This window comes from Clupea harengus, chromosome 12 (genome assembly GCF_900700415.2).
Source record: "Clupea harengus chromosome 12, Ch_v2.0.2, whole genome shotgun sequence".
Lineage (NCBI taxonomy): Eukaryota > Metazoa > Chordata > Actinopteri > Clupeiformes > Clupeidae > Clupea > Clupea harengus.
The window spans coordinates 29,564,968-29,637,056 of record NC_045163.1 but is presented as its reverse complement, the minus strand read 5'-3'; the positions used below and the strand labels follow the sequence as shown (position 1 = coordinate 29,637,056).

At 40.1% G+C, this 72,089-nt stretch overlaps 4 protein-coding genes and 1 pseudogene across 4 annotated transcripts; 3 read left to right on the top strand and 2 right to left on the bottom strand.

Moving 5' to 3' along the window:
* Positions 1–2,230: 2,230 nt before the first annotated feature.
* LOC116222999 lies at positions 2,231–3,251 on the bottom strand (annotated as a pseudogene).
* Positions 3,252–36,862: 33,611 nt separating this feature from the next.
* On the top strand, positions 36,863–37,873 carry LOC116222820 (olfactory receptor 4E1-like). Its single transcript, XM_031577679.2, has one exon. The coding sequence runs from the start codon at positions 36,863–36,865 to the stop codon at positions 37,793–37,795; it is 933 nt and encodes a 310-aa protein (XP_031433539.1). The 3' UTR covers positions 37,796–37,873.
* A 4,997-nt stretch (positions 37,874–42,870) lies between these two features.
* LOC105908966 (olfactory receptor 52N2-like) lies at positions 42,871–43,803 on the top strand. The gene has a single exon (XM_012837540.2). It carries the CDS (start codon positions 42,871–42,873, stop codon positions 43,801–43,803), a length of 933 nt encoding a protein of 310 aa, XP_012692994.2.
* Positions 43,804–50,612: 6,809 nt separating this feature from the next.
* On the top strand, positions 50,613–51,416 carry LOC116222837 (olfactory receptor 10J1-like). The gene has a single exon (XM_031577737.1). The coding sequence runs from the start codon at positions 50,613–50,615 to the stop codon at positions 51,414–51,416; it is 804 nt and encodes a 267-aa protein (XP_031433597.1).
* Positions 51,417–61,482: 10,066 nt separating this feature from the next.
* LOC105903495 (nuclear factor 7, ovary-like) lies at positions 61,483–64,453 on the bottom strand. Its single transcript, XM_031577742.1, has 3 exons — positions 63,844–64,453; positions 63,040–63,063; positions 61,483–62,530 (listed from the first exon to the last, which is right to left on the bottom strand). The coding sequence occupies exons 1-3, from the start codon at positions 64,376–64,378 to the stop codon at positions 61,983–61,985; spliced, it is 1,107 nt and encodes a 368-aa protein (XP_031433602.1). The 5' UTR covers positions 64,379–64,453; the 3' UTR covers positions 61,483–61,982.
* Positions 64,454–72,089: the final 7,636 nt, after the last annotated feature.

Genomic DNA, 72,089 nt, shown 5'->3' with positions numbered 1-72,089 from the left:
TCAGAAACCATGGATGAACAGGGAAATCCGACCCCAGTCTGTCAGGTTAGACAACAACACCTCCTCAACCCTCATCCTGAACACTGGTGTCCCACAGGGCTGCGTGCTGAGCCCTCTCCTCTACTCCCTCTTCACCCACGACTGCACGTCTGTACATGGTTTTAATACCATTGTAAAGTTTGCAGACGACACAACGGTGATTGGCCTCATCAGCAACAACGATGAGTCGGCCTACAGGGAAGAGGTTCAGCACCTGGCAGAGTGGTGTGCCAATAACAACCTGGCTCTCAACACCATGAAAACCAAAGAGTTAATTGTGGACTTCAGGAGGACCAAAGGTGGCGCACACACCCCGATCTGTATCAACGGGACGGAGGTGGAGCGTGTCGCCAGCTTTAAATTCAAGGGTGTCCACATCTCCGAGGACCCCTCTTGGACCCTCAACACCTCAACCATAGTCAAGAAGGCTCACCAGCGTCTCTTCTTCCTGAGGAGATTGAAGAAGACCCATCTGTCTCTTCAGATTCTGGTGAACTTCTACCGCTGCACCATTGAGAGCATCCTCACCAACTGCATTTCTGTCTGGAATGGCAGCTGCTCTGTTGCGGACCGCAAAACACTCCAGAGGGTAGTGAAAACTGCCCAACGCATCACTGGTTCCCCACTCCCCACCATCGAGGCTGTCCAGCGCAAAAGATGTCTGCGGAAGGCGCGCAGCATCGAGAAGGACAGCTCCCATCCCAACCACAGACTGTTTGCCCTCCTCCCCTCAGGGAGGCGCTACAGGGCCCTCCGTTCCCGGACCAGCAGGCTCAGGAACAGCTTCTTCCCTGCGGCTGTCACCCTGTTGAACTCTGCACCACGGTGATAGCCCCCCCCTGGCTACCCCCTCACACTCCTTCCTACAGTGACTGTATTGCCCCCTCTACCCTGGCTTGACTGCCACACACCTACCTCCAGCCATTGAACATTTGCACGAAATTGTATATATCTATTTATTTTAAATTGTTGTCATATCCATATTCATCTTACTTATATCTTATCATGTCTCCTTCTCCTGCCACCTTCACCTCTACTTCACCTGCACTTAACATATATCTAAATCACATCTGCACTAATCACCATTATTGCGGCTCATGTTCTTACTGCTCATACCACTTATATCTTATGTCATACTGTATATACCCTATTCATCTATATTTATATTACCATTTGCACATACTCTGCACTCTTTATGACAATAAAGTTGAATCTAATCTAATTACAGTCAGCACAGTTGCGCTGTTTATTTACTTTACTTTATCTGCTTTCTGACATTGTTTGACCATGATATGCTCTGGAGGCTTGGCCCATAGGACACCTCTGACTATGGGCTTCCATATGGTGGCTTGAAGTATTTATTTACATTTACGCAGAAAACATTATTTAGGGGACAACAGGCTTGAACGCATCATTTTGTGACTCACCTGGATGCACGGCTTCACTGTGGGTCAATGAGAGGCCTCTGAATGCCTTTTGTACAGGGGAAATATCTTTATTTGACAGTAGAGTTTCATCGATTATTGTTTGTCCTGCCGTGGCTGCATGTTACATATTCTATTTTTCTCATGCAGTTAAAAGAAAACGTAATAGAATGTGATGTAAATGTATATTGCTGATATTTGGTAATCTGCACATGATTTGAAAATGATCTCATTTACAGGTTGGGCTGTATTTAGATAGATTGAATGTGCATGTAATCAATATTGAGTTAAACTAGCAAATATCTTATATGTATAAATTATGGGGTACTCTTTCCAAAAGGTAAGTCAGTATAGTCACACTGTCCTAACAAAACGGCAGGCTCTTCTGAGGAAAACATTTGGTTGGCTATTACTACTGCAAATACTCAAGATTAAGGCCTTGTGGGTTTAGAAATGTTTCTCTTTACTACACTGCCTATATTTTTTTGAGGGTTTGAACGTGTCTAGTGACCGATATCCACAACCCTCTGGATTCAGAGGCACAGTATTAAGCCATCTGGATTTCCCTCGTTGTTTTGACAGTGCCATTTTGGACACAGGAAGTCCCTGATACATATTGTTAATCTAAACTAAAAGGTTTTTTTGAGAGTTTTCATTTTCCTTCCAAAATTCGTTTTATGTATGTGAAGTACTTAGAATATACATTAATTTGTTAACTGTATTTCAGTATTTTCCTGATTTTCTTTTTTTTTTACCACAAAACACCATTATCTCTGTGGTGCACTGGATGACACCTTTCTAAATAAAATCTGCCGAATTTTCTGCCGTAAAGACTTTGTTTGCATACCATAAATGATTGGATTTAAATTAGCAGGCACAACATGGAAAAATATGTATGCCAATTTTCTCAAATATGGGTAATCCGGAAAACGATGAAGAATTATTGTAAGGAACCCTGCCATAATCATAATCATAAATACTAATAAGTGACTTCCACATGTTTGTAGAGCTCTGTTGTTGAGCTCTTTGCTTTTTTAGTCCAGCATATCATTGCAATCCTTAAGTATGTCACAACAATACATCCTATTGAGGAGCCAAAAAGTACTGCAGTAAAAACCAGCCCATATAGGTTAATAATGTACACATCTTCACAAGATAATTTAAACAATGATGCATTATCACAATAAGCATTAAGGATAATGTATCTACAGCGAGACAACCTAATTGTGAGACCCAGCAAAATAGCCACTAATACAAGTGAGACACCCCAGGCAGACACAGACAACTTCACAATTGTCATCGTTGTCATTATTGCAGTGTATCGTAATTGGTTGCATATAGCAACGTACCTATCAATGGCCATTATGATTAGTATCATATGTGAGGCTGAACCAAATATGTGACTACAAAAGGCCTGTGTGGCACACTGAGCATACGTGGTTAATTTCTTTGAAGCAAACATGTCAGACAGCAAACGGGGAAGTAAAACAGTATTGCCAAAGAGATCGTTGCCTGACAGGTTGCAGAACAGGAGATACATGGGTTGGTGCAAGCTTTTCTCTGTTATGATGAGTATCAGCACACCAAAATTAGATATCAGCAGAGTGATGTAAAAGAAAAGCACTGCAAAGAACACTGGGTAAATGGATGACTCAGGGATGTCTAAACCCTGGATTTCAAGTATGTCACTGTTAATAGAGTAGTTTTCCATCTTCATCAGTAGGTTCACCTTTTGACCAAAGAAAAGTCAGTTTTAGAAAGTCAGTTTATATAATACAAAAAAATCAAATTGGGTGCATCCGAAAAGGCAGCTGTTATGTTTCACACATTATAGCAGACATACACTTTATGGACAAAAGTATTTGGCCACACCTGTGCAGGGATAATTGTATGGGGCTGTTTTACAGGGTTTGGGCTAGGCCCCTTATCTCCAGTAAAGGGCAATCTTAATGCTTCAGCATACCAAGACATTTTGGACAATGCTATGCTTCCAACTTTGTGGGAACAGTTTGGGGAAGGCCCTTTTCTATTCCAACACGACTGTGCTCCAGTGCACAAAGCAAGGACTAAAAGTACATGATTTGATGAGTCCTGGCATCAACCCCACCAAGCACCTTTGGGATGAACTGGAACGGAGGTTGCCTTCTCGTCCAACATCAGTGCCTGACCTCATAAATGCTCTACAGAATGAATGGGCACCAATTCCCACAGAAACACTCCAAAATCATGTGGAAAGCCTTCCAAGAAGAGTGGAAGCTGTTATAGCTGCAAAAGGGGGACCAACTCCATATTATATCCAAAGTATATGTATTTGAATACAATGTCATTACACTCCCTGTTGGTGTAATAGTCAGGTGTCCGAATATTTTTGTCCATATAGTGTATAAAAAAAACTTCACATGTCTTTCAGGTACACATTTGAAACATGAAGGTTTGTTTGTGGTATGCAAAGGCCTCTCAAGTTTTATCACAAGTCATGTTGCCTTCATGAAGTAGTAGGCCCAGTTGGTATTAACCATTACATGAAAGTCACACAAATCTATTTTAGGCACAGCTGCACAGGTCAGTAAATTCAAAAGTGGTCTTTGACCCTTCATATGTTGAATTACATGCGTTAAGGGCAATCCCAAAATGAAAATGATAATGGATCAATAAATAATGGATACATTGATCATTCACAAGTATTAGGTGCATACAATTGATTATAAATAGTATTTACATAGCAATTCTGACACACTCTTTTTCCTTTTGTCTAGGTCGTTGTTTTTCTAATTCTCATGTAAAGTAGTATTTATTGTTACACCATGCTTTTTATTGCTCTTAGCTTGACTGTTCTCTCCCTTGTACGTCGCTTTGGACAAAAGTGTCTGCTAAATGACTAAATGTAAATGTAAATGTAACACATGTTTTGTTGACTGTTAAAGATTCATTTTGATTCCAGATTTGTATATTCTTATGAAAAGAATGGTGACTGTCAATACAAATGTGATGTGATCTATTTCTTCATTAATCTTTATTTCACAAACACTTTAAAAACAAAGAAAAAAAACATGCCACTGGAGTACATGTCAGATGAGAATCCTTGTTAATGTTGTTGCATCAGCTAAACCTGAAATATGTTTGTTAATTACTCCTTTGGGTTGCCATTCTAATGATCATCTATTAACACTGACACGTGGTAATTAACCCTCTGAGATTGGGATAGCCTCCTGGTAACTGTTGCATATTTGTGCTTTGGTAATGAGGCTTGAGAAAGCTAATGGGAATGAGGTTCAGGGGTATTGTGTGAGACCACCAAACAAGTTGATACATAAATGTTATCCTACATTAAAAATAAATCATATTTCTGAACTGTAATAAAATAGTGGTTTTGAGAATAAAAGTTAATAAAAAAAGAAGTCATCTGTTATCTTTTCTGAACTTTCAATACTGCTGATTCCGGACCATTAAATGGTTGTCAACATTAACTGATGATTATTTCATCCAAATTGTCAGTCAAATGTGGGAACTAAATCTTTAGTTAGATTTTGTTGTATGCAACCTATAACAAGAATAAGAACAATTACAGAAACTCTTATGTTATTATATATTTCATAAACATTTCATATTAACATATTCTGTCCTGTGCATAGCAAAAATGAACTTTGAAGTTTGTTGCATACAAACCACTTGTTACTATAATAACCCAACTTTACATAATGACTTGTTTATGATCTGTCAACAATTAATAAATGAATACATTTGGAGGTTCCAAGTTAATGTTTTTTTTAATTTTTTTTTATAATTTATTTATTGAAGGAATTGCACAATACAGGTTATCTCAAGCAGTATCTCAAGCATTTTTCCTCCATGTTTTCATTTTTTTTAAACACGAACAAGATTACCCTCACCCACCCTCCCCATACACCTCTTGACAGTTAGTATGTTCATAAAAACAAAAAACATTTCTCAGTCATGAATGTACATTTTCACAGCTATGCATCAATATTCTTACAAAACATAGGCCCTCATATGTCCATAACACATTAAGTGGCTCAAATATAGTAAATATTTACAATGTGTCAACCATTCTGTGAGGCGATCTAATATCAATAGGGAAAAAAAGGAGATAAATAAATAGGCAATGAATAGAAAGAAGAATAAATAAATAAACGGCTAGGAAAGGATAGAGAGGGGGGAGGGTCTCAGTTACAGTTAGGGACACTCACCCAGTGGGCAACTCTTTCAGACTCTCAAAATACGACAAAAACGGTCCCCACTTGAAATAGAACCTTTCCACAGACCCTCTGAGTGTAAATTTGATCTTCTCCAGCTTTAGAAAAAACATTACATCTTCCAGCCAGACCGAAGCTGATGGGGAAGTAGAAGATTTCCAAACTAACAAAATTCTCCTACGGGCCAAAAGTGATGTGAATGCAATGATGTCCGACTGGTTTGCATTTAAACCCAGAGTTTCATCAGCCACACCAAATATTGCTATAAGTGGACAGGGTTCCAGCATCACTCCAAGAGCCTCGCTTAGCGTTTTAAAAACTATTGCCCAGTAACCTGAAAGTTGGGGACAAGACCAGAAAGAATGCACTAGATTGGCTGGAGAAAAAGAACATTTATCGCAGCTAGCGTCCGTCCCAGGGTATATGCTGGCAAGCCTTGCCTTGCTTAAATGAACTCTATGCAAAACCTTAAATTGTATAAGCCCCAGTCTGGCACATGACGATGAAGAATTGACTCTTTTCAATGCCTTTGCCCAATATTCCTCCGGCAGGTCTATACCAAGCTCATCCTCCCACCTACTTTTAAATTTGTTTAGGCTTTGATCTCCAAGAGACATCAACTGAGAATAAAGTAGAGAGATTAGACCTTTATTCACAAAGGTGAGAGTAAGTTTGTCCAACACTGTGACGACTGGGAGATCGGGAAAATGAACAAATGTACTCTTAACAAAGTGGCTAATCTGCAGATACTTAAAAAAAGAACTGCGAGGAAGGTTATATCGTTTACACACATTTTCAAAACTGTCAAATATGTTATCTGTATATAGGTCTTTGATGTATATGAGACCATTCAAACTCCATTGTTTAAATGTTGAATCAAGTGTAGAGGGAGGGAAAAGATGGTTCTTATAAATCGGGCCCAGAACCGATGCTGATGTTAGCTTATAGTGACAGCGAAATTGATTGAAAATTTTTAGAGTGGACAATACAACAGGATTGGATATAAATCTAGAGAGCTGCACTGGCAAGGAGGAGTACACTAAAGCTTGGAGAGATGTGGAGCGACAAAACTGAGCCTCAAGTAGACACCAGTTTGTATCTGATCGATGGAGCCAAAATAATATCTTTTGTATGTTGGATGCCCAATAATAATGGATAAAGCTTGGAAGGCCCAATCCCCCCACCTCGCGATCTCTTTGGAGAATGGTCTTCTTAACCCTTGGAATCTTATTCCCCCAAATAAATGATGTTATGGATTGGTTGACTGATTTAAAAAATTACTTGGGTATAAAGACTGGCAGGCATTGGAATAAATAAAGAAATCTGGGAAGTATTGTCATCTTCACAGATTGTATTTTCCCTGCCATGGTAAGTGGTAAACTGCGCCATCTTTCAAAGTCGGCCTTCATTTGATTGACTTGGGGGCCATAGTTAGCTTCAGACAGAGAGGAGAAGGAGCGAGTAAAGTGTATACCTAGATATTTGAAACCATCTTGAGATATGGGAAAGGGAAATGATCCTGGTTGAATATGTAGAGCTGAGTTGTTAACAGGAAAGCATATGCTTTTTTGAAAATTTTATTTATAACCAGAAAAAGCTCCAAACTGATTTAAAAGTGACACAATTCTGGGACCACTAGCCATAGGATCATTAATATAGAGCAGGAGGTCATCTGCATATAAAGATACACGGTGTTCCATGTCCCCCCTCTTAATGCCCTGAAATAGAGATGTTGATTTAAGTGCAATAGAGAGTGGCTCAATTGCAATGGCGAAAAGAAGGGGGGACAATGGGCAACCCTGGCGGGTGCCACGAGTTAGTGGAAAATAGTCAGATCTAGAGTAGTTTGTTTGTATGCTTGCTAAAGGTGAATGGTATAAGAGCTTAACCCACTGCACAAATATGTTACCAAATCCAAATCTCTTCAAAACATTAAATAAATAAGACCACTCCACTCGATCAAATGCCTTCTCTGCGTCCAGAGAAAGAACTACCTCTGGACACGGAGAAGCACTGGGTGAATAAACTATAGCAGCCAGCCGTCGAATATTGGAGAAGGAATGGCGGTTTTTAATAAAACCTGTTTGGTCATCTGAAATTATTTTAGGGAGGAGGCGCTCTAAACGGCGTGCTAATACTTTAGCCAATATTTTAACATCTACATTCAAAAGAGAGATGGGGCGGTAAGATCCACACTGGGTTGGATCCTTGTCTTTTTTAAGAAGAAGGGAGATGGACGCCTGTGAAAGGGTGGGGGGTAGAGAACCATTTTTCAAGGATTCCTGAAACATTTTCATAAGGATTGGTGTGAGCTCCTCTTTGAATTTCTTGTAAAAATTAGTTGGGTAGCCATCGGGCCCTGGGGATTTATTGCTCTGCATTGCCATGATGGCACTATTAAGCTCATCTTGTGTGAGAGCTTGATCTACATTTTTTGTTGCCTCAGAGTTTAGAGTTGGTATTTCCAAACTATCTAATAAGTGCTCCATATCTGTTGTATCAGAGGGAAATTCAGAGGTGTAAAGAGAGTAGTAAAAGTCTTTAAAAATATTATTAATTTCTTTTGGCTTGTTTGTGGTGTTTTGGTGGGTATCTTTGATCAGGGGTATAAGTCGAGATGCGGCTTTACGTTTCAATTGATGAGCCATTAACCGGCTTGATTTGTCACCATATTCATAGTAGAGACCACGTGTCTTAAGAATGAGTTGTTCTGATTGTTTGGTAGTGAGATAATTAAATTTCGTCTGCAAATCAGCCCGCTCCTTATATAATTTAGCAGAGGGAGTCTCTGAATATTTCCTGTCCAGTTCTAAAATGGACTGTGCTAGAGCTTGCATTTCCTTCTTACGTTCCCTACTGGCATACGAACTATAGGAGATTATAAGACCTCGTAAGTAAGCTTTTAAGCAAATTGAAAATATTTGTATGAAAAAGAGGAACTTTGCCATCACTTTACTTTTGCACATATTGTTTGCATTTACAGAAAACTCATCATATTTAGTATGTTGCCATAGAGTCTAGTGTAGAGAATCAATCATATGTCACTTAGAGGCCCTATATGACAAGGGCCTGACAAATGTAAATTATTTAAACAGATGTGGTTTTAACATCATAAGATGGATGAATAGTGATATGTGTGTAATTAAGTACAAAGACAAGACAGATCTTGCTTGTCTGTAAAAGTGCAGTGTGTAAAAGTACTGATTTCTTGGGGCCTGTTTCTAGGCCTGGCTCCTGCTTGCCTGAAGTGAATGAGCTTTCACCTGTCTTGCATTACAGACACTTTTTACTGGACGCCAAACAAAAAGATGGCGGCGGGTCAGAAGTATAGCAGTAGGCATTTTGTCACAAACATGAAGACAAGATCACATTAAACTATTCTGGCTGAAGATTTCCATCACCATCCTTTGTCATTACTTAATTTGATTTTAATGCACTAGATGGCCTATTACGTTCTAATATAGTACAATACTATCTGTCTTAAGTCTTTTTATCGTTCAGCTTAAACTGAAAAAACACAGTGAATCAGCATTATGTTTTAAAGCATCAAAATTAGACAACTTCATTGTATTGTCTCATTTCTGTGTCTTAATTTAATATTTTTCTTTCATTTAATAAATAAATCTGTAATCATATTTATTATCACACAGTTTCATTTTCTTAATCTGTACGTACCTATCTATGTAATTGTTTTGTTTTTGCCATTTCTTTTTAACACAAATGTTACGCTGTTTTTCTTACAGTGCCTTTAGACTTCATTGGTTTTGTATTTTTGCTTTTGTTTCATCCTGTATTTTTCTTTTCTCAATTAAAACATTGTATTCATTTATTTTTTTATTGTTTTGAATCTTTGGGTCATATATGTAACATATATTTTTTCCATATATATTATTCTATGAATAATTTCACCAGCCGTCTCAGTTGGAGTAAAAATGACAGTCCTTCTGTTGGGCACAACGGAAGCAGCCCAAAGGGAAATAACTGCCCTACTGGAATGCAATTAATTTAATTAATACATGGACATGGTTGGTGGTGTTGGTGGAGACAGATTAAGGGCCAAATGAGGGCCAAATCTCTAGTGACTGCATTAGTCAGTGGCTGTTACATTGTCTGACACATGTTGCCTAACAGATTTACCTATTTTAAGGGTTGTAAAACTGCAATCCAAATGACATGGCTGTAAAGTTCAGAAATGTAAATGATATTCTTTATCAAGTATTCCAACTTGCCAAGGAGCTATACGATTTTACTGGAAATATAAGTGGATGATTAGTGGTCAGTCTAGGCGTCAATGTTTTACATGTACATTAAACATTAGATGTTCAGTGCTGCACCTATCATTACATTATATTCCTTTCAAAAGGTTGGAGCAAGAATTAAAACATATTGTTATTTATATTATTATATATTAGTGGCATGGACATAATCGGTTAAATCATTTATGATTTGTTGTCATTGAATACAGGATATGTTCAACATTGAAAAATAAAATCAGTTCCAAGGCAAATATACTATTGATTATATGATTACACAACAAAGACTACAATTACAATCAAGGACCATGCTACAGTGCTGTGAAAAAGTATTTGCCCAATTCCTGATTTTTTCTATTTTTCACAATGAATTGTTTCAGATCATTTAACTCATTTTAAAATAAGACAAAGACAACATGAGTAAACGCAAAATGCAGCTTTTAAATGATCACTTCATTTATTGAAGGTAAAGGGTTATTCAAAACCTATATCACCCATGTGAAAAAGTGATTGCCCCCCTAAACCTAATTACTGTTGGCAGCCACAACTGCAATCAAATGTTTGCAATAACTTGCAATGATTCTTAAACATCGCTATGGAGGAATTTTGGTTCACTCATCATTGTAGAATTGTTTTAATTGAGCCATATTGGAGGGTTTTCAAGCATGAACTGCCTGTTTAAGGTCATGCCACAGCATATCAATCGGATTCAACTCAGGACAGGACTAGGGCACTCCAAAACCTTCATTTTGTTTCTTTTGAGCCAATTAGAAGTGGACTTGCTTGTGTGCTTGCTTGTGATCATTGGACAAGCCTTTGTGTTCTTTTTGGTCAGCAGTGGTTTTCGCCTTGCAACTCTCCCATGGATGCCATTTTGTTCCCAGTCTCTCTCTTATTGTGGAATCGTGAACACTGACCTTAACTGAGACAAGTGAGGCCTGCGGTTCTGTAGATGTTAGTCTGGGCTCTTTTGTGACCTCCTGGATGAGCCGTCGCTGCGCTCTTGGAGGGATTTTAGTTGGCCGGCCACTCCTGGGAAGGTTCACTACTCTTCCAAGTTTTCTCCATTTGTAGATAATGGCTCTCATGTGGTATGCTGGAGTCCCAGAGTCTAAGAAATGTTTTTTTTGGAGGGGTCATTTTCATAAGGAAATATGCATAGTCAAACATACATATGTTTTATTTTATTTTACTCAAGGGTCTTCAAGAAGATTGATCTCAGCTGAGTCATCGTCATCCCTAAGGCCCACTTCCATTGCACACCTCACTTTTGCCAGGTGTCTGTTCCTGGCCTGCACAGCGTCCTGATCAGGCTGTATATGGATGGGGGAAGAAAGGCAAGAGTAACCTCCAGGTACCAGCCAGATATTTAAAAAGTGGTCTTTCTAGTCATAGATGGTCTTTCTAGTCTTTCTAGTCATAGATGGACTGTCATTACATTGAGTGGACAGGAGTCCTTGTATGTTTGCCAGAGGGAATACTCCAAGCCACATGGCATAAGGCAGGAGTACCTGCCAGGTGGGCGAACGCTGCTCTGATGGCCTCCAGCTCACCAACAGTGGGAAGGTGCCTATAAGTGCAGTTAGTACTCGAAAATAACACACTTTTAGTACATTAATCATGAGTGCATGGAAGTATACTAAATATATTTAGATTAAGTATACTTCAGTGTACTTTTTTGCCTGAGACCTCAGTCACAAGTAGGAGGCCTCCTGAAAATGTCACCTGTAGCAAAGAGTGGACAGGATGAGCTATTAAATTGTCCATTATCCAATGCACTTGCGTTGCTCTACATAACAGCATCTGCTTATCTGCTTTAACCTTAGAACGTGTGCGGAAATAACACCTTTTCCATTAAACAAACCGCTGTGAAATAAAATGATGAGAATAAAAGAGTAGTACAACGACCTATAATAGTGCATATCATCAGTTCAGAGTAGATCCTAAGTTAAAGTCACTAGTGGCAGGGAACACTGTGGCTGCTGGGGGTAATTATGTTCAAAATAAAAATACTTGTTGTTTACTGTCTTCGAACAAAAAATATAATAATGAAGCATTGTTTATTATGTACAACAGGTTTAAAATTAAGCACTGTTTATTATGTTTAACAGAAGATGAAACTGAGGACATTCTAGAATGATACCTTGGGCGAATTTTAGATGTTGTTTCCACAATTTGTTTGTGTCAAAGATGGAAGGTTGTTGTGATAGAAAGCTTTGATGGTTGTCATAATAGTGGGGGCTTATAACAATGTTATCATAGTTTGAAGAAAGAAACAAAACATGTTACAGATGAATCAAGAGAGCTAATTAGCCTTATTGCTCCCTGTGCTCTTACACCTCAAGAGAATAATAAACTATCTTCAGTAAAAAAATGCTCCCTGAGTTAATTTACCCTCCCGAGAATAATAATACAAATAACAATCTTTTTTAATTCTTGCGTCAACCTTTTGAAAAGAATCTAATGTAATGACAGGTGCAGCACTGAACATCTTATGTAATGTACATGTAAAACATGGATGCCTAGACTGACCACTAATCTACCGCTAATATTTGGAATACTTGATAAAGAATATAATTTACATTTCTAAACTTTACAGCCATGTTATTTGGATTGCAGTTTTACAACCCTTAAAATAGGTAAATCTGTTAAGCAACATGTGTCAGACAATGTAACAGCCACTGACTAATGCAGTCACTAGAGATTTGGCCCTCATTTGGCCCTTAATCTGTCCCCACCAACACCACCAACCATGTCCATGTATTAATTAAATTAATTAGATTCCAGTAGGGCAGTTATTTCCCTTTGGGCTGCTTCCGTTGTGGCCAACAGAAGGACTGTCATTTTTACTCCGACTGTGAAGGCCTGTTAAAATATTTATAGAATAGGATCGGTGAAAAAATGCTACACTCATAACACAAAGTTTCATAACAAGAAAAAAGGAAATTAATACAAAGTTTAAAATGAGAAAAGAAAAATACGGAATGAAACAAAAGGAAAAATACAAAACCAATGAAGTCTAATGGCACTGTCAGAAAAACAGCGTAACATTTTTGTTAAAAAGAAATGGCAAAAACAAAACAATTGCACAGGTAGGTACATACAGATAAAGAAGATGACACTATATGATATAAGATAATAAATATGATTACATATTTATTTATTTAATGAAAGATAAAAATGAAATTAAGACACAGAAACGAGACAATACAATGAAGTTGTCTAACTTTGGTGCTTTAAAACATAATGCTGATTCACTATGTTATTTTAGTTGAAGCTGAACGATAAAAATACTTAAGACAGATAGTATTGTGCTATATTAGAACGTAATAGGCCATCTAGTGCATTAAAATCAAATTAAGTAATGACAAAGGATGGTGATGGAAATCTTCAGCCAGAATAGTTTAATGTGATCTTGTCTTCATGTTTGTGACAAAATGCCTACTGCTATACTTCTGACCCGCCGCCATCTTTTTGTTTGGCGTCCAGTAAAAAGTGTCTGTAATGCAAGACAGGTGAAAGCTGATTCACACGCATGCAGGAGCCGGGCCTAGAAACAGGCCCCAAAAAATCAGTACTTTTACACACTGCACTTTTACAGACAAGCAAGATCTGTCTTGTCTTTGTACTTAATTACACACATATCACTATTCATCCATCTTATGATGTTAGAACCATATCTGTTTAAATGGTTGAGATTTGTCATGCCCTTGTCATAAATGGCCTCTACAAATGACATATGATTGATTCTCTACACTAGACTATATGGCAACATACTAAATATAATGAGTTTTCTGTAAATGCAAACAATATGTGCAAAAGTAAAGTGATGGCAAAGTTCCTCTTTTTTTTACAAATATTTTCAATTTGTTCAAATATTGAAACATATCATTATTCTTACAGCAAGTTCAGAAAAGATAACAGATAACTTCTTTTTTTATTAACTTTTATTCTCAAAACCACTATTTTAATAAAGTTCATTAATGTGAGATTTGTTTTAATTCATGTAGGATAAAATGAGTGTGAAATTCTCAAAGTATAATTCCTTAGATCATTTAATCATCAACTTGTCTAGTGGTCTCACACAATACCCCTGAACCTTATTCCCAATAGCTTTCTCAAGCCTCATTACCAAAGCACAAATAAGCAACAGTTACCAGGAGGCTATCCCAATCTCAGAGGGTTAATTACCACGTGTCAGTGTTAATAGATGATCATTAGAATGGCAACCCAAAGGAGTAATTAACAAACATATTTCAGGTTTAGCTGATGCAACAACATTAACAAGGATTCTCATCTGACATGTACTCCAGTGGCATGTTTTTTTTCTTTGTTTTTAAAGTGTTTGTGAAATAAAGATTAATGAAGAAATAGATCACATCACATTTGTATTGACAGTCACCATTCTTTTCATAAGAATATACAAATCTGGAATCAAAATGAATCTTTAACAGTCAACAAAACATGTGTGCACAATTGCTATGTAAATACTATTTATAATCAATTGTATGCACCTAATACTTGTGAATGATCAATGTATCCATTATTTATTGATCCATTATCATTTTCATTTTGGGATTGCCCTTAACCCATGTAATTCAACATATGAAGGGTCAAAGACCACGTTTGATTTCACTGACCTGTGCAGCTGTGCCTAAAATAGATTTGTGTGACTTTCATGTAATGGTTAATACCAACTGGGCCTACTACTTCATTAAGGCCACATGACTTGTGATAAAACTTGAGAGGCCTTTGCATACCACAAACAAACCTTCATGTTTCAAATGTGTACCTGAAAGACATGTGAAGGTTTTTTTATACACTATATGGACAAAAATATTCGGACACCTGACCATTACACCAACAGAGAGTGTATTGACATTGTATTCAAATACATATACTTTAATATGGAGTTGGTCCCCCTTTTGCAGCTATAACAGCTTCCACTCTTCTTGGAAGGCTTTCCACATGATTTTGGAGTGTTTCTGTGGGAATTGGTGCCCATTCATTCTGTAGAGCATTTATGAGGTCAGGCACTGATGTTGGACGAGAAGGCAATCTCCGTTCCAGTTCATCCCAAAGGTGCTTGGTGGGGTTGAGGCCAGGACTCATCAAATCATGTACTTTTAGTCCTTGCTTTGTGCACTGGAGCACAGTCATGTTGGAATAGAAAAGGGCCTTCCCCAAACTGTTCCCACAAAGTTGGAAGCATAGCATTGTCCAAAATGTCTTGGTATGCTGAAGCATTAAGATTGCCCTTTACTGGAGATAAGGGGCCTAGCCCAAATCCTGTAAAACAGCCCCATACCATTATCCCTCCACAGGTGTGGCCAAATACTTTTGTCCATAAAGTGTATGTCTGCTATAATGTGTTTTTCATATAGGCCATAATGAATGCAAAGTGAAGGTAGTTTAGGCCTTGTCACTTCTCCTAATTCTAAGCACACATAAGTTCAAAATATTTAAAGTTGTGAATAACCACATTGCATCATGCAGTAGCCATCAAAGTGAGCTTCTTTTTTTTCATTTGATTATGTTTTTTTTAACTGCATGAGAAAAATAGAATATGTAACATGCAGCCAAGGCAGGACAAACAATAATCGATGAAACTCTACTGTCAAATAAAGATATTTCCCCTCTACAAAATGCATTCAGAGGCCTCTCATTGACCCACAGTGAAATCGTGCATCCAGGTGAGTCACAAAATGATGCGTTCAAGCCTGTTGTCCCCTAAATAATGTTTTCTGCATAAATGTGAAATACTTCAAGCCACCATATGGAAGCCCATAGTCAGAGGTGTCCTATGGGCCAAGCCTCCAGAGCATATCATGGTCAAACAATGTCAGAAAGCAGATAAAGTAAAGTAAATAAACAGCGCAACTCTGCTGACTGTAATCAACCTTTAATCAACAGTGAGCCTTACTGACAAATAAATACGAATTTAAGTCATGTATTTAATAGGAAATGTAAGCTGAACTCATTTCCATTCTGCTCTCCATTGAGTCTGCCAAAGATCTTCCCAAACATGCTTTGTCTCATCCTGCTGATTCCGGACCATTAAATGGTTGTCAACATTAACTGATGATTATTTCATCCAAATTGTCAGTCAAATGTGGGAACTAAATCTTTAGTTAGATTTTGTTGTATGCAACCTATAACAAGAATAAGAACAATTACAGAAACTCTTATGTTATTATATATTTCATAAACATTTCATATTAACATATTCTGTCCTGTGCATAGCAAAAATGAACTTTGAAGTTTGTTGCATACAAACCACTTGTTACTATAATAACCCAACTTTACATAATGACTTGTTTATGATCTGTCAACAATTAATAAATGAATACATTTGGAGGTTCCAAGTTAATGTTTTTTTTAATTTTTTTTTATAATTTATTTATTGAAGGAATTGCACAATACAGGTTATCTCAAGCAGTATCTCAAGCATTTTTCCTCCATGTTTTCATTTTTTTTAAACACGAACAAGATTACCCTCACCCACCCTCCCCATACACCTCTTGACAGTTAGTATGTTCATAAAAACAAAAAACATTTCTCAGTCATGAATGTACATTTTCACAGCTATGCATCAATATTCTTACAAAACATAGGCCCTCATATGTCCATAACACATTAAGTGGCTCAAATATAGTAAATATTTACAATGTGTCAACCATTCTGTGAGGCGATCTAATATCAATAGGGAAAAAAGGAGATAAATAAATAGGCAATGAATAGAAAGAAGAATAAATAAATAAACGGCTAGGAAAGGATAGAGAGGGGGGAGGGTCTCAGTTACAGTTAGGGACACTCACCCAGTGGGCAACTCTTTCAGACTCTCAAAATACGACAAAAACGGTCCCCACTTGAAATAGAACCTTTCCACAGACCCTCTGAGTGTAAATTTGATCTTCTCCAGCTTTAGAAAAAACATTACATCTTCCAGCCAGACCGAAGCTGATGGGGAAGTAGAAGATTTCCAAACTAACAAAATTCTCCTACGGGCCAAAAGTGATGTGAATGCAATGATGTCCGACTGGTTTGCATTTAAACCCAGAGTTTCATCAGCCACACCAAATATTGCTATAAGTGGACAGGGTTCCAGCATCACTCCAAGAGCCTCGCTTAGCGTTTTAAAAACTATTGCCCAGTAACCTGAAAGTTGGGGACAAGACCAGAAAGAATGCACTAGATTGGCTGGAGAAAAAGAACATTTATCGCAGCTAGCGTCCGTCCCAGGGTATATGCTGGCAAGCCTTGCCTTGCTTAAATGAACTCTATGCAAAACCTTAAATTGTATAAGCCCCAGTCTGGCACATGACGATGAAGAATTGACTCTTTTCAATGCCTTTGCCCAATATTCCTCCGGCAGGTCTATACCAAGCTCATCCTCCCACCTACTTTTAAATTTGTTTAGGCTTTGATCTCCAAGAGACATCAACTGAGAATAAAGTAGAGAGATTAGACCTTTATTCACAAAGGTGAGAGTAAGTTTGTCCAACACTGTGACGACTGGGAGATCGGGAAAATGAACAAATGTACTCTTAACAAAGTGGCTAATCTGCAGATACTTAAAAAAAGAACTGCGAGGAAGGTTATATCGTTTACACACATTTTCAAAACTGTCAAATATGTTATCTGTATATAGGTCTTTGATGTATATGAGACCATTCAAACTCCATTGTTTAAATGTTGAATCAAGTGTAGAGGGAGGGAAAAGATGGTTCTTATAAATCGGGCCCAGAACCGATGCTGATGTTAGCTTATAGTGACAGCGAAATTGATTGAAAATTTTTAGAGTGGACAATACAACAGGATTGGATATAAATCTAGAGAGCTGCACTGGCAAGGAGGAGTACACTAAAGCTTGGAGAGATGTGGAGCGACAAAACTGAGCCTCAAGTAGACACCAGTTTGTATCTGATCGATGGAGCCAAAATAATATCTTTTGTATGTTGGATGCCCAATAATAATGGATAAAGCTGGGAAGGCCCAATCCCCCCACCTCGCGATCTCTTTGGAGAATGGTCTTCTTAACCCTTGGAATCTTATTCCCCCAAATAAATGATGTTATGGATTGGTTGACTGATTTAAAAAATTACTTGGGTATAAAGACTGGCAGGCATTGGAATAAATAAAGAAATCTGGGAAGTATTGTCATCTTCACAGATTGTATTTTCCCTGCCATGGTAAGTGGTAAACTGCGCCATCTTTCAAAGTCGGCCTTCATTTGATTGACTTGGGGGCCATAGTTAGCTTCAGACAGAGAGGAGAAGGAGCGAGTAAAGTGTATACCTAGATATTTGAAACCATCTTGAGATATGGGAAAGGGAAATGATCCTGGTTGAATATGTAGAGCTGAGTTGTTAACAGGAAAGCATATGCTTTTTTTGAAAATTTTATTTATAACCAGAAAAAGCTCCAAACTGATTTAAAAGTGACACAATTCTGGGACCACTAGCCATAGGATCATTAATATAGAGCAGGAGGTCATCTGCATATAAAGATACACGGTGTTCCATGTCCCCCCTCTTAATGCCCTGAAATAGAGATGTTGATTTAAGTGCAATAGAGAGTGGCTCAATTGCAATGGCGAAAAGAAGGGGGGACAATGGGCAACCCTGGCGGGTGCCACGAGTTAGTGGAAAATAGTCAGATCTAGAGTAGTTTGTTTGTATGCTTGCTAAAGGTGAATGGTATAAGAGCTTAACCCACTGCACAAATATGTTACCAAATCCAAATCTCTTCAAAACATTAAATAAATAAGACCACTCCACTCGATCAAATGCCTTCTCTGCGTCCAGAGAAAGAACTACCTCTGGACACGGAGAAGCACTGGGTGAATAAACTATAGCAGCCAGCCGTCGAATATTGGAGAAGGAATGGCGGTTTTTAATTAAACCTGTTTGGTCATCTGAAATTATTTTAGGGAGGAGGCGCTCTAAACGGCGTGCTAATACTTTAGCCAATATTTTAACATCTACATTCAAAAGAGAGATGGGGCGGTAAGATCCACACTGGGTTGGATCCTTGTCTTTTTTAAGAAGAAGGGAGATGGACGCCTGTGAAAGGGTGGGGGGTAGAGAACCATTTTTCAAGGATTCCTGAAACATTTTCATAAGGATTGGTGTGAGCTCCTCTTTGAATTTCTTGTAAAAATTAGTTGGGTAGCCATCGGGCCCTGGGGATTTATTGCTCTGCATTGCCATGATGGCACTATTAAGCTCATCTTGTGTGAGAGCTTGATCTACATTTTTTGTTGCCTCAGAGTTTAGAGTTGGTATTTCCAAACTATCTAATAAGTGCTCCATATCTGTTGTATCAGAGGGAAATTCAGAGGTGTAAAGAGAGTAGTAAAAGTCTTTAAAAATATTATTAATTTCTTTTGGCTTGTTTGTGGTGTTTTGGTGGGTATCTTTGATCAGGGGTATAAGTCGAGATGCGGCTTGACGTTTCAATTGATGAGCCATTAACCGGCTTGATTTGTCACCATATTCATAGTAGAGACCACGTGTCTTAAGAATGAGTTGTTCTGATTGTTTGGTAGTGAGATAATTAAATTTCGTCTGCAATCAGCCCGCTCCTTATATAATTTAGCAGAGGGAGTCTCTGAATATTTCCTGTCCAGTTCTAAAATGGACTGTGCTAGAGCTTGCATTTCCTTCTTACGTTCCCTACTGGCATACGAACTATAGGAGATTATAAGACCTCGTAAGTAAGCTTTTAAGCAAATTGAAAATATTGTATGAAAAAAGAGGAACTTTTGCCATCACTTTACTTTTGCACATATTGTTTGCATTTACAGAAAACTCATCATATTTAGTATGTTGCCATAGAGTCTAGTGTAGAGAATCAATCATATGTCACTTAGAGGCCCTATATGACAAGGGCCTGACAAATGTAAATTATTTAAACAGATGTGGGTTTTTAACATCATAAGATGGATGAATAGTGATATGTGTGTAATTAAGTACAAAGACAAGACAGATCTTGCTTGTCTGTTAAAAGTGCAGTGTGTAAAAGTACTGATTTCTTGGGGCCTGTTTCTAGGCCTGGCTCCTGCTTGCCTGAAGTGAATGAGCTTTCACCTGTCTTGCATTACAGACACTTTTTACTGGACGCCAAACAAAAAGATGGCGGCGGGTCAGAAGTATAGCAGTAGGCATTTTGTCACAAACATGAAGACAAGATCACATTAAACTATTCTGGCTGAAGATTTCCATCACCATCCTTTGTCATTACTTAATTTGATTTTAATGCAATAGATGACCTATTATGTTCTAATATAGTACAATACTATCTGTCTTAAGTCTTTTTATCGTTCAGCTTAAACTGAAAAAACACAGTGAATCAGCATATGTTTTAAAGCACAAAATTAGACAACTTCATTGTATTGTCTCGTTTCTGTGTCTTAATTTCATATTTTTCTTTCATTTAATAATAAATCTGTAATCATATTTATTATCGCATAGTTTCATTTTCTTAATCTGTACGTACCTATCTATGTAATTGTTTTGTTTTTGCCATTTCTTTTTAACACAAATGTTACGCTGTTTTTCTTACAGTGCCGTTAGACTTCATTGGTTTTGTATTTTTGCTTTTGTTTCATCCTGTATTTTTTTTTTCAATTAAAACATTGTATTCATTTATTTTTGTATTGTTTTGAATCTTTGGGTCATATATGTAACATATATTTTTTCCATCTACCCTATTCTATGAATAATTTCACCGGCCGTCTCAGTTGGAGTAAAAATGACAGTCCTTCTGTTGGCCAAAACGGAAGCAGCCCAAAGGGAAATAACTAGCCTACTGGAATGCAATTAATTTAATTAATACATGGACATGGTTGGTGGTGTTGGTGGAGACAGATTAAGGGCCAAATGAGGGCCAAATCTCTAGTGACTGCATTAGTCAGTGGCTGTTACATTGTCTGACACATGTTGCTTAACAGATTTACCTATTTTAAGGGTTGTAAAACTGCAATCCAAATAACATGGCTGTAAAGTTTAGAAATGTAAATTATATTCTTTATCAAGGACTCCAACTTGCCAAGGAGCTGTACAATTTTAGTTGAAATATTAGTGGAAGATTAGTGGTAAGGCTAGGCGTCGATGTTTTACATGTACATTACACAAGATTTTCATTGCTGTAACTGTCATTACATTAGATTCCTTTCAAAAGGATGGAGCAAGAATTAAAACATATTGTTATTTATATTATTATATATTAGTGGCATGGACATAATCGTTTAAATCATTTATGATTTGTTGTCATTGAATACAGGATATGTTTAACATTCAAAAAGATAATCAGTTCCAAGGCAAATATACTTTTGATTATATGATTACACAACAAAGACTACAATTATCGTGCTACAATTATAATCAAGGACCATGCTACAGTGCTGTGAAAAAGTATTTGCCCAATTCCTGATTTTTTCTATTTTTCACAATGAATTGTTTCAGATCATCTAACTAATTTTAAAATAAGACAAAGACAACATGAGTAAACGCAAAATGCAGCTTTTAAATTATTGAAGGTAAAGGGTTATCCAAAACCTATATCACCCATGTGAAAAAGTGATTGCCCCCCTAAACCTAATTACTGTTGGCAGCCACAACTGCAATCAAATGTTTGCAATAACTTGTAATGATTCTTAAACATCGCTATGGAGGAATTTTGGTCCACTCATCATTGTAGAATTGTTTTAATTGAGCCATATTGGAGGGTTTTCAAGCATGAACTGCCTGTTTAAGGTCATGGCACAGCATATCAATCGGATTCAACTCAGGACAGGACTAGGGCACTCCAAATCTTAATTTTCTTTCTTTTGAGCCATTCAGAGGTGGACTTGCTTGTGTGCTTGCTTGTGATCATTGGACAAGCCTTTGTGTTCTTTTTGGTCAGCAGTGGTTTTCGCCTTGCAACTCTCCCATGGATGCCATTTTGTTCCCAGTCTCTCTCTTATTGTGGAATCGTGAACACTGACCTTAACTGAGACAAGTGGAGGCCTGCGGTTCTTTAGATGTTAGTCTGGGCTCTTTTGTGACCTCCTGGATGAGTCGTCCGTGCGCTCTTGGAGGGATTTTAGTTGGCCGGCCACTCCTGGGATGGTTCACTACTCTTCCAAGTTTTCTCCATTTGTAGATAATGGCTCTCATGTGGTATGCTGGAGTCCCAGAGTCTAAGAAATGTTTTTTTTGGAGGGGTCATTTTCATAAGGAAATATGCATAGTCAAACATACATATGTTTTATTTTATTTTACTCAAGGGTCTTCAAGAAGATTGATCTCAGCTGAGTCATCGTCATCCCTAAGGCCCACTTCCATTGCACACCTCACTTTTGCCAGGTGTCTGTTCCTGGCCTGCACAGCGTCCTGATCAGGCTGTATATGGATGGGGGAAGAAAGGCAAGAGTAACCTCCAGGTACCAGCCAGATATTTAAAAAGTGGTCTTTCTAGTCATAGATGGTCTTTCTAGTCTTTCTAGTCATAGATGGACTGTCATTACATTGAGTGGACAGGAGTCCTTGTATGTTTGCCAGAGGGAATACTCCAAGCCACATGGCATAAGGCAGGAATACCTGCCAGGTGGGTGAACGCTGCTCTGATGGCCTCCAGCTCACCAACAGTGGGAAGGTGCCTATAAGTGCAGTTAGTACTCGAAAATAACACACTTTTAGTACATTAATCATGAGTGCATGGAAGTATACTAAATATATTTAGATTAAGTATACTTCAGTGTACTTTTTTGCCTGAGACCTCAGTCACAAGTAGGAGGCCTCCTGAAAATGTCACCTGTAGCAAAGAGTGGACAGGATGAGCTATTAAATTGTCCATTATCCAATGCACTTGCGTTGCTCTACATAACAGCATCTGCTTATCTGCTTTAACCTTAGAACGTGTGCGGAAATAACACCTTTTCCATTAAACAAACCGCTGTGAAATAAAATGATGAGAATAAAAGAGTAGTACAACGACCTATAATAGTGCATATCATCAGTTCAGAGTAGATCCTAAGTTAAAGTCACTAGTGGCAGGGAACACTGTGGCTGCTGGGGGTAATTATGTTCAAAATAAAAATACTTGTTGTTTACTGTCTTCGAACAAAAAATATAATAATGAAGCATTGTTTATTATGTACAACAGGTTTAAAATTAAGCACTATTTATTATGTTTAACAGAAGATGAAACTGAGGACATTCTAGAATGATACCTTGGGCGAATTTTAGATGTTGTTTCCACAATTTGTTTGTGTCAAAGATGGAAGGTTGTTGTGATAGAAAGCTTTGATGGTTGTCATAATAGTGGGGGCTTATAACAATGTTATCATAGTTTGAAGAAAGAAACAAAACATGTTACAGATGAATCAAGAGAGCTAATTAGCCTTATTGCTCCCTGTGCTCTTACACCTCAAGAGAATAATAAACTATCTTCAGTAAAAAAATGCTCCCTGAGTTAATTTACCCTCCCGAGAATAATAATACAAATAACAATCTTTTTTAATTCTTGCGTCAACCTTTTGAAAAGAATCTAATGTAATGACAGGTGCAGCACTGAACATCTTATGTAATGTACATGTAAAACATGGATGCCTAGACTGACCACTAATCTACCGCTAATATTTGGAATACTTGATAAAGAATATAATTTACATTTCTAAACTTTACAGCCATGTTATTTGGATTGCAGTTTTACAACCCTTAAAATAGGTAAATCTGTTAAGCAACATGTGTCAGACAATGTAACAGCCACTGACTAATGCAGTCACTAGAGATTTGGCCCTCATTTGGCCCTTAATCTGTCTCCACCAACACCACCAACCATGTCCATGTATTAATTAAATTAATTAGATTCCAGTAGGGCAGTTATTTCCCTTTGGGCTGCTTCCGTTGTGGCCAACAGAAGGACTGTCATTTTTACTCCGACTGTGAAGGCCTGTTAAAATATTTATAGAATAGGATCGGTGAAAAAAATGCTACACTCATAACACAAAGTTTCATAACAAGAAAAAAGGAAATTAATACAAAGTTTAAAATGAGAAAAGAAAAATACGGAACGAAACAAAAGGAAAAATACAAAACCAATGAAGTCTAATGGCACTGTCAGAAAAACAGCGTAACATTTTTGTTAAAAAGAAATGGCAAAAACAAAACAATTGCACAGGTAGGTACATACAGATAAAGAAGATGACACTATATGATATAAGATAATAAATATGATTACATATTTATTTATTTAATGAAAGATAAAAATGAAATTAAGACACAGAAACGAGACAATACAATGAAGTTGTCTAACTTTGGTGCTTTAAAACATAATGCTGATTCACTATGTTATTTTAGTTGAAGCTGAACGATAAAAATACTTAAGACAGATAGTATTGTGCTATATTAGAACGTAATAGGCCATCTAGTGCATTAAAATCAAATTAAGTAATGACAAAGGATGGTGATGGAAATCTTCAGCCAGAATAGTTTAATGTGATCTTGTCTTCATGTTTGTGACAAAATGCCTACTGCTATACTTCTGACCCGCCGCCATCTTTTTGTTTGGCGTCCAGTAAAAAGTGTCTGTAATGCAAGACAGGTGAAAGCTGATTCACACGCATGCAGGAGCCGGGCCTAGAAACAGGCCCCAAAAAATCAGTACTTTTACACACTGCACTTTTACAGACAAGCAAGATCTGTCTTGTCTTTGTACTTAATTACACACATATCACTATTCATCCATCTTATGATGTTAGAACCATATCTGTTTAAATGGTTGAGATTTGTCATGCCCTTGTCATAAATGGCCTCTACAAATGACATATGATTGATTCTCTACACTAGACTATATGGCAACATACTAAATATAATGAGTTTTCTGTAAATGCAAACAATATGTGCAAAAGTAAAGTGATGGCAAAGTTCCTCTTTTTTTTACAAATATTTTCAATTTGTTCAAATATTGAAACATATCATTATTCTTACAGCAAGTTCAGAAAAGATAACAGATAACTTCTTTTTTTATTAACTTTTATTCTCAAAACCACTATTTTAATAAAGTTCATAAATGTGAGATTTGTTTTAATTCATGTAGGATAAAATGAGTGTGAAATTCTCAAAGTATAATTCCTTAGATCATTTAATCATCAACTTGTCTAGTGGTCTCACACAATACCCCTGAACCTTATTCCCAATAGCTTTCTCAATCCTCATTACCAAAGCACAAATAAGCAACAGTTACCAGGAGGCTATCCCAATCTCAGAGGGTTAATTACCACGTGTCAGTGTTAATAGATGATCATTAGAATGGCAACCCAAAGGAGTAATTAACAAACATATTTCAGGTTTAGCTGATGCAACAACATTAACAAGGATTCTCATCTGACATGTACTCCAGTGGCATGTTTTTTTGTTTGTTTTTAAAGTGTTTGTGAAATAAAGATTAATGAAGAAATAGATCACATCACATTTGTATTGACAGTCACCATTCTTTTCATAAGAATATACAAATCTGGAATCAAAATGAATCTTTAACAGTCAACAAAACATGTGTGCACAATTGCTATGTAAATACTATTTATAATCAATTGTATGCACCTAATACTTGTGAATGATCAATGTATCCATTATTTATTGATCCATTATCATTTTCATTTTGGGATTGCCCTTAACCCATGTAATTCAACATATGAAGGGTCAAAGACCACGTTTGATTTCACTGACCTGTGCAGCTGTGCCTAAAATAGATTTGTGTGACTTTCATGTAATGGTTAATACCAACTGTGCCTACTACTTCATTAAGGCCACATGACTTGTGATAAAACTTGAGAGGCCTTTGCATACCACAAACAAACCTTCATGTTTCAAATGTGTACCTGAAAGACATGTGAAGGTTTTTTTATACACTATATGGACAAAAATATTCGGACACCTGACCATTACACCAACAGGGAGTGTATTGACATTGTATTCAAATACATATACTTTAATATGGAGTTGGTCCCCCTTTTGCAGCTATAACAGCTTCCACTCTTCTTGGAAGGCTTTCCACATGATTTTGGAGTGTTTCTGTGGGAATTGGTGCCCATTCATTCTGTAGAGCATTTATGAGGTCAGGCACTGATGTTGGACGAGAAGGCAATCTCCGTTCCAGTTCATCCCAAAGGTGCTTGGTGGGGTTGAGGCCAGGACTCATCAAATCATGTACTTTTAGTCCTTGTTTTGTGCACTGGAGCACAGTCATGTTAGAATAGAAAAGGGCCTTCCCCAAACTGTTCCCACAAAGTTGGAAGCATAGCATTGTCCAAAATGTCTTGGTATGCTGAAGCATTAAGATTGCCCTTTACTGGAGATAAGGGGCCTAGCCCAAATCCTGTAAAACAGCCCCATACCATTATCCCTCCACAGGTGTGGCCAAATACTTTTGTCCATAAAGTGTATGTCTGCTATAATGTGTTTTTCATATAGGCCATAATGAATGCAAAGTGAAGGTAGTTTAGGCCTTGTCACTTCTCCTAATTCTAAGCACACATAAGTTCAAAATATTTAAAGTTGTGAATAACCACATTGCATCATGCAGTAGCCATCAAAGTGAGCTTCTTTTTTTTTCATTTGATTATGTTTTTTTTAACTGCATGAGAAAAATAGAATATGTAACATGCAGCCAAGGCAGGACAAACAATAATCGATGAAACTCTACTGTCAAATAAAGATATTTCCCCTCTACAAAATGCATTCAGAGGCCTCTCATTGACCCACAGTGAAGCCGTGCATCCAGGTGAGTCACAAAATGATGCGTTCAAGCCTGTTGTCCCCTAAATAATGTTTTCTGCGTAAATGTGAAATACTTCAAGCCACCATATGGAAGCCCATAGTCAGAGGTGTCCTATGGGCCAAGCCTCCAGAGCATATCATGGTCAAACAATGACAGAAAGCAGATAAAGTAAAGTAAATAAACCAGTGCAACTGTGCTGACTGTAATCAACCTTTAATCAACAGTGAGCCTTACTGACAAATAAATACGAATTTAAGTCATGTATTTAATAGGAAATGGAAGCTGAACTCATTTCCATTCTGCTCTCCATTGAGTCTGCCAAAGATCTTCCCAAACATGCTTTGTCTCTTCACTCATCCTGCTGATTATTTCATCCAAATTGTCAGTCAAATGTGGGAACTAAATCTTCAGTTAGATTTTGTTGTATGCAACCTATAACAAGAATAAGAACAATTACAGAAACTCTTATGTTATTATATATTTCATAAAGATTTCATATTAACATATTCTGTCCTGTGCATAGCAAAAATGAACTTTGAAATATTTACAATGTGTCAACCATTCTGTGAGGCGATCTAATATCAATAGGGAAAAAAGGAGATAAATAAATAGGCAATGAATAGAAAGAAGAATAAATAAATAAACGGCTAGGAAAGGATAGAGAGGGGGAGGGTCTCAGTTACAGTTAGGGACACTCACCCAGTGGGCAACTCTTTCAGACTCTCAAAATACGACAAAAACGGTCCCCACTTGAAATAGAACCTTTCCACAGACCCTCTGAGTGTAAATTTGATCTTCTCCAGCTTTAGAAAAAACATTACATCTTCCAGCCAGACCGAAGCTGATGGGGAAGTAGAAGATTTCCAAACTAACAAAATTCTCCTACGGGCCAAAAGTGATGTGAATGCAATGATGTCCGACTGGTTTGCATTTAAACCCAGAGTTTCATCAGCCACACCAAATATTGCTATAAGTGGACAGGGTTCCAGCATCACTCCAAGAGCCTCGCTTAGCGTTTTAAAAACTATTGCCCAGTAACCTGAAAGTTGGGGACAAGACCAGAAAGAATGCACTAGATTGGCTGGAGAAAAAGAACATTTATCGCAGCTAGCGTCCGTCCCAGGGTATATGCTGGCAAGCCTTGCCTTGCTTAAATGAACTCTATGCAAAACCTTAAATTGTATAAGCCCCAGTCTGGCACATGACGATGAAGAATTGACTCTTTTCAATGCCTTTGCCCAATATTCCTCCGGCAGGTCTATACCAAGCTCATCCTCCCACCTACTTTTAAATTTGTTTAGGCTTTGATCTCCAAGAGACATCAACTGAGAATAAAGTAGAGAGATTAGACCTTTATTCACAAAGGTGAGAGTAAGTTTGTCCAACACTGTGACGACTGGGAGATCGGGAAAATGAACAAATGTACTCTTAACAAAGTGGCTAATCTGCAGATACTTAAAAAAAGAACTGCGAGGAAGGTTATATCGTTTACACACATTTTCAAAACTGTCAAATATGTTATCTGTATATAGGTCTTTGATGTATATGAGACCATTCAAACTCCATTGTTTAAATGTTGAATCAAGTGTAGAGGGAGGGAAAAGATGGTTCTTATAAATCGGGCCCAGAACCGATGCTGATGTTAGCTTATAGTGACAGCGAAATTGATTGAAAATTTTTAGAGTGGACAATACAACAGGATTGGATATAAATCTAGAGAGCTGCACTGGCAAGGAGGAGTACACTAAAGCTTGGAGAGATGTGGAGCGACAAAACTGAGCCTCAAGTAGACACCAGTTTGTATCTGATCGATGGAGCCAAAATAATATCTTTTGTATGTTGGATGCCCAATAATAATGGATAAAGCTTGGAAGGCCCAATCCCCCACCTCGCGATCTCTTTGGAGAATGGTCTTCTTAACCCTTGGAATCTTATTCCCCCAAATAAATGATGTTATGGATTGGTTGACTGATTTAAAAAATTACTTGGGTATAAAGACTGGCAGGCATTGGAATAAATAAAGAAATCTGGGAAGTATTGTCATCTTCACAGATTGTATTTTCCCTGCCATGGTAAGTGGTAAACTGCGCCATCTTTCAAAGTCGGCCTTCATTTGATTGACTTGGGGGCCATAGTTAGCTTCAGACAGAGAGGAGAAGGAGCGAGTAAAGTGTATACCTAGATATTTGAAACCATCTTGAGATATGGGAAAGGGAAATGATCCTGGTTGAATATGTAGAGCTGAGTTGTTAACAGGAAAGCATATGCTTTTTTGAAAATTTTATAACCAGAAAAAGCTCCAAACTGATTTAAAAGTGACACAATTCTGGGACCACTAGCCATAGGATCATTAATATAGAGCAGGAGGTCATCTGCATATAAAGATACACGGTGTTCCATGTCCCCCCTCTTAATGCCCTGAAATAGAGATGTTGATTTAAGTGCAATAGAGAGTGGCTCAATTGCAATGGCGAAAAGAAGGGGGACAATGGGCAACCCTGGCGGGTGCCACGAGTTAGTGGAAAATAGTCAGATCTATGACTCCACATTATCAAAATGTTGCTATAATAACCCAACTTTACATAATGACATAATGACTTGTTTATGATCTGTCAACAATTAATAAATTAATACATTTGAAGGTTCCAAGTTAATGTTTTAATAACGAGGTTCTTGGTCATTGTTTTTTTAGTGGTTTTCTGATCTGAATAATGTATAGCTACATAAATGTAAGGGTACTGTTTTTGACTTGTTTTGAAGCACATAATTGCTATACTGGCAATATTTTCTGTTAGTGTCAAGTTCTTCAATATGTTCTTGAATGCATTTAGACATTATACGTGCTTATTGTGCAATGTTACAATACATATTTAAAAACAATTAATAATGTACTGTTGAAACTTTATAATAACAGGCCTGGGGGCATGTGAGTAATTATGCCTGTTAAGTACAAGGTATGTAGATCTTTTAATATCTGTTAAAGAACTTTCAAGGTCATATCTATACTATTACGTGGCAATGAGTTATTAATCTATTCAGAAGTAGATAAAAGGTACTCTACTAGTTCTCTCAGCTGCCGATCACTGAACTACATTGAAGGAGCAGTTTGCTTCATACTCTACGGAGGACTACAGTTCATTAACGTGGGTTCGGGACCCATTTGTCTGCACAGCAAAATATCTGTCTTTAGAAATGCAGGAACAGGTTATTGAGCTTAAGAGTGACAGTAGGTTGGTTTTTGTTCTCTTGCGACCTTGTGGGTAGCATTGATGCGGGAACAACCCCAACTCTCGAATGTGGCCTGAAAACTTAAAAGCTCAGATTGAAGATGACCTGAGATTATGTTTATCCAAATTTGAGATGAGAATTCAACAGCAAACCTATTGAAACTTGTGCATTTGGGCTTGTATCTGATAATGCTGTTTAGTGGATACATCCAGAATACCTTTTTTTGCAAACACTCATGGCTATTCTTTTCCATGCTGTGCCTGGCTATTTAAATCCAATTATTTCAACATTTCAACATTAAATCCAAACATCTAAACATTTAAGGCTGATTTTGCAGATATTTGGTAGATAAGTCACAGCCAGTTAAAAGGGTTATATGAAACTTGAGAGCCCCCATAAAGATGTCAAATAATTCTTCAGTGACAACCAGACATATAACCCTTTAGGTCCCTCTAGTGTAAAAGTAAGGTAATTGCTGACTTTCAGGAAAATCATCTAATCCATACTGTATGCTAAGATACAAGCCTGTAGAAAAATCATCTAATCCATATGTTGAGTTACAAGCCAGTAGGAAAATCAGAAAATGCCCTTACTCTTTAGTTTATAATGGCCACTTTTTCCCCATATCAGGCATATATCCCAATTATTATTTTTCAAGGATGATTTCTGTTTTGTCCCTTACAAAAACAAAATCAAGATCCAAAGAATATATTCTGTAATTATCAACATTTGTTTTGAAGTAATAAAATATCCTGTTCTCTATTTGTAATGATTGTCTACTAAGCATATTGTTCCAGATGAAATACACACAACTAAGTTGTACCAATTTTAATCTCCAAATAATTACATGAATCAATCTTGAATCAGGTCTGAATGGGTGTAAACTTAGGGATGCGATTGGCCAAGGACAAAAAAGCAGATTTTTTTTTGTATTTGGGGGATTAGCAGGTTTTGCAAGTTCTGTTTTTTTTTTTTTTAAGAGAATGAACAGAGTGGGAAAATTGTAAAAATAATGCTTGAAGTAGTTAAATAACTGCTTGAGAAACCCGCAGTCGCTTCTGTTCTATAAAATGCATGTTGCTTCTGTATAGACCCATTATCTAAAATATGTATGTTGTTATCCCTCTGCTAACAGCAAAAAATAACTACAAAGCAAGTCACTTAGCTAATGAGTGAGCAATTTCACAAGGTGAACAGAGGCTAACCATAGTTAAGTTTAGATTTGACCCTATTTATAACCCTGTGTTTTCCTTAGTTCCTTAGTTCAGATTGTACCGGAATTTTCTAAATCAAGAATGGGGAAAAAACAGGGCAGATAATTCCAAGAAAATCTAACAAAAGACAGTCCAAGCAGCAAAATTGAATTCACAGACAGCTAACCAACACAAAGATACAACCGAGATTATGTCCAAAGATCACAGGGAAGACCAAAAAGTAACTCTAGCATGTGATTAGTCCATAGTCCATAGAACACAAAGACTCAGTCAGGGGCGGCTCGTCCATAAGGGCGATTGGGGCGACGCACTGCCTAGGGGAAAAAATCGCCCCAGACCTCTCCCATTGACTCCCATGTTAAATCCATTTTTTTCACAAAACAGAGCTCTCAATGCATTCTCTATGGCTTCCGGGAGGGCTCGCCCCTCCTGGTCTTGTCATAAGTAGTGGACGTAAAAGCCTATACTAACGTCATACAGCTTCGACGGAGGCATATTCTGTCAAGATGGCTGCCCTGTCCAGTGCAATAACTCGATTCGCTCTTTGACAGAAACTCCTTTTTAGTCGGCGTACTAATGAAGATAAATTGACAACAAAACAATTAGGACTTCCTAGACCAAATGTATCCATTCAACAGGTTTCTACAAAGGGAGGGAAATCCTACATCCAAGAATTGGAACGAAAGAAAATCGCGTTGCTAATGCGGTCTGTATTTCATATACCATTGTCACTTTTCATAGGTTTTACAGTGTGTTTCATAGTTCGCTTCTTGCACTAACACTGAATCATTTTTTATGTGATGACTTATTTTGCTTTTGTAAGCCAATACTTTCAAGATCAGTCAATAAATATTGTTGTTTTTGACTTATGTTACCCCTTCTTTATGATGTTACTGGACATATCATGTGTCCTGTTAAGCTATGTTACATCATACAACATTTGAGACACGTGGATAATGAAAAAGTGGGATCATTTAATGTGGAGCCACATCATGTTTGCTTATGAAGGCTCCTGGATGCAACTTTCTTCTATAGCTTTCCACCTGTAACTTGCTACTCTAGCTATGTAGCAAGAGGGGACATATTTCTGTTGTGTGCTGCCAATAGTGGCCAAAAGGTATTGCTGTATGAGTTAATCAGCTAACTTAATGTACTTACTGAATGGGTCACCTTAATCATTATAAAAAAAATTGCCCCCCCCTGAGATTTTTTTCAGGAGCCGCCACTGGACTCAGTGATGACATTCGCAATAGACCAGGTTTAAATTCTCAGGCTAATTGGTCACATAGATCACGTGTGATAAACGTGTGAGTGCAGAAAATGTCAGGAACACAAACAAAGGCAGGAAGTAGACGCAAAAGGTTAGAGGTCAGGTCTTAAGGACATGGTCAACAAAACCAAACACAGAGCACATGTTAATACCAAAACAGCAGGCTTTCCAAGTCCTAGGCCAAAACATTTCCCAACTCATGACAGACCTCCCTCTCCCCCTCAAATTTCGGTGAAAAATAAGTGGATTTAATAGAAAACCAAGCCATTTCTATGGACCTGACGCTCAAGAAAACCCTGCCAGACCTGGCTCAGACCCCCCAGACCTGGTTCAGACCCTGGGCCTCACTTATAAAACGTACTTACTTACTTGCAGAGATTTGATGAGTGTTTACACGGTCAAATCCACATCAAAGTACAGATTCATAAAAAAACTTTTTTGACGTGGCAAAGTACTTAACTCCACGTCAGGTTGCAACTTGGCGTAAGCAGCAACTGGAGTACTGCAGGACTTCGGGAACTCTCAGAGCGCCGACACGCAGTTTATGGCTAATGGTGAAAGGCCAAATTAATGTTTCGCTCAATAAAATCAATTAAACAATTTGAATAATTGAAATTGCATCAGCCCACAGCACTGTCCTTAGGACAAAAATGCATGTAAAACATTTCAATCTATAGCCTATAAAAAGGCTGATAGTCTCTTAGTTTTCAGTAGGAGATATGGCTGCATTGGCGTTGTCATCCTAGCATGTTGTGTGCTACACGACATCTGTCTAAGCCATGGCATAGAGCTAGGAGAAGACGAAATGCGCATGGACCAAGATGACCACCCTCCCATCCCAGCTGGCTGGAACACGCACATCACTCTGCTGAGAAGATGGGAGCTGATTCACCAACAGGTAAATCGTGATGATATGAATAAATGCACTCATGTTCACATTTTCTTCAGAATGTTTTATTTAGGCACGTTTGTTCAAAGAACCCGCAATAGCGGACAGAGTTTGCTTTATTTGTAATAGAACATGCCGCACTTCCTGAAGTTCGGCAACAACTCCACTAACAGACTCATTCAAGTCCCTTGGTGTCTGTAGGACGGCCACGTATAATACCCTACCATGGTGGGTGGAAGAGTATGCTGGTAAAGGCCGGCGGCACCCTGATGCAAAACAGGCCGAAGAGGAGGCTGGGGATAGCCGGCGAGGCCCCGATGCTGGTGCCGCAGGTGAGGTGCTGCTTGTGCCGCAGGTTTGGCTGCTGGTGCTTCGGAGACGTGTCTACTACCATGCCACCAGAGGTGTAAAAAGTACTGAAATGTTGTACTCAAGTAAAAGTAAAGTACAATTACTTTGATGAAATTTTACTTAAGTAAAAGTAAAATTACCCATCTAAAAATCTACTCAAGTAAAAGTAAAAAGTAGTTCATTTAAAATGTACTTTAAGTAAAAGTTACTTAGTTACTTTCAACAACTTGATGGGGGCCGCTCCTATATAGTGCAAAAAAGGACAAGGAGTCATAAATCCAATACAAAAACTAGTTATTTTTAATTAAAGGAGAATCTTTAGGAATATAGGTGCAATGACATTAAACATGTTAAACATTAAACATGTCAACACAACATTTAAGAACTTTTGGGAGGACATGAACCACATGACAGCTAAAATAAAAAGTTAAAATGCCGCTGCCACTGCCCCACTGTAAACTTTGGTTACTTTACTTATGTCCACCTTTAGAACATTAGTCTACAAACTTCTTGTTGAGTTTGAGCAGCAGCTTATTTTCAAGGTGAGTAGAGTTCATCCGGGCTCGCTTTGCAATGAACAGCAATCCAGCACAGCTGAAGAGTCGCTCGCAGGCGGCCGAGGCAGGTAGGCCAGTATTGAGTTTCCGGGACAGTCTTTTGATATTCTGAAAGGCGTTCAGCAGATCCATGTTGACTGAGACACAGGCTAGGTACCCTTCTAACTCCCCTGTACCTTCTGACCTTTTGGACTTCATTGAGGAAAATAAATCATCTTCATCTGATGAATGTTGTCCGACTTGCTCCAGCCTCCAACATCTGGTCAAGGTGTTGTCTGACATAGACTAGACCTGTAGAATGACAAACAACATTTCTGACAATTAAATATTGAGCTGCCATCAAGAGTGCATCATAACACAGAAATAGCTATAAATAGCAACTTGAGATGACAGACCTACAGTATACAGAATTCTAGCATTATTTTCTATTTCTACATGCATCACAATTCATAATCCTCAATTCTTGCTAACCGAGACCCCTGAGCATGAACATGAAAGACCTGCACGTTGCAAAGCCACCACTTATCTGACTAAACATTGTGATAAATTCCAGATAACGACATACACATTGACTTGTCCAACTGTCTGTCAACGATGGTGTGCGCATTCACGTTGCTCTGTTTCAAGGCATGGGAGCCAGCCAAATGATTAGCCTAATATCAGTTTATGAGGTGTATTTCATTGCTGATGACTGATCTGCAGTCTTTAACACAATATGAGAGACTGAACATAATAATGCTATGACCTGAAACGAATGGAAGACAGGAATGGAATTATTATAAGTCTATTGGATGACGGCTGTCGACGTTAGCATACTCAGGGCGGTTGCAAGTGCTAGCCAAAATGAGGCTACTAGTGCCATGAAACGCATATTTTGCTTAATGGAGCAAAGCTAACTAAACGACAAAAATGCTGTCTGAACTACTAATGGAAAGGAACAAATACTGTACTTACCAACACATGCTTGCGCAGATTTGAAGATGAATTTTTATAAGCAGAAAGTTCTGACCGGCGGGTTAGGCACAGTTTACACAGCATTATACAGCTGTTGCCTCTTTAAGTTGGAAGGCAAACTGCTTGCTGAGATGTGGCCACGGGTTTTCTTCATCTTCTTTAATTTCAACTGGCGGAAAGTTCGGTGCTTCAGCTTGTTGGTTGACCGCAGCTTGTTGGCAGTCCACACTATCATCTTCCTCCATCTCTATCTCTCGTGACTCGGCAGCGGTGCCTTGCATCGACTCCATCATCCACTCTATGCAGCATCCACCATTGCAGCGAGAATTGTCGTGCGCGATTCCCACCTTGAACTATGTTTTTTTTTTTTTTTACTCAGTAACGGATGTAATTTCCAATGTAGCGAAGTACAATACTTCAGTCAAAATCTACTTAAGTAAAAGTAAAATTACCGATTTCAAAAACTACTTAAAAATTACAAAGTACACAAAAAAACTACTCAATTACAGTAACGTGAGCAAATGTAATTCGTTACTTTACACCTCTGCATGCCACATACTTTGCTTTTGCCGTTACGCCATCAGACAATGTTTTGGCCCGCATCTGCACCTCCATCAGCAGAATGTCGATTTCGGCCTCACTATAATTCTTTTTTTTTACATGTTTCCTTCTTGCTTGCCATTGTCAAAGAGAGTTTGTGCTTTGAGAGTACACATGTTTTTTTGTGCTCTTGTTCGTTTTCACTGAATCACACTTACGATCATTTCAGAAAAGTTCTTAGATCAAATGAAGGATGGCTTCTACGCAACATTTTATAAATGAGGCCCCCTGTCAGTGGGTGTTGGCCTTTAGGAATCTCAGGGGACATTTGTGCCTGATTTCATAATTTTATGAGGGCCACTTGGATTGCCTGAGGTGCAATTTAAGATATTCCCCAAATATATAAGAGATTTCAAATGTCATTTCAAATGTCTCAAATGTCAGTGTTGAAGGAGGGTGTCACAAGGCTGTAGCTAACATTGAACATAGATAGAATAGTTATTCACAATTCAGAAAGATCACTGAATATCACTGAATATCACTGAATATCCTGTTTAAGATATTTTGAGCAGTCTGTGGGATGCTGGCTACAGGGACATGTCTACCGAATTAGCCTTTGAATTAGCTGCCAACTGTATGGGCAGCCATTTTGAATTTCTTCAAAAACTAATTTCCTGTTTGATAATTAGTTTGGACACCCCTTCTAGGATGTTTTAGGATGACCAAAGGCACATACAGTATGTACCAAATCCCATGTTTTTCTCCACCATGTAATTACTTTTCAAATAATTCCCTATTCGGTTTGATTCTCAGAGGAATTAGATTCAGTTGGTCTGCAAAGACCTGTTGCTCATGTTCCAGTGCGACTTCTTCATGCACTGAGAGGATAAAAGGAAGGTATAATTCACACTGAGAGTACATGGTAAATGTAGAACTGCAGGAGAAGTATCTCAGACAAAGTTTGGTATTGTTATCTACTGTTACAAAAGATAACCTGTATGTAATAATTTCCTATTCCTAATCCTAGCCAAATCATATGAAGACACAGGTAAAACACTTTAAACATTAATGTATACACATACAGATGTTTTACAAGCTGTCTGAAAAGAAATGTTGTCATCTGGATTTGTTTTTTGTTCTTCCAGGTTGGCAGAGTGCAAGGATGGAAAACATTTCATATGACAGTGACACTCTTACAATTCAAGGATTAGAGATGTCTGAGTCATCAACATATCCAGTGTTTTTCACATTGCTCTTTGTCTATATCGCACTGCTTATAACCAATATTGGTGTTGTTGTTATCATCATTGCAGAGAGAAGCTTACACGAACCCATGTACTTGCTGTTCTGCAACTTGTCTGTTAATGATATACTTGGTAACACAATCTTAATTCCCCGTGTACTGTTAGACATCGTTTCTAAAGAGAGGTTAATTTCTTATGGTGCGTGTGTTACACAGGCCTTTTTCAGCCACACATATGGCTCCGCTTCACACACCATACTGATCATAATGGCCATTGACAGGTATGTGGCTATATGCAATCCACTGAGATACAGTGCAATAATGACAGCTAAGGCAGTTGTGACCTTGTCTGTGTCTGCCTGGGCTGTTTCAGTTGTCCTAGTAGGTGTATTACTGAGCCTCACAATCAGGCTGTCTCGTTGTAGATCACACATTAATCATGCTTTTTGTGATAATGCTTCCTTGTTCAAGTTATCTTGTGAAGATGTGTCTATTAATAATATATATGGACTGTTTTACACTGTGGTGCTGTTTTCCTCATCAATGGGTATTGTTGCTGTCACATACATTAGAATTGCTGTCATATGCTGGACTAAGAAAAATGCAGAACTCAACAGCAAGGCCATTCAAACTTGTGCCAGTCACTTAGTCTTGTATCTGATAATGCTACTGATGGGATACATTATCATCATCATGCATCGGTTCCCAGAAGACCAATCTTTAAGAAAGATCATTGCTATTCTTTTTCATGTTGTACCTGCCCATTTAAATCCAATTATATATGGCCTACAGACTAAACATTTAAGGCTTAAAATTTTGCAAATATTTGGTAAAAAAAGGATACACAGTTAGAGGACATGGCAATATTTCTGAATCAACTTTAATCATATGGAAACTTGAAATCTTCACATAGATGTACATCATATGTAAAAAAAAAAATCTATACATACTGTACCTGGACAAATCCTTGTATGTCTTATTTCATAAAAGACACATTAAACAATATATATATATTTTAAATTGTATTCTATATTATGTTCTCAATAAATGCAACCTCTGGAAAGATTACTCAGCTTGAAATTCCCAAATCATACACACATCATCACACAGTAAGAGAACGTTATGAAAAACCCATGCAGTAAAACCTCCAAGGAACATGTTGTTTATTTTCTACCAGATTACATGTTGTTTTAAAATAATATGATATAATGTCCTATGGAATAATATCCCCATTCTATTCTAGCTATAAATATAAAATCTGAGCAATGTAATCCATCTCTCATGTGATGAGCGTGGAAGGTTGAAGGTTTAAGGCAATGTGTTTCTTCTTATAACAGCTTATTCAGACATAATACATATTGAATTCACTTTTACAGCTTAGTAAACAGGATTCACTGTCACTTGATTACATATTTGATTCATATTTTGTATTTGTATTGAAGTGATTGGATCTGTATTCACTGTAATTGCAAGAGAAATAAAAAATCGTCTTACATGGAAATTTTTGCTGACAAGGCAGACACACATTTGAGGATCTTGTGCAAGGAAACAAACTGAACTGAACCAACTAAAATGCCTTTACAGTTACCATACATGATTGTCATTTGATTTAATTTACCTTGTCATGATGAAAGTTCTTTGGCTCAAGGAATAGTAGAAGTATTTACCTGGTAAATATGTGGTAAATTATAGTATATTGTTGGTTAATTAGTATACCAGGGAAAGTCTCTCTATGTAAAGAGATATAGACATGGAAGCTATTTTCCGTTTCACTAACTGAACTATGACAACCGCTTTATAGAATAGGGATTCTGGGTCAAGTCGATTTTAAGTTAGTTTCCAATAAGCGCTTGTTGTTCTTCAATTTTTCCAGATGGTGGCTATAGACAGGCTTGATGATGTTTCCATCTATCATAAAATTAAGTGATGCTGCACTAACAATAATAACCACCCGATTTATCAACAATCAACAATTATCAGCGCTGCTAAGAGTAAAATCAGACATTAAAACAATTGCATAGGATTGGAAAAGTAATGACTAAATATTGTATTCAGTGTTTTACTGATTCTATACTGATACTGAATACTGATCTTTCTAAATGTAATATAACAGTATGGTACAAAGTAAAGCACATGAAGTCATCAAATGATCAATTATGTATAACAAGGCTGAGCTTCATGTCCTTAGTAGTGCATCACTTTATGGACAGTATAGCATTAAGTTCAAGTCACTTATGCTTGCCTACAGAGTGCTTGCTGGTTCTGCTCCCACCTACCTAAATGCTCTTGTAAGGGCAAATGTCACACCCAGGACGCTGCGCTCGTCTAGTGAGCGCCGTTTGGCACTGCCGTCTGTACAAGCACGGCAATCCAAACTATTCTCATTTGTAGTTCCACGTTGGTGGAACGAACTGCCTAGTACTACCAGAGCAGGGGCGTCCCTCTCTACCTTCAAGAAGCTTTTGAAGACCCAACTCTTCAGAGAGCACTTCCCTTCCTAACTGGCACCTTGACTAGCGCTTAACTTGCACTTCAGCAGTTACATTCCTGCACTTCTTTTTCCTTTCTAGGTCGTTTTTCTAATTCTTATGTAAAGTAGTATTTATTTATTGTTACACCATGTTCTTTATTGCTCTTAGCTTGACTGTTCTCTCCATTGTACGTCGCTTTGGACAAAAGCGTCTGCTAAATGACTAAATGTAAATAGCAAAGGGAGAGAAAAATCAGCCCACCTAGACTCGAACCCGGGTCTACTGGGTACCAAACCTTTTAATTTCTCAAAATCAGCTCACCATTTAGTCAGCTCACCACCAGTCTTGGGTTTAAAGTGATTACAACCACTTGTGTGATGTTAAATGGCTTCACATAGATATAAACAATCCTAAGAGAAATAATGGGAAATCGACAGAGCAAGGGCTCACTCTGATATCAATGTAATGTTAGCGAATATTGCTCATGCTAATATTTAGTCTCCACTCTTCATCCAAAGCCAAATCTTTTTTTGAGGGTCCAACATTTTGAAGCAATTTGCAATTCAGCTTTGAATGTGAGTAGTCGATGTCCCGTCGCTTGAAGCTCTGGCATTGGTCTCCCATTATTTAACATTTCACGTTTCGATATTGAGTCCAGTTGCAGGCTCTCGCACTCCCCCTTCATTGAGACAGAGGTACTGTTGGCCTCCCCTTTTTCGCTGCGGGTTTATGTCAGATCAGCAAGACTAAATAGGTTCTACACATACGTGAAATACATTACCTATTCTATGGATAGAAAGGAAATATAATACAAGTGTCGACAAATACTACAGTGGTGACAAACAATGAGAAAGCAAAAGGCATGCGCTCAACCCAGTTAGTGAGGGATTGCACAATCTGAGATGAGGCGCTGCTCGTCGCTGCCTCACCTCGCATGTCTCCTCTCTGATTGAACAGGACATGCGCAAATTCAGCGATTTTTGAAATTAAATGAAATGATTGGAATCATACAGAAATTACATTTGTAGCACATATCAGTAGAGAAATATTTATTTTATCATTATTTGATTTTTACTTTTCATGATGACATATTTTGCCTTAACTAATGGCATTTAGCTAAGAAGGGCTATTCAAATGTGATTCCGATTTTTTTTCCTCATATATCGTGATATCATATCGATATCGTCTGAACAGTGGAAAATATCGTGATGTGAATTTTAGCTCATATCGCCCACCCCTAGCTTGTAAGTATGACAGTCAGAGTGCATAGTCAACTGTAGTGACAGCACTCAGTCACACTGCCCTCCCCTCTGGGAAGTGTGTCCTTGCGCTTTACGCACATAAGTGTCCCTGACACATCACCCACTTCTCCCATCCCAGAGTGTCCCACACACTACTGCTTATTATATATATCACACACAAATTCATATACATATCTGCACCCATTCAGAGACACATTAAATGCAGGCCTACAGCACAGGGAATATGCCATTCATTTGTTTTCGATGCAAACAGCATACTGCTCGGGATGCAACGAACCTGTTCATTTACGAGCTGTCCATAACATAACAGTTCAGCAACATATTTTCAATGTTGTTAGAACCTTCTCCTTTATCAGGTCCTGTAGGAGACACTTACAGCAGCATCAGGATGAGCAGGATTTCTGTGACCCCCCTCTGAAGGTTCTGCTCACACTGATAACCTCTTGGAGGCTGAAGAGGGGCCATCGCCTATTGGCAGAGGGTATCAGTAAGAGGGTAGCTCTCTTCTTGGCCAGTTTGTGGTCAACAACAAACTTAGACCCTGTCAACACAAATATAGAAACGCATAAATATTTCTCAGTTTAGCCCTTCTGTCCACACTAAAACGGCGTATTCCGACACTGAAACGATGCTTTTCAAAAAAGATTTCCTTTTCAAGGGTTGAACAGGACCGTAAAGGTGCCTTTCCCTTCTATTCAGTGCAGGTGCCTTCAATTCTGTGATTGTTATTCCATCCTTTTTACACCGTGATGCCAGCGATACTTCTCCAACATTCCATCTAATGTTAGGAAGGGGACACTCTTTGTGAACATGCGTTTATTGTGGACAGGGACATTTGGTTGCCATGGCACTGGGGGTTGTTTGCGCTTGAGAGGCTATAACGTCAAAATTAACATGGAAGGTGAAATGAATATGCTGCTCTCTACAATTTACTTTAGTTTAGTTCGTGTACTTCGAGTACAAGTACTTTTCCTGAATAGATACGCGTTACTCCTACGCAGAAGGCGAGCACTGTACTCGGTGTGCTTGAACGATGGGTTGAAATACGGTTTAAACCATACATGGAGCGGCGATTCTGGGTAAGACCTGACCGAACAGCTAGCTGGTGGGATGATTTTTTCATATGCCTATATTAAATGATATATCAAATATAAACATTTAAACAAATAACATTTCTGATACTCGGATTTTTCAAATTTCTCACACGCACAAAGTTTTCATTTAGCAGCTGATGTGTCATGCTAAAACACCTCTTGTTTCGTTACTAATACATAATTTGGCGCACTTTACGCATCACCTCCCATCTCTTTGCGACGAACACCCACTTTCCCTTATACCATCCCAGCAGCGGTAATCTGCGCTTTCACTCAGGAGCGCCTCCTTTGGAAATACGGTTTTATGTCTTTACCCACAGAAATTATGCCTGAAATGGGTGCAATCCTGTTCGTAAATGAGGCCCAGAGAGTCCTAAACAAAAATTCATGTCTTCGTTCGAGCCTTTCAAAGGCCTTGAAATGGATTACAAGCAGGTGGAGTATTTCTCGCTGGCTCATTCATAGAGCCATTATAGGCTATGCTGTCGTGGCTACAGAGGAAGGGTGATGCTCTGCAGGATTTCTTTAATGGGGAGTTCTGTAGAAAAACTCATGAGAATGCCTCAGTCCCTCACAATGCCGATTTCCAAGGTGTCTTAAAGTACAAATGACTGGTTTGTATGGTACCTGGCACCTTAACATATTCACCCATGAAAAAGTGCCCCTCATGTTACATAGTTTAAATGAAATGAATGAACTTAAATGCCCTCTTTAGTTCTCACATACATTTAATAATAATAATTTTATAATAATAATTTCACAATTATAATTTCACATAATTTCATTGGCCTGCAGAGGGCCTGTGACTCTTGTTTCTCCTGCCACCACCTCCTGCTGACTCTCAGAGGATCACGGTCAAGGGCTGTCAGAGAAGGTATGATATAAGTAGTTCTGCAAGACAAGCCTTTGACAAAAACTTGTTATCCATTGCTACTAAAGGTAGGCTATATGTATAGTTTTTTATTCTTAATCCTAGCCAAATCACAAGATATGGACTAAACAAACCCATAGACACACACACACTTTTTGAAAAGCTGCATGAAAAGAAAGAAATACGGTTTGGTTTTTATTCTGTTTCCACAGGTGGGCAGGGAACAAGGATGGAAAACATTTCATCTGTCAGTGACATTCTTGTACTGGAAGAATTAGACCTTTCTGAGTCATCCACATATCCAGTGTTTTTCACATTACTCTTTGTCTATATTGCACTGATAATAACCAATGTTGGTGTTGTTGTTATCATAATTGCAGAGAGAAGCTTACACGAACCCATGTACTTGCTATTCTGCAACTTGTCTGTCAATGATATCCTTGGTAACACAATCTTACTCCCCCATCTATTGTTTGACATGCTTTTTAAAAACAGGTTAATTTCTTATAGTGCGTGTGTTACACAGGTATTTGGTGCTCATACTTTTGGCTCCGCTTCACACACCATACTGATGATAATGGCCATTGATAGGTATGTGGCTATATGCAATCCACTGAGATACAGTGCAATAATGACAAAAAAGGCAGTTGTGACCTTGTCTGTGTCTGCTTGGGCTGTTTCAGTTGTCCTAGTAGGTGTATTAGTGAGCCTCAGTGTCAGGTTGTCTCGTTGTACATCAGTTATTCCAAATTTTTATTGTGATAATGCTTCCTTGTTCAAGTTATCTTGTGAAGATGTGTCTATTAATAATATATATGGACTGTTTTATACTGTTATATTTTTGTCCTCATCTATGGGTACTGTTGCTGTCACATACATTAGAATTGCTATCACATGTTGGACTAAGAAAAATGCAGAACTCAACAGCAAAGCCATTCAAACGTGTGCCAGTCACTTAGTTCTGTATTTGATAATGCTATTAACTGGCTTCATTATTGTCATAATGCATCGTTTTCCAGAGTACCCATTTTTAAGAAGACTTGTAGCTATTCTTTTTCATGTTGTGCCTGCTAATTTAAATCCAATAATTTATGGTATACAAACTAAACAATTAAGGCTCAAGATATTGCAGATCTTAGGTAGAAAAATAACACCCAGCTAGAAGATAAATATAAATATTTTAGGAATAATCTTTAATCATATGAAACCTTGTAGCCTTCATCAATGTGTTTTTGTTTTACCCCTACACACTGCCTGGTCTATTCCCATCTCACCTCATAATCCTAATGGTTATTTTCCAGTGTTGTCAATAAATAACAACCTCTGGAAATGTAAATCAGGATGAGATTTCTTTACAAATCACCACAACATACAGTTGTTTAGTAAAACACCTATGTTATTAATTTCCCAAGGCATGTATTGCCTAAGAGTTAAAAAAAACCTCATGTAATTCATTCCCCCTGTTCTTATCAGACACATTTAATATGGCTGAGTGTAGTTTAACATTATTGAAAATGATAACATGGTTGAAAAAACAATGTTTCTGCCCACAACAATTTATTTGTTAAGAGATTAACAGCTGTGTTAACAAATACAATTGAATTGTGCACAGTGAAACTGATAGAACTGATAGCACACTGAAGCTGATAGCGGCCTACAGAAACCTCTTGTGGGGAAGGATGAAACTTTTGTCACATAGTTCATCAGAATATGCCATAGTCAATAATTAAATGATCTTATACCTAGTTATAATTGTTACTTTTATTTGGATTTAACTAGCATGTAAACAGTTCCTGGGTGGATATACTTGATTTTGACCAGGGGAGTGAGGTGCGACATTGGTCTCACCTTCCCCCCCAGGTCGGGACAAAGCTTTCTATCCAGGGCTTATTTGAATAGACGGTAACACCTCTAAACTCAGTTTTTTAAGAGCAAATCCTACAAGGAATAAATCAGACGAGTCTGAGGTGACGCTATGAGTGGACGTTCAGGCTTTGTCTCCCTTGGTTGGCCACCACTGTATAAGAATTAAAAGCTGGATCTTGACTGACTAAAACCTAAGACTGAATCTTCAATATATGGTATAAATTATATCCCATCACTTGTTAATAACCCAAAGGATGCAAGTGATCAAGGCTTATCCTGGCCAGACCTGACAAGAGCACTGTCCATCCTCCGAGGAAAGAGCAAGAGGGGTTTGTAGAGCAGTAAAATGAAGAATCAATTATCCTGGGGTGTCTGAAGACTTTACTGAAAGAAATTAAACTCAAATGTTTTATTCAATTGAGTTACATTTCATTAATTTATATAGTGCAGGCAACAACTAACATGATCTCAAGGCACATTATACATCCCAGGCCTGAATATATACTGTATGGGGAATGGTGGTGTAAGGAAAAACTCCCTTTTAACAGCCTAAGAAACCTTGAGCAGAAGCCAGCTAAAAAAAAAATGGGGGGGGGGGGGCATCATCACCAACCTGGTAGAGAGACAGAATGAAACGGGATAGGAGGGAAGACAGGAGTCAGCAGCAAGTAGGTAAAGTCATTCAGATCAGTGAGAAGTAAACATTAATGTACATACACTCTAGCAGGTAGGTAGCTCTTTTGAAGCCCCAAGCCATCAGCAGGACAGGGCATCAGCCAGTGCAGTTTCCACATCACAAATGTGCCTGACCTGTAGTTTATACCGTCATGAAAGCAATGCCTTATGATTAATCCACTAGACATTCAAAGAGTGCACAGGTAAGTTCTATGTGTTCTCACTGGTGTGTCCTCCGATGAGACTGACTCTGGGTTCTGGGGAAACTATTCTGTGTACTGCCACTGTTGTGGGTTCTGCTGGTGCTAAGTATGTGAGATTACATACAAAGTAGGTGTACGCATAGCTACAGTCTACTAGCGGTAGCGCTGGGGTAATACATTAAGTTACATTGGCTACATAGTTCAGGCAAATAACAAATTCCCCCTAAAACAAACCAGATAATTACCTGTCCAACAGAAGAACAGCAAGCATTTTAGACGTGACCATATACGGGATCTGATTGGCTAGCGCCTGTGCTGTCAGTTATGCATGAAAGGCAATTTGATTGGCTGACACGTGCTTTGCCTCAAGAAAAGTTGAACATTCTTCAACTCATGCCGCAAGCAAAGCATGAAACGCAACGCAAGGGAACCCAACGGAGCCACAATTCAGTTCGGCAAAGGATGACGTCACCCCATTAAAAGTGCAACGCAACGCAAAGTTGTGAATGCTCTGTAAAGGTGCCAGCATGTTTCTGCAACAGCGGCTGCGGCTTTTCACGCTGTTGTGTCGATGTACTCGTTTCAATTCATGGTTCCTAAAGGGTTGCTCGTGTTGCAAAGCAATTCACCGCCAGAACAATAGGTGGAGTAACGTTTTTTGTCAAAGACGACCTAGAGAATGACGTCTTTGTGTGTGGAAGTCGTTGGTTTGTTTATTTACCATGTCTTGTTGTCCACTTACACAGTGAATGATGGCAACCGAGATCATTGGGGTTGTATAAATGTTCATACCTCCTCACCTCTCCCAACGGGACCCGACCAGCCAGGCCGTCTTCGAAAAATATTTAGAAATCATACTAGGGCTCAGGTCGGCCGGACACATCAGCAGGATAAGACATTGAACATTCCATATTTAAAATATCTTAATAAGAAGTGAAGTCAACGTGTGTAGGAGCCATTTCTGTATTTATTTTATACGTTATTTTAATGCTTGCATTTATTTCTATTTTCTGAGAATTTGTGCCCTCTACAGGTCAAAAGGCCAATAAATAGGAGAGTGAACTGTTGGAGGTGCGGCTGACTAGGAGCACACAGCTTTTGACCTTGCTGTCTGATTATTTTGCTGGAGGATAGGCCTCGCTGCTCTTTGTGCTCTGAAACTTTATTTATTGATTTATTCACTAACCACAAGTTGTACCATCCATTTTGTTAATAAACCAACCACTTGGAACTGTACTTGGACCGCTTTGGATTTAATTTATTTTCACACCACAAGCGTCAAAGAACCCCCAGTCAACGCCAACAACGTGACTTAACAAAGGGACACTCAGGATAAATGGTCACTATAACGTGTCTGCTTCACACGATGTAGAAGTTTGTTTATTGACATAAGTTACATACAAAAGTGAAAGATAAAAGGCCAGAGAATCGCCAGGTCATTATGTGTGTGTGTTGTCAGTGTTTGTAATACAGTGGTGTGGGCCGCAAGTTAACTCCACTTCACAGGTACACCTGCCGATTCTCTCGCCTTCTGTCTTTCACCTTCGAATAATGTAACTTATAAACACGACGTTTTAAAGCGCTGTGGCCGTCATTAAAATATGTATTAATAAACGAACTTCTGCATCATGTGATCTGTCTTTTTCACCACTGGTACTGAATTGCCAACCTTTGTATTTCATGTTTCATATCACATGTATTCATAACATCAAGCCTTTCGCCCACTACACTTTCATGCTCCGGTAAGTTTTTTTCCTTTGTCCCGCTGCAATAAATACGCTTACTTCACTCAAAATAAAACCTACAGTTCTGGCGTTGAATTGCTTTGCAACATGCACAACCCTTGGGGAACCACTTATGTATCTGCAGATGATAGAACAGTTGCCACTGTGTTGACATAAAAAAACTTTCACTGCGTCAGTTTGGAGAGAATGCGCTAATTCACCAAACAAATAGGCTACTTTCAAATTCATTTTTCACCACTTGTTAGTCATGTCATCCATTCATATCGATGTAAATCAATCAATACTAATACAACTTTAACTGTGATGTGTTTTTGTTTAATTTCGCAGCTTATTTACTGTATAATCAACGATAGCAGGTGCCCGTTTGTAAACATTCCACATTTCATTTGCTTAAAACACACAGCAGTAGGCTACTGTCAAATCAGAAGGCAAATCAGCTGTCACTCGGCTATTACCTGACCAATACCTTTCAAACTCGGTGATAGTATTCACAACTAATTTGTCCTTCATTCTATCAAATGTTAGCATGCTACTACTTACAAGGTAAACAGCTTGCTAGTGGCGTGATTGGTTTGTTGACCTGTCAATCTCACTATAACGTCTGGTATCAACACAACCCCAATGCGCCAGACTCCTCCTCCGCCATCCGTTGGATCAACGCATTCTAACGTGTACGTGTGCATGGTCCCTAAGGGCCATATAGAACAGGAACCTTTGATACAGTTTTGGATAATGTGTTTTGAAGCGAAACATGGTTTCTTCAAAAGGGTTATCTGCAACTTCCACAACATTTGGTTTTGACCAATTCCTTGAACATTTCTTTGCATATATTTTTACTCTCCACATGGCAATTGTTGATGTGAACAAGCTCTTTGACCATCATCCACTCCATGCAGCCAGATCTTACAGAGAGGATGATTTCAGTCTCTACATTTCATTAAGATACAGGGTGTTTTAGTATGTTGAGTGTGGCATAATGGATATACATACATTGGTAAATAACATCTTAAGTGTTAATCAATAAAACATTTTTAATAATATAACAACTGCCTAACCATAGATCCTGAGCAACAAGATACAACAAAATGCATAACTGGCTGGTGACAGCTGCAACACTCAAGGCATGTTGTACCTGGTATCTGTAAATACCCTCCTTCACAGTAGACCATGTGCTGTCTGAGAGATTTACCCCTATTTTGAAGGGGTATAATTTGTAGTTTTCTCAGCCTAACAACTTTTGCAGTATCAGTGTATGTCAATTCAGCCTATAGAGATCAACAGGCCACAAGCTTGAAAGGCTGTGGATGCCACGCGGACGACAATTCCCCATTTTTTTTTTCAGAATCATGTTGTTCACTTTCCAATAAAGAATAGAATAGAAAATAGAAAAGCCTTTATTGTCATTGTATTCGCATCCAACGAAATTTGGAAAGCTGCTCCTGTAGGTGCGACGAGGGCCAACAACAACATACAACACAACAATAGTACAACTAGCTAAATACAAATAGCTTAAAAAAAATATATATATATATATATATATATATATTAGGAGTTCAACAAAGTGAGGTGGTATAGATTAAAGTACTTCCCTGAGGAACAATAAATACAGCAACAGTACATCCCTGAGGAGCTTTACAATAAATACAGTAACAGTTTTGTTTATACACATGTGTAAGGTGACTGAGATGGCATATATGACCTTGCAGTCAATAAAGTGATAAGTGTATTAATATTGCATGATGAAATTCTATGTTAAGTGCATGTCAGTATTTAATGTTCTGATGGCCTTCGGGAAAAAACTGTCCTTTAGACGCGTGGTCCTTGCTCTAGAGGACCTGTACCGTCTGCCCGAGGGCAGGAGAGTAAACAGGTGGTGGCCTGGGTGAGAGGAGTTTTTCAAGATGTTATTGGCCCTGCCAAGGTAGCCGGAGCAGGCAATGAATTCCAGGGAGGGCAGTAAGTAGCCAGTGATTTTTTGGGCTGTGTTGATGACCCTTTGGAGGGCTCTCTTGTCTGCCTCAGTGCAACTGGAGTACCACGCCAAGATGCAGTAGGAGAAGTAGGAAAAAAAATGTACAACTGTATTGAGGGGGTACAATTTGTAGTTTTCCCAGCCTAACAACTTTTGCAGCATCAGTCTATTGGACTTATTCTTCCATGCTATTGGGAATGAAAATCCGTGAGATGTAGTGAGTATTTTTGTGTACTTCATTGTGCAGTGACACAAGTGTCTTAAGCAAGGAGGCATGCTATGGTTTTTATTTTAAGGTGAGACATTTCTCTGAAACAATTGTGAAATTGGCGTAGTTTGATATGCCACACTAAAGCACAACAACATTGGTGCAAGGGGGCGATGTGTTAGGCCTACATATGTTTTTAGAGCATTAAATGTCAAAATGCTTTACCGCTCTATGGATTAAATCAAACTAAAATCTTTTCGTTTGTGCTGTTATACCACAGTATTCATGGGCTTTTACTTTGAATTTGTACCGTCTCCCATCCAGAAATCAGGACCCGAAGCGACCTGCACTGATTAGGCTAGTTTCACATTGCTCCATACTCTAAAGCCTATATTTTCTGTTACCTCACAATCCCTTTGCTATCCCACTATTCTTCAATTTTCCACTAACATGCTACGCCACGACATAGATCAGCTCATAGAATCAGTAAAGTTTTACTGATGGAGGTCAGGGAGGGAGGAAGAGAACCTAAAAGTATTGAGAAGGAATGCAAATGATTGTGAGGGAATGCAAAAGTAGCTGAAAAAGAAAATCCTCATCATCATCATAAGTAAAGAAAAATATCCCACCATGACCCTTAGTGGGCTCCATACAAATGAGTTGAATGGAAACCCAGCTAATGTCTTTGACCAGATGTGACACAAATAGGTACATCAAAGATGACAGTGATAAAAACTAAAATTGTTGGTGAAATGTGTGTGTGGCGCTAACTGTACTGTGAAACTTCATGAATGAGGACCATTATGGAAACACGTTGAACCATGGACAGTGTGTCCTGTGCATAGCACGAAAAGACAGGTTTGCATGGTACCTGGCACCTTAACATAATCACCCATGAAAATAGTGCCCCTTATCTTACATAGTTCAAATGAAATGAATTCATTTAAATGGCCTCTTTAGTTCCCACATGAATGTCATGCTGTTGGCCTGCAGAGGGCCTGAGACTCTTGTTTCTCCTGCCACCACCTCCTGCTGACTTTCAGAGGATCACGGTCAAGGGCTGTCAGAGAAGGTATGATGTAAGTAGTTCTGCAAGACAAGCCTCAGAGAAAGACTTAGATTATTATCCATTGCTACTAAAGGTAGGCTATATGTATAAGTGTTCTATTCTTAATCCTAGCCAAATCACAAGATATTGACAACATAAACCCATAGACAAACACATCTTTTGACAAGCTGTATGAAAAGAAAGAAATACTGTTTGGTTTTTATTCTGTTTCCACAGGTGGGCAGGGTACAAGGATGGAAAACATTTCATCTGTCAGTGACATTCTTGTACTGGAAGAATTAGACCTTTCTGAGTCATCCACATATCCAGTGTTTTTCACATTGCTCTTTGTCTATATTGCACTGATAATAACCAATGTTTGTGTTGTTGTTATCATAATTGCAGAGAGAAGCTTACACGAACCCATGTACTTGCTATTCTGCAACTTGTCTGTCAATGATATCCTTGGTAGCACAATCTTACTCCCCCATCTATTGTATGACATGGTTTCTAAAAACAGGTTTATGTCTTATAATGCGTGTGTTACACAGGCCTTTTTCACCCAAACATATGGCTCTGCATCACACACCATACTGATCATAATGGCCATTGATAGGTACGTGGCTATATGCAATCCACTGAGATACAGTGCAATAATGACAGCTAAGGCAGTTGTGACCTTGTCTGTGTCTGCCTGGGCTGTTTCAGTTGTCCTAGTAGGTGTGTTAGTGAGCCTCAGTGTCAGGTTGTCTCGTTGTACATCAGTTGTTCCAAATTTTTATTGTGATAATGCTTCCTTGTTCAAGTTATCTTGTGATGATGTGTCTATTAATAATATATATGGGCTGTTTTACACTGTGGTGCTGCTTTCCTCGTCAATGGGTATTGTTGCTGTCACATACATTAGAATTGCTATCATATGCAGGACTAAAAAAAATGCAGAACTCAACAGCAAAGCCATTCAAACTTGTGCCAGTCATTTAGTCTTGTATCTGATAATGCTACTGACTGGATACATTGTCATCATCATGCATCGGTTCCCAGAACACAGAATTTAAAAAAAACTTGTTGCTGTTCTTTTTCATGTTGTACCTGCCCATTTAAATCCTATAATTTACGGCCTACAGACTAAACATTTAAGGCTGAGAATTTTGCAAGTATTTGGTAAAAAAAATACACACAGTTAGAGGAATCTCAGAATATTTCTGAATCAACTTTAATCGTATGGAAACTTGAAATCTTCACATAGATTATGTAAAATCTATACATACTTGGAAACATTCTTCTATTTCATAAAAGACACATTCAAAATATTGTCCTAAATTAGATTTCCTATTATTTTCTCTGTAAAATCTTGGAAAGGAAACTGAGCGTAGAATTACAATCCAAGAGCAACAGTGTACACGCAACCCTTGTTATATCTGGTCCCTGCTTAGGGAACCGAGGTTACGTAAGTAACCGAGACGTTCCCTATCGCAGTTGGACTGCGATATAACAGATTCACGCGTGATAATACAGTGGCAGCCAATCACACACACCAACTTACACATTGCTTTTGCCCTCCTAGAGGTTCATACAGCAGCTGGTGGTGAACATTACAGGGCACATCCTTTATACATAGGCGAAAGGGATCAGTGATCCCCCGCCTGTAGGAAACCAACCCTAGAATGGTTCATTCGCAACGTAACACGTAGACGTTTATAAACACATACATCACTATATCGTTCTCAGGCCAGGGGATTCAAAGATCGGCTGCCTGTAGAACACCTTGTAAAAAACTAGGTTCAGCCACATCTAACATATAGAATCTAATAAAAGTGTGGCGAGAACTCCAGCTTGCAGCTTTACAAATTTCTTCCACTGAGACTCCTTTCAGTAAGGCCCAGGAAGAAGAGACCCCCCGCGTAGAGTGCGCATGCAACTTCTCCGGGGGATCTAAAGACAAACTCGTATATGATAACACGATAGCATCTACTATCCAACGGGAGAGGCTCAGTTTTGATAGAGGTCTGCCTTTTGCACGTGTGCCAAAGCACACAAACAGCTGATCTGATTGTCTGAATGCCCCAGTGCTTTCAGGTGCCAGGCCCTGAGACGCCACAGTTCTGGTTGGGGATGGCAAACTGTCCCGTGCGCCTGTGATAGGAGGTCTTTCCGAAGAGGCAGCTCCCAAGGCGGTAGCACTGACATATTGATCAGATCCGCCACCCACGGCTGACTGGGCCAGTGGGGGGCTATTAACAGCAACTCCCTGCCCTCGTCCGCTATCCTGCACAGCACCTGCTGGAGGAGCGGGACCGGGGGAAACGCGTACAGACGCAAGCTCGGCCACTGGTGGCTCAGTGCGTCCACGCCCAGTGAAGGGTTGTCGCCCCCTAGCGAGAACCAGAGTGGGCAGCAGGTGTTCTGTCTGTTGGCAAACAGATCCACCTGGGCCCTGTAAAAACGCAGCCAAATCTGATCCATCACCTGAGGGTGTAGACACCAATCTGCTGCCTGAGGGTCACCCCTCGATAACAGGTCCGCCCCGTAGTTGAGGTGGCCTGGAATATGAACTGCTCTGAGGGAACGGATGTGAACCGCTGCCCACAGGAGCAGGCGGTTCGCCCAGTGATACAACGACAGGGAGCGCACTCCGCCTTGGCGGTCCATCCTTCCAACACATGCCGACCACTTAACTTGGGCAGAAAGTGCCGCAGTGCCAGGATGACCGTTCGCAGTTCTAACACATTTATATGTGACTCGGCTTCTGCTGCAGACCAGCGACCGTTCACAAACCTCCCCTCGCAGACTGCCCCCCACCCTTTTGTGGAGGCGTCTGTGGTCACCACTACGCGGTGCGTCACAATGCCCATGGGGCCCGACGCCGCGAAGAACTGCGGGGTTCTCCAGATTGACAGGGCTTTCCTGCATCTGGAGGTCACCGCTATTCTGTGGTGTCTGTCCTTGGTAGAACTAGGTTTTAAGGAGAGATACCATATCTGAAAAGGCTGCATACGCAACATCCCCAGAGGGAGAGCGATTGCGGCTGATGCCATCATTCCCAGCAGTCTTTGGCAGCACAGGGACGAGACTTCTCGTCCCAGCTTGAACTGATGCATGCATGATCTGATGGCTTTTATTCGGTCTTGAGACAGACTGACCTTCATTGAGGTGGAGTCTAGATACATGCATAGGAAATGTGCGGTTTGGCCTGGGCGCAGAACGCTTTTTTCCTTGCTTATCACAAAGCCGAGGCGGTACAAGTGTGCCACCACTAGATGGCAGTCTTGTACCGCTGCTGCTCTTGAGCGAGCGCAAAGCCAATCGTCCAAATAGTTGAACAAACGTAGGCCTCGTTGTCGCAACAGGGCGATGGCTGCTTCCACGCACTTTGTGAAAACCCTCGGTGCCAGAGCCAGACCGAACGGGAGTGCGTGGAACTGGTATGCTATTCCTCTGATCGCAAACCTCAGAAATCTCTGATGTCTGGATTGGATCGGGACGTGGAAGTAAGCATCCTTTAGGTCTATCGTGATGAACCAATCGTTTGGTCTTATGAACTGAACTAGCCGGCGGGGAGTCAGCATTCTGAACTTCAACGGCATAAGCGCTCTGTTCAACACACGTAGATCTAATATTGGCCGATAGTTCCCGTCCTTTTTGGGGACCAGGAAGTATCTGCTGTAGAAGCCTGAGTCTGCCTCCTCGGGAGGCACCACACTTATCGCTTCTTTTTGGAGCAGGGAGTCTATTTCTTTTCGTAGGAAATGAGACTGTCCCTGCGGCACCACTGATTGGACCACCCCTCCGAATCGGGGCAGGCGAACTGCAGCGTGTAACCCGCTGTGATTGTTTTTAGTACCCATGGTGACGCAGCGCATGCGCGCCAACTCTCCGCGCAGCCTGCCAGGCTGGGCTTTGAGTTGAATAGGTCGGGAACTAACCCGCTCATGGTCAATAAGTCTAAACCTAGATCTGCGCCCGCTCCGCCTAGGGAGGGGGACGAGATCTGGGGTTGACCCCTCATGGTTTTGAAAAAAAATGGAGGGTGCGAGTGCAGTGTGTGCACCGCGGGGGGAGTTACACATGCCTTAACGCTGCGCCTACTGGGGCAGTGGTCGTGACATTTGGATGTGGTGCTTGTGGGAACCTGTTTACCGTGCTTGACATGAATTTTGCATGAGAGCAACCGCTCCCCCTGTCTTTTTGGCGGCCGACGGATCGGATCAGGTGGCCGGCGGTCTGCCCTGGCCCTTCCCCCGGCGAGCAGCATGCTGCCGTGGGGCTTGGGCTGCGCTCTGAGCTGAGGTGACTGAGCGGCGGGGCGGAAGGGGTGCCTCTGCCAGCCTCACCGGGTGGGTATCTTGGCCGGAGGTGCTGGGGAGCGTAAACCACTCCGATTCTGACCTGGAGTCGGGGTCTTCTGCCCCGAGGGGGACTGCTGCTCCGAGCCACTGGAGTGAGACATCCACGCCTGGAAGGCCTCACGGCTCTTCTGCTGTTCCTCGAACTTAGCAGCCATCGTGCCCACGGCCTCTCCGAAGACGCCATGGACGCTGACTGGGGCGTCCAGCAGCGGCGCCTTCTCCCTGTCTGTGAGTTTAGCCAGGGTCAACCAGAGAGACCTCTGCGTTGCCACAGAGGCCCCCATGACCCTTCCCAGGGCCTGGGAGGTGCAGCGGGTGAGGCGGAGCGACAGGTCCGTTGCCCTGCGGAGCTCCATCACCGTCTCGTGCCCATCCCCCAGCGACGCGGCCAACTCCGTCAGGAGTTTGCCTGGTAGCGCTGTAGGAGCGCTGCAGTGTTCGTGGAACATGCAGCCTGCCCAGCAGCCAAATAAGCCTTTTTGGCCAGAGCCGGCTGGTGCCTGGCCACTCGTGTGGGCAGGAGGGGTCTCTGGCCGAGGCGCATCGTGGGGGAGGCGGGTGAGAGATAGCCCGCCACCGTGTCCTCCACCGGCGGGAAGGAGAGGTAGCCGCTCTCCTTGGCCTGGTCGAGGTGTAGGTAGGCAGCAAAGCCCGGCACCGGGGCACGTCCCGAGTAGGGAGTGGCTCCCGTGGTCTTAAGCTCCCCATGCACCTCCGCAAAAAAGGGGATGGGGCTGGGGGCTGCTACGGCTGGACCAGCGTAGAACTCCCCGTCCAGCAGTGAAGCCTGCACGCTGGGAGGGGGAGGGAGAGGGAGACCGAGGCAGCTCGCCGCCCTCAGCGCCACCTCGTGGAGCTGCTGGCCCAAGGTCCTGGATGTAGCCGGGGGAGAGGTTGCCCGCGGCTTCACATTCAAGCTGAGCTGCATCTCCTCCTCATCCGAGGCGTGCTCGTCTGAGAAGTCGAGCAGACTCTCGTTATCCAGGCCGGTCCAGCTCTGGCACAGGCTGGTCTTCGCAACCTGGAGGTAGCTCCACCGCCTCGTGGTCCGCGGCCACCAGGCTGGCAGGCGACGGAGACAGGGAGAGGCTAGCGGGTGCGGCTGCGGCTGCCTAACACCACGCTGCCTGGGGCTGAAGGGACGCACAGTCCTACAGGGGGGATTCCCCTGGACGGAGCTGGCGTTGCCTTCTTAGCATCTGCGCGCTCCCAGAACGCCAGACGCTTGTTAGCCCTTGCTAGCGTCATGCCAGCGCAGATGTCGCAGGCCGGGTCGCCGCCATTGAGAGCCGCCTCCGCGTGGGCCCTGCCAAGGCAGGCCACGCAAAGGCGGTGGCTGTCGCCTCTGTCCCTGGCGTGCCCGCAGTCGGGGTAAGTCTGAAATGAGAAAGAAAGTTAATTTCACAAGCTGAATGTTGGGTAGCAAGAAGCTAGCAGGCTAGTCAGAGACTTACCCAGCTAACCAGCTAGGATAGCGACTCTACTTTCTTAATAGTAAGTCGAACTTGTAGCACTCAGAGCTAGTGAGGGTAAGAACCCGAATAACTCACCAACTCAAAAAGAGTAAAAGCACACAAAGAAAAAACTTAACGGAGCGGGGAACGAAGTGCTTGGATTGATCATTTCGAGTCGAAGTTTCTTAAGAGAACGATTCGACCGTGTGCTTCCCAATTTATAGGCTCCTGAGGGGGCGGGCTCAGGAGAGGGAATGGATGAATCGCGGCCTTTCAGGCGTGAATGAATAATGCTTCGATTGGTGCCATGACTACGTCATGTCCCATCTGTTATATCGCAGTCCAGCTGCGATAGGGAACAGTAAATTATAGAAAATAAAAGCATGAGAACATTAAGGCATAAAAACAGTAAAATATAGGAAATAAAAGCATAAAAAGAATAATAACAATCACTAGTCTACTACAGTAATGCTTCAAAGGAACTGTTCATGGCCAGTTAGCAGAAGGCATCTGAGAAAAGTTTGGTCTTTAGTCTAGATTTAAAACTGAAAGTAGTTGGAGCGTTTTTAATGTCATTCATAGGGAGAATGTTGTTGCCAAAGACATGAATGATGAATTCTCAAACGTCAGATCTCTCACTCGGTATGAGATATTTCATCCATACTTAAGCTTCTCAAGCTAATTCTTTGTCCCTCCCTAATTGAATACAGAGTGATGGCTAACTGTAAGGGATACAATGTCAATAATAAACAGTCAATAATAAAATGTCAATAATAAGATTAGATTAGATTCAACTTTATTGTCATTGCACAGAGTACAGGTACTGAGGCAACGAAATGCAGTTAGCATCTAACCAGAAGTGCAAAGTAGAAGAGTGCAGAGTATGTGCAAATGGTAATATAAATATAGATAAATATGGTATATACAGTATGACATAAGATATAAGTGGTATGAGCAGTAAGAACATGAGCAGCAATAAAGGTGATTAGTGCAGATGTGATATAGATATGTGTAAAGTGCAGATGAAGTACAGGTGAAGGTGGCAGTAGAGGTTATAAGTTATAAATGAGGTAGGAGACATGATAAGATATAAGTACGATGAATATGGATGACAACAATTTAACATAAATAGATATATACAATGAACAATTTAGTGCAAATGTTCAGTGGCTGGAGGTAGGTGTGTGGCAGTCAAGCCAGGGTAGAGAGGGGGAATACAGGAAGGAGTGTGAGGGGGTAGCCAGGGGGAACTATCACCGTGGTGCAGAGTTCAACAGGGTGACAGCCGCAGGGAAGAAGCTGTTCCTGAGCCTGCTGGTCCGGGAACGGAGGGCCCTGTAGCGCCTCCCTGAGGGGAGGAGGGCAAACAGTCTGTGGTTGGGATGGGAGCTGTCCTTCTCGATGCTGCGCGCCTTCCGCAGACATCTCTTGCGCTGGGCAGCATCGATGGTGGGGAGTGGGGAGCCAGTGATGCGTTGGGCAGTTTTCACTACCCTCTGGAGTGTTTTGCGGTCCGCAACAGAGCAGCTGCCAAACCAGACTGAGATGCAGTTGGTGAGGATGCTCTCAATGGTGCAGCGGTAGAAGTTCACCAGTATCTTAGGAGACAGATGGGCCTTCTTCAATCTCCTCAGAAAGAAGAGACGCTGGTGAGCCTTCTTGACTATGGTTGAGGTGTTGAGGGTCCAAGAGAGGTCCTCGGAGATGTGGACACCCAGGAATTTAAAGCTGGCGACACGCTCCACCTCCGTCCCGTTGATACAGATCGGGGTGTGTGCGCCACCTTTGGTCCTCCTGAAGTCCACAATGAGCTCCTTGGTCTTCTTGGTGTTGAGAGCCAGGTTGTTATTGGCACACCACTCTGCCAGGTGCTGAACCTCCTCCCTGTAGGCCGACTCATCGTTGTTGCTGATGAGGCCAATCACCGTTGTGTCGTCTGCAAACTTTACAATGGTATTAGAACCATGTACAGCTGTGCAGTCGTGGGTGAAGAGGGAGTAGAGGAGAGGGCTCAGCACGCAGCCCTGTGGGACACCAGTGTTCAGGATGAGGGTTGAGGAGGTGTTGTTGTCTAACCTGACAGACTGGGGTCTGTTGGTTAGGAAGTCCAGAATCCAGTTTCTGAGGGAGGTGTTGATGCCTAGATCACTGAGTTTAGTGATCAGTTTGGAGGGGATTATGGTGTTAAATGCAGAGCTGAAGTCTATGAACAACAGTCTCGCATATGTGTTACTGTTGTCCAGGTGGGAAAGGGCGGAGTGTAGTGCCGTGGAGATGGCATCCTCCGTGCTCCTGTTCTGGCGGTAGGCGAATTGGAGGGGGTCCAGTGTGGGTGGTAGGCATGTTTTAAGATGAGCCAGGACCAGCCTCTCGAAGCACTTCATGATGGTTGAAGTGAGTGCAACTGGGCGAAAGTCATTAAGGCTCGCTGCTTTGGAGTGCTTTGGCACCGGCACGATGGAGGTGGTCTTGAAGCACGTGGGGACAGCTGCTTGGGCCAGTGACAGGTTGAATAAGTCAGTCAAGACCTCAGTCAGCTGCCCAGCACAGGCCCTGAGCACCCGTCCAGGGATGCCATCAGGGCCAGCAGCCTTTCGTGCATTAGTCCTGCTCAGTGCAGCACACACGTCGGTGGAGGAGAGTGTGAGGGGCTGGTTGTCTGTAGTGAGTACAGCCTTGATGGCCACCTCCTGGTTGTCCCTATCGAATCGTGCATAAAAGCTGTTAAGCTCATCAGGGAGTGATGCTTCGCCGGTTTGGGGGGAGGTGTTGGTGGGTTTATAGTCCGTTATGGCCTGGATGCCTTGCCACATGCGTCGGGGGTCAGAGTTGTTATTGAAGTGCTCTTCAATCTTGAGTTTGTAGCTGTGCTTGGCCTTTTTGATGCCCCTCTTCAGGTCGGCCCTGGATGAACTGTAGGCCTGGGTGTCACCTGATCTGAAAGCAGTATCGCGTGCCTTCAGCAAAAGGCGGACCTCCCTGTTCATCCATGGCTTCTGATTAGGGAAAGTGGTGATCTGTTTGAGGGTGGTGACACTGTTGATGTTGGTGTTGATAAAGTCCAGTACAGATGAGGCATAGGCGTTGATGTCCGTGTGGGAGTCCAGTGTGGCCTGGGTGGCAAACACACTCCAGTCTGTGTGTCCAAACCGGTGCTGTAGTGCAGAGTCTGCTCCCTCTGGCCACACTTTAACTGTCCTCACTGTGGGTTTCACACGTTTGATGAGTGGTGTGTATTTCGGGAGAAGAAACAAAGAGAGGTGGTCAGACTGACCTAGGTGGGGGAGGGGGTCAGCTTTGTAAGCATCAGCCATGTTAGTGTAGACATGGTCCAAAGTCTTGTCTCCTCTCGTGGGACAGGAGACATGCTGGTGAAATTTGGGGAGTACAGTCTTCAGGTTGGAGTGATTAAAGTCACCCGCAACAATAAAGGCTGCCTCCGGATGTAAAGTTTGTTGCTTGCTAATGGCAGCATGCAATTCCTTCATTGCCAGCTTAGCGTTAGCATCCGGGGGGATATAAGCTGCAGTCACAGCAGTTGATGTAAACTCTCTAGGCAGATAGAACGGTCTACACTTAACCATGAGGTTAATAAGCAGAATAAATTGAAACGAGTTGTGTGTCAGATAATTTGTAATTCTGTTCAAACATGTGTAGGGGTGTTTGTGTGTGTGACTGACACTTAGTTCCAAATAAATTATATGAATATCAGGCCCAAATTTGGGGCGGCGGGGGTGGGGGTCCCTGCTCAGTGTCTCTCTCAGCCTTGGGCTCAAAAAGGTTGAAAACCCCTGCTCTAGAGACCTCATGATAAGGTCTGGTCTTAGAGTTGTGGAGAGTACCGCCTCTGGGAAATAGAGTTTCCTCCCCAGGTCGACCTCCAATCCCTATCCCTGGACTGTCTGCAGGAGATTTTGCTTGGCTTGGCCTTGGACGACTGGTCTCTGACCCTTTTTTACAAAGGTGATGGTACTCAACAGTGGTTTTGTTTTGGCTGGACCTTTCTTTCTCCTCTCTTGCTCCAGGATGTCTGCGAGCTGTGCCAACACCTTGTCATGGCGCCACCTATACCTCCCCTGTTTTGCACCCTGATAGTTACCGCCACACAACCTGCACAGTGGGTCCTCCCTCAACCCCCACCTGTGCAAGTTGACTGGGGTCGGTAGGGTGTCGTACACTGCTTGGAGCATAAAGGAGATACGGAACGGCTCCAGCCTCCACATCTCACTCCACGTGATGGTTCTATTGGGAAGGTTCCACCTTGTCCAGGCACCTTGAGTTGCGACAGCTGACCCGACCTTATGTAGAGCCCCACTGATGTAAAGCTTGAGGGTATTCTCAACCATCTTCGAAGGTGCGTGTTGAACTTCCTCTCCATCCCTTCAACTGATGCTATTGGTACTTCATAGATGGTGAGAAGCCACATAAGTCTTTGGAGTAGGCCATGTTGGTAGATCCAGCACTTATATTTCCCAGGCAGGCCAGACTTGTCAATTTTGTTAAACCATTCTTCAACTTGTTTTAAGGTGCTGCAGATGCTGTTTTTGTCTGTCAAATCAGCACTTAACTTCTTTCACGTATAACAGTAGTATATTTTTGGAATATTCAATCAAATACAGAAATCTGCATTTTGGATGACAGTGAAAATTAGGCATTTCTGTCTCCTAGTGGTGGATGTGAATATTGGATGGAAGTCAAGTCAAATTAACTTTATTTGTGTAGCACATTTAAAAACAACAGGAGTTGTACCAGAGTGCTTCAAAGCTGAAGTAAATACATTGAAAAAATGTATTAGATTAAAGAGATTAAAGAAATGAACAAATGCAAAATTGAAAAAGAATAAAATAATAAAAACTAAATAATAGGAGATATTAAAATTCAATAAAAGAGCTTTATTAAAATTGATGAGTAAAAGCAGTAAAAACAATAAAGCATAATAAAATACCAGCAAGTTAACATTAATAAAAGTCACTTTGTGCACGGAAATGGAGTGACGATAATCAGAGGAGATGAGTTTTTGCCATTTTCATGAAGACATGGACTAAAATATGGATATATTTTCTCCTTGAAAGAGACACCCCGGAAAGAGTAGATTAGATTCCATCTGTCTGCATCATAAAAGGAGACCAAACCTGCCTCATAATCCACAAACACCCCCACCCTCTCTGGCTTCTCTTTAAGGGAGAGAACAACAGAGGGACCAGCTATTGCCATATACTCATCCCCATTTCTCAGCCATATTGTCCAGAGTCCATTCTTAGGTGACAGGGTAATGGGTGCATTTTTGCTATCTAGTGGTGGATGTAAATATTAGATTGAAGTCAAGTCAAGTGAACTTTATTTGTATAGCACATTGAAAAACATCAGGAGTTGTACCAAACTGCTTTAGAGCCGTGATATTATGTCCACTGAGTGAATTATATATTTCAAATCAATAAAAAGTTGTAGTTTCTGAATGATTTCCTGTCACTACATTCAGTTTAATATGATATGTACAATCAAACATAACTGAGACAACAAACTAAAGTAGAACTGAAATGAAATCAGTAGAATTGATTAATAAGTGGACACTCACTTAAGTTGCAACATTTGCCAGTGTAAATACATTAATAAAAAGTTTAGATAAGAAATAAAGGAGAAAAGAGTAATGAGGAAATGAAACAAGTAAAAATGAATAAAAGAAGGAGAAGGAATAATAACAAAATAATGAAAAAAATACTAGAAATTCTATACAAGAGCACAATTAATTACAAGTGATGAGCAAAAGCACAAACAAATAATAAAACATAATAAAATACCAGCTAGTAAGTGTTCATAAAAGTCATTTTGTGCACAAAATTGGAGTGACGATAATCAGAGGAGATGAGTTTGTGCCATTTTCATGAAGAAATGGACAAAAAAATGGATAGATTTTCTCATTGAAGGAGACACCCCGGAAAGAGTAGATTAGATTCCATCTGTCTGCATCATAAAAGGAGACCAAACCTGCCTCATAATCCACAAACACCCCCACCCTCTCTGGCTTCTCTTTAAGGGAGAGAACAACACGAGGATCAAGTAGTGCCATATAATCCCCATTTCTCAGCCATACTGTCCAGTATCCATTGACAGGTGACAGGTGATTGGATCCCTTCCTGTTAATGGACTCTCTGGCTACTCCTAATGCCCATGCAGTCTTCCCACTGACCTCAACCTCATAGTAAAATCTACCAGAGGTCAAGCCCTGCTTTCCAAGAACATTAACAATAGGAGAAAAGCGCTTGGGGTTGTCAGGTCGATTCTGTGATGAGTTACCATGCCTCACTTGTTTCTCATCACCAGACAGGATGAGGGAGTTGTGAGCTGTATCAGGATCCAGAGTCACATCCACTGCAAGAGAGTAAAACACATGTAAATATCGTTGCAAGCAGCGACCATCAGGGTCCAAGCAGGTTTTGTGAAGCACCCAAACTGGCAAAAAGTTGGAGGAATTGACGTTTTCAAAAGCTTAAAGAAGATATTGGCACTTTAGAAAATGTGAGCAAAATGCGCAAAGCATAAGTACAATTTCTAATTTTTGGCTTAATTAGATATCGCAATATGTAAAAGTAACCAACCGAGTGTAAGTATACCACATTTCAGATTTTTAGCTGAAGTGGTTCTTGAGAAAGTGACATGTGTCAGTTGAAGGGGCCCCTATGTATACATATTCACAAAATATGGTGTTTGCCCAAATAATCTTGTAGTGAGTGTGCGTATCAAGGTTTGTTCATTTGAAAAATAAGAATCTGAAAAAACTAAATTGAGCTTTTTTGGCTTCTTACAAGCATATTGCTATTATTCCAATATACTAACAGATGAAACAAAAATTATGTTTTCATGGCCATGGCAAGACATACCTGCATACTTTGTAATCTCCATTCCTGTGTTAAAAAAGGGAAGACAATTATTCAGATATGTCCCTCGGTTGTATACTCAGCTAGTAAGGAATTTAAATATTAACATCTACAGAAATTTTATGAATATGAATATTTAAATTCTACCATCAATATGAATTTGACAACCCCTACCAGGGTGAATCTCACTGAACAAAAAACATCTTTTATTTAGCCTAACATGGCATCCTTACCACCTTTAAAGGTCAACAAAAGATTTGCAAAAGATTGACTTTCTATTCAGATGATCCTTTTGCCTTTTTGCTTTCCTACAGACAGTGGAAACAGGCACATTGCTATTATTGCAAAATACTAACAAATTAAGCAACAAAAGGATGTTTTCATGGCCATGGCAAGACATGCATACTTTATAATCTTCATTCCTGTGTTAAAGAAAGGAAGAAAATTATTCAGATATGCCCCTCGGTTGTGTACTCAGCCTAATGCTAGAAGGGGATTTAAATATAAACATATAAAGAAATTCTAATATCAACATTAATTCGACAACCCCTACAAGGGTGAAGTTGACTGATCAAAAAACATCTTTACAGTGCCTAACATAACATCCAAAAGGTTGACAAAAGACTTACACTATTATTATGTGCACTCACTAAACTCAACTCATCTACTTTTCTATTTGAATTGTCATTTTGAAAGTGAAGCATCCAGTAACACATCAGCTAAATATGAAATTATATTTGCATTCAGACATAACTCTACCAAACAAGTTTACTTCCAAAGCCAATTCAACCAGATCTGGACACTCACTCAGGTTACAAAGTCTCTTCTGCAGTTTATCCTTCTCGGCAGCCATGGTGTGGAATTTGTCCTGCAACTGGGATTTCTCTTTAGTCAGGTTGTTGTAACTGGTCTGTAACTGGGATTTCTCTCTATTCAGGTTGTTGTAACTGGTCTGTAATTGGTATTTCTCTTCAGTTAGGTTGTTGTAACTGATCTGTAACTGGGATTTCTCTTCAGTTAGGTTGTTGTATCCTGTTTGCAGTTGTGATTTCTCGCTGAGGAGGTTATTGTGACTGCTCTGTAAACTTGATTTCTCTGTATTTAAACGGTCATTACTGGTTTGCAATTCTGATTTTTCTCTATTTAGGTGATCATAGCTGCCCTGCAACTGGAGTTTCTCTCTGCTGAGTTTGCTGTAACTGGTCTGCAGTTGGGATTTCTCTGTTTTGAGGTTGTTGTAAGTAATCTGTAGCTGTTGGTATTCTATGGTCATGTTGTCGTAACCTGACTGCATCTGTAGTTTCTCTTTGCAGCTGGTCTGTAACTGTTTGTTCTCCATCATTTTGAAACTGAGAAGAGCGATGGCAGACAGCAGGAAAGCACACAGCAGACCCAGACACACAGCAGCCCTCTTCCAGCGTCCTAAAGATGGGAGAGAGTACAACTAAATTGCAGGTAGGAATATACTTCATAATGGGAGTTTGAGACTCCATCTCACTACACAGTATTATATCCTTTAAAACAAGCTTTCTGTTATCACAAACAAGATAATAATTGCATAGGTTCAGTCTTTGCGTTGACATATAGTACATATATTTTAGAATAGATTTGTTTTCTGTAATCAAAAGCAGAAAATCATTGCTTGGGTTCATCTATATTTTTGACATGATGATATTACCTGGCTTTACTATTTTTTTCTGCATTTGGAAACATTTCTCAATCAATGCTTCAACGTCTGAATACTATGTGATAGGTACTACATGTACTGCAAAATTCCAAAAGTATTGTGGCTGAAAATGCTTAAAGACTGTTGCCGTCGTATATAAGAAGACAATATTTTGTTTTCATGTATGTTTTCATACCTCCTAATTTACTCTTTTACTTCTCACCTTTCTACTTTTATTCTACTTCATCACCAATTATGTCTAATATTTTGTTTTAATTAAAACAATGGGACAAAGTAGAACTCAATTATAATTTAGTTTACTTCAGAAAATGAATTAGTAAAAAATGTTTACCTCAAAACTCATACAAGCTGTTAACCATGAAACAAAGTCAGCGTTCTTAGCATTTGTAATCTTTGCAAGGATGAACCATGAGTTCATGAGTTCCCCTGATTATAAATGCATATTTAGAAATTCATATTCACCAGAGGGTTGAAGACTTGGGGCCTCCAAACTCCAGAGAGAATTTGAAGTATTGCAGGGGAACTCACCAGTGTCTGTTTCTTCAGGTTTGTCCATAGAGGGTCTGTTGACTCCATCATGGTCTAATTGTCGATAGATGCCCTCAGTCATCTCCATTCTGCCCTGCTCTTCTCTACCGGCTGCTCAGATGATCATGAGATCTTCTCCACTCTGTCTTGTGGAGAGTGACTGGAGGTGAACAGCAGACCCACAGTGTTTGGCCCATTTTATATTCATAGAAACATGGATAGAGGAAGTCCCCCATTGTATCTAATCTCACCCTAAGTGTTACAGGGGTGGAGCTTCCCTTTCCTGACATGGCTGTTAATCATCGAGAGCACATAAAGTCTCTTTCCAGTCATTGGTGCAAATGATCAGAGTCAGTGAAACAGTGGGTTTTGTTTGTTTTCAGTATGTCTGCATACATGTCTGTATATCTGTTCCTGGGTGAATCCAGCAGCAATAATTCTGCAAAAATACACCACTTGAGTTGTAAAGGTTCAAATCCATGTAATACATTCAAATTGCTCATGAAGTTGAAAGGTCTGTGTGAAGAATGCCATTAAGGGAAAAAAGGTACATGCAATGTTAATTACAACTTTTAGCGGCATACAAAACTGTAAATTGTAAGGGGTTGCATTTGTAAGAAAATATAATGGTTGTGATACAGTGGTGTGGTGAACATGGAGCTACTTTGCTGAAAACGAGTGTCAAGTAGGGTCAGGCAGAGAGGGCCTACGTGCAGTTAGTTTACAAATGAATCTGGCCACCTCCTATATGTTCATTATTCTGTCTCGGGGGAGTCTTGTCTTGTCAGGTATGTGCATTTATGTAGACCTTTAGACTGCTGATTGTTGACCTCTGCCGATTTAGAGGCTTAGCAGGTCTCCTGGATATTTTGAAGAGTATTAAAACATATACGTAAAACGTTTTGATTTACTCTTTACCCCTGTCTCTGAATCTGCTATTGAGTCCTGTACAAAACACTGATCGTTACAAAATGTCTGCATATCTGTTCCTGGGTGAATCCGGCAGCAATAATTCTCCTAAACTGCAGAAAACTAAAGGTTCAGTATCAGCAAAAAAACCGAATCCTTCTCTCTTTCTTCCTCGTTGGAGAAGTATCAGGTCATCAGAGTTTACATTTAGACAATGTAAGATATTTTATATCTTCATGTGGTAAATTGCCATTACGGATGCAGTGCTGAGCTCAGTGTTTGTATGTTCAACTCAATTCAGGACCTCTCTCTCTCTCTCTCTGTGTGTGTGTGTGTGTCTGTGTGTCATCATTGTGAGCATAGTGAAACAAGGATGGAGGAAGTCACAGTAACTGAGATCATCAGCAAAAACACATTTACACTAAATGAACCCCATCTTGCTCTTCTTCTGTGGTCGAAGACTCATTTCAGAATCAGAGTTCACAGTCAGACAATGCTGGACTTTTGTGTGTGTGTGTGTTTAAAAGGAAGGTCTCTTGGGTTTATTGTAAAATCAGTTAAGGTATCTGACTGACTGAACCTCACTGACTTGGCATACCTCACAGAGGCAAAGGGCATACTTGCCAGATACCATTTTTGTATTGAATTCCAGTTCTATGGAATCCAACAACGATACATTCAGTGTTTTCTGTAAAGCCACTTGCAATATCTGATTACTGAGCTAAATTGAAGCCAACAAACCACTGGAGAGTAACCACCTAAGTTGCAAAGGTTCAAAAAGTTTCAAAATAGTGAAACAAAAATAAGATTTTAAACACAAATAAAGTTGAAACCATGTGTGGAAAATTTTATGAAAGTAAATATGTTATGAATATTAGGAGGTACATCAGAGTAGGGTGACCTGGGGCCAGTTCATCGTAGGGTTGAAGCTAAGTTAATCAATTGGCCTTTTAGCCCGTTAAGATTAGCGAGCTGATTGAGAACAGCAAATATCGGTTCGTTAACGGCTAATCCGCATCCAAATCATGTGGTTAATTTCAACCAGTCTAAACTTATCATGGCATTTGCGCGTGCACGTCCTACTTCAAAAGGCAGGAAAGGTCGATCACCAAAACAATGATTTTCTAACGGTATAATGGTTCTAAACTCAAAGAAAAGGGCTCTTTTTTTCTCCGCTGGCGAGCAGGAGATGAACATGAACGCTTATGAAGAATACAAGACCATAATCATGGCAAAATTAAACACCGCCACCGCTGTGAGAGCAAGGTGTGTTGGGATGTTTATAGGGTGATATCTATGTATGAATACCTGACGGCAAGTGTCAACTGGTACAGAGGTTTCCTCTACCGGTTCGAATCTGCAAGGTTTCTAGTTCGAATCCCCTCACCTCCTTCCTCGATGTAGTTTTACATTTCCTTGTAAGTCGCTTTGAATAAAAGCGTCTGTTAAATGACTAAATGTATTAATAACAAATGCAATAAATTGAAGCAGTGAAAACAAATTGTCTGTATTTCTCTCTATTCTTATCAGTCCACCTTAATCATTTTCTACAATAATGATATGCTATGGTGTACTAATAACACTCATATAATTATGAGTGCTTTGTGCTCCGCATCACCGACACTACAAAAATGTACCACTCGCAAAAAAACGCAAGACAGTCAATGTTCGACTGTGGTGTTTGCAATAAATGACTCGAGAAGGTCTTGTAAATTAATGATTCCTTGTCGGCTAAATCGGTAGCGCTCATACAAGAATAATGGATCTTGGCGATCGCAAAGAACTCTCTCCCTCCGCTAATATAACTATCTAATATCAGTCCTTGGTCAATGGGATCCCTCCTTTTTCCGGGGGTGTGGCAAGCTTATCCAGCTACACTTAAGTTAGCCTGCGCTGGAGCAGGTTAGTGCTAATCGATATGTTACTATGGTGATTTATCAAAAGTTGCTTCCACGAACAAAAAAGAGGGGCGTTTTTTATCTTAGCCTGAAAATGAGCTCGCTAAACCGCTTAGCGAGCTACGATGAATACCCCCCAGATGCAAACAGACCAAAACAATGTGGGACACTGAGAGGTAACCTGAAACTTTGATATGTCTATCTAACTGAATTTAAGAAACATCTGTATTCTCGTAAACATGCCTATAGTTTGTCCTTGAAAGTCAGTTAGGCCATGAAAGATGCAGGCTACAGCTTTTGCTGTATGAAAGATATGATGAGCACAGTATTGTTTGTCATCCCAAAGGCACACTAGTTTTGCAACTTAACATACTTTAATTGATAGATATCCAACATGCATTGGCCATTACAGGCCTGTCAGGCAACTGACCTTGAGCAAAGCAGCAGTGTTACATAGTCCTGGGTTTCTGCTTGCTTCCTGCTTTGGTCTGTGCGTTTCTTGCTATAGGTGGAGACTGGGCGTGGTCATGTAATTACCAAGATGGACGCTCGCTCTCGCCTCACAAAAGACAGAAGCTGGCACACAATCTATACTATAGTCGATATACTGTTCCCTTGAACTCTCTGTTCTGCCAAATATTCCTGATAATGTTTCTTGTTACCTGGTGGTTATTTTCGGCACATTATTAGTTGTAGTTAGTTAGGGTAGGTAAGTAAGTTGGACTTCGGAAAACTCACTTTTTGTTTTGCCTGTCTCGTGAATTGTACGTCGGGCATGGGAGCCAGGCAAGTTCACACCACCAACACAGTAAGCGTGAGGTTTTCTTTTTCCTTTTTCCTGTCAGTCTTGTAACCACCTTTTTTTTGTCTGGGATTTTGGGGCTTTCTTTGATTATAGTAAACTTATACTTTTGTGCACCAAAACCAACACTGTGGCTTTGTTTGTTATGATTTCTGGTTTTGGGATTCGTAACAAGCAGGGATCATGCAGCTCAACCCCACCATATTAAAGATTGCATTGTCAGCTGCCATAGTTGCAATTATTGGGTAACAGGGTATTCAACGCCCCAACATTTCCATTACAATATACATTTAGCTACGTTTTGTCAGGGCTGAATGTGCCCCTGATTACTGTTTTTTGTGTAGCGCTATTAAATAGAGGAGATACTATGCCGCAAATGCATAAGTGGCTTGTGTGCCGTTCAGGTAAAAACAACGCATCCACTTGTTCTTATTTCTGACAATTAAAAACCAAATGACCAATAAACATGTGGGAAATTATCAAAAACCTGTGCAGTACAACGCAAAGTGGAACACCTGGTCATCCTACATCAGGGGTGTAACATTGGCATAAACTGTATTGCTGTATTGCTGCATTTTGTTAGCCTCTCGCATCAAAGGACAAAGTCACAGACCAAGCCTCACCCTAGACAGTCCATACACATTTGTAACGTTAAAACAGAGCAAGTTAACTCCAGACCTTTCAAAATAAAAATACAATTACACTAAAGACAATTACACTAAATAGCTGGTTTTGTCCAATGCACTTGCAGTGGTGTTTATTGTAGACAATACAGTTTAGTGCTAGCATAACATCTGCGGATAAAATAAAAGCAATCTGGTGCTTTGTCAACTGCAACTTCTGTGGTTAGGTGACACTGGGTTATGATTACATACAGGGGCGGTTTTTCCTACAGGCGGTAAAGGCAGTTGCCTAGGGCGCCACTCAGAGGGGGTCGAAAAAAAAAAAAAAAACAAGAATTGAGTTTTTTTTGCGCCCCCTTCTATATCTCCAACCAATATTTTGACATAAAAAAAAAATCTAACATTAGGGTAAAATGAACCAAAAATCGAAAACGGAAGGGGTACGTACGTCCTTGGTGTTGTCAGAACATGCTAGCACAGTGAGGCATTTGGTTAGAGAGTGTGTGTGTTCAAGAAACTTTGAAGAACAAAATAATGAAGAGGCAAAAGCCATCCGGGGCGCAATTTAAGAAGAAAAGAAAGGAAGAAGGAGAAAGGTAAATCCTTGAATCCTGTTCTAGCCTAGAATGAATTCCAGATAAGAAAACGTTCACGAATGCGTGAATTGCCCCCGGCACTTTAGTGGAGTTAAGAAGAAAAGATGTACCTTATCATTGAAAGTTTTCCTACTCCCTGTCACATAGTTCTTTAACCCTTGTATGGTATTCATTTTTTTGTTACTCAGAAGGTGTTGTGGGTCTGGTGGACCCGCTCGATTTTTGGGTGTTTAATTCAACACAATCAAACAATTTTATGGTAAAATACTCAACAGATATTTACTTCATTACAATTAGAAGCAATATGAACAGCAAATATGGTTAATATTTGCCCTTTAACTTTGTTATATCACATTTATGAATTGAAGTGCTACCCGTTTTTTTTTGTTTTTTTTTACAAAATCAAGATATCCCAATTATAATCAAGATATCAGTGGACAAAATTCAACACATTTACAAATGAAGAAAGGTTTTCCATAACTATTTGATTTTTGTGAATTTCATTTGAAATCAGGTCAGTTTACATAGCACAACATGGGTGGATGGGGCACCAGCACTGTCCTCCTGAATCCTCCTAATAGTAGCTGCAGAGGCTGAGGTTCTTGGAACATGTTGTCTTCTCAGGATTTAAGGTTTCACCAGTGTCTTTCCCAGTTCCTCGAGAAAAAGGCTTATCCTCTGGAGCTTCCCTCTCTTCCACTCCGGGTTCAGTGCCATCCAGGTGACAAAGGCGTTGTATGCCATGATGTCCAATATGGTAAATAAAATCGCCAGTGGCCAGCGTAGGGTCCTCCTTTTACAGCTGTAGGCAGACACCAGCTTGTCTATGTTGTCCACCCCTCCTTTTGTGGCATTATAATCCATGATGATCTCTGGTTTTTGAGTATCACATTCTTGCGTTTCTTTGGCACATAGGATACCAGGGACGTGTCAGCCGTGTACACAAACTTGGAAGAGTTGACAGGCCTGTTCTTTGTAGGCAGCAGTTGGGGTGGGAGCTCAGACCTGTTTTTTCTTATCTTTCCCACCATGGTCAGCTCCTGTCCCAGCCTGTACGATGTAAAATAAATTGTAGCATGTGATGTTGTGTCCACTGAGCCATGTCCAGGACAACTCTCATTCCTTGATTTTTCTCAGGGCGTCCTCATCAGGTTACCCTATGTAGCCTTGTAAGTTCCAAGCATATGAGGAAGTCGCATCACAGGCAGCCCAGATCTTTATACCATATTTTGCAAGTTTAGATGGTATATAATGTCTAAAGGGGCAGCGGCCCCTAAATGGCATCAGCGGCAGGGGCAGAAACACAAAACTCTTACTCACACTTACTCACACACTCACTCAAACACACACACATACTTAGCCTACATACACACAAGGCCCACATACACACAAACACACATAAGCGTGCGCGCACACACACAAACACACACACTTACAGCAGGCCCACTCACATACACGTGCGCGCAAACACACACGCGCACACACACACACACACACACACTTACAGCAGACCCAGACAGGAGGAGAACAGACTTTAGGTACACAGGACCTACAATTTCCACACTTTTATTTGCCCGGGTCCAGTGGACCCGAACACCCTGTATGTAATATAAATGTGTAGGGGGGGTTACGGTGTGCGGTCAATGAAAATTTGGTCTGATATATGTTCTTCACAGAAAATGAGCCAAAGCCAATGAGTCTGAGTTTGAAAAAATAATTAATCATATTATTTTTGTTAGGATAAAAAATGAAAACGGGTCCCACAGACCCGAATACCATACAAGGGTTAAGGATTTTACAGAGGCGGGTATATAAAAAATGATATGTCCATTTATTCTACATTATACAAAAAAAGACATGATTAAAATAGGGGCGTACATATAAAGCCAATAGCCAGTGCAACAACACTACACATATCTTACTCGTTGCATAGCACACCCATTAAGGAAGCCAAACACGGCAACTTGTCAACAAGTGAGAAATACTGGTAAAAATCCAAGTGTTGTATTG

What these genes read in the sequence shown, in the direction of transcription:
- LOC116222820 (XM_031577679.2), top strand. Translation starts at nt 36,863, where the DNA reads ATGGAAAACATTTCATATGACAGTGACACTCTTACAATTCAAGGATTA.
- LOC105908966 (XM_012837540.2), top strand. Translation starts at nt 42,871, where the DNA reads ATGGAAAACATTTCATCTGTCAGTGACATTCTTGTACTGGAAGAATTA.
- LOC116222837 (XM_031577737.1), top strand. Translation starts at nt 50,613, where the DNA reads ATGGAAAACATTTCATCTGTCAGTGACATTCTTGTACTGGAAGAATTA.
- LOC105903495 (XM_031577742.1), bottom strand. Translation starts at nt 64,378, where the DNA reads ATGATGGAGAACAAACAGTTACAGACCAGCTGCAAAGAGAAACTACAG. An exon ending in GAAGAGACTTTGTAACCTGA is followed by an intron (nt 63,064 to 63,843) that starts GTGAGTGTCCAG and finishes TTTTTAACACAG; the next exon opens with GAATGGAGATTACAAAGTAT. An exon ending in GGAGATTACAAAGTATGCAG is followed by an intron (nt 62,531 to 63,039) that starts GTATGTCTTGCC and finishes ACTCTCTTGCAG; the next exon opens with TGGATGTGACTCTGGATCCT.